Genomic DNA, 72089 nt, shown 5'->3' on the forward strand with positions numbered 1-72089 from the left:
CTAATTAACGCCAGTTAATTGTTAACGTGACGACCGCACGTTTCATTTTTTTATTAATTTTACCCTTTTCTCAAAAATAATTTCCACCAATTTGATTTGCATTTTTCCTTTCATTTAGATGTAACCCTTTCCTCCCTCTTTACCGACAAATTAACTTCGGTGACGATTGCTTTTCCCAAATTTCCATTAGGTACACGCGGTTTAATTTTTCACTGTCATTAAGGTCGATAAGTGAGGGGGAGGTTACAAACTAACGTTAAGAGCTTCTTAAGCGCGTGGTTTTCCCGTTGAGTAAGAAACAAAAATACGTGAAAACATAGCAGAGACAGCCAAAAATGAACAGCATGAGTCACTTTAATTAACATTTTTATATTGTTACTTATGTTCGCCTAACAATTACAATGAACAACACCGATATTCTGGAACAAACCGTAGCTATTTACACAGCCTTAGAATATCGGAAATAAAGGGATTCTTGTCATTTTGAAAGACTGAGATTAATGGCAATAGAATAAAGTTTATGTGGCAATTTGAATAACGTAACTTAAATGGCAATGATACAACTTGCTGATCTTGCATTAAAGTACTTTGAAATCAACTTCAAGGAAAACATGCACTGATCCTAATCTGGTTTTAGATAACGCCTCAAAATGATCAAATTAATAATGAGTCCTTCCTTTCCAGCACCCTTCACACACTGAGGTGACGGAAGTCATCGGATAGCGATATCCACATACAAAGATGGTGGTAGTATCACGTACATAAGGTACAAAAGAGCAGTACATGGCGGAGCTGTCATTTGTACCCAGGTGATTCATGTGAAAAGGTTTCCAACGTGATTATGTACGCACAACGTGAATTAACAGACTTTACTATATTGCAGTGAATGTGTTATTCAAAAATAAGACGCAAGCAATGGCACTGCAGTATCATATTTATCCGCTGATACAGGGCAAGCGACTTAAGTAAAATACCTCTCCTGTACGGGAATATACATCTGAATGTACGTGATTACTCCGCTATTCATAATAAAATGCCTGGCAGTCGGTTCAATGAACCACCTTCAAACTGTCTCTCTAACGTTCCACTCTCGAACGGCACGCGGGAAAAACGAGCACTTAAATTTTTCTGTGCGAGCCCTCATTTCTCGTATTTTATCGTGATGATCATTTCTCTCTATGTAGGTGGGTGCCAACAGAATGTTTTCGTAATCGGAGGAGAAAATTGGTGATTGAAATTTCATGAGAAGATCCCGTCGCAACGAAAAACGCCTTTGTTTTAATGATTGCCACTCCAATTCACGTATCATGTCTGTGACACTATCTCCCCTATTTCGCGTTAACACAAAACGAGCTGCCCTTCTTTGTACTTTTTCGATGCCATCCGTCAGTCCCACCTGATGAGGATCCCACAACGCACAGCAATACTCGAGAATAGGGCGGACAAGTGTGGTGTAAGCAGTCTCTTTAGTAGACCTGTTGAAACTTCTAAGTGTTCTGCCAATGAATCGCAGTCTTTTGTTGCTCTACCCACAGTATTATCTAAGTGATTGTTCCAATTTAGGTTATTGTAATTGTAATCCCTAAGTATGTAGCTGAATTTACAGCCTTCAGATTTGTGCGAGTTATAGCGTAATCGAAATTTAGCTGATTTATTTTAGTAGTAATGTGAATAACTTCACACTTTTCGTTATTCAGAGTCAATTGCCACTTTTCTCACCATACAGATATCTTATCTAAATAATTTTGCTAGTCGTTTTGGTCATCTGATGACTTTACAAGACGGTAAATGAGAGCATCATCTGCAAACACTCTAAGACGGCTACTCAGATTGTCTCCTATGTCGTTAATATAGATCATGAACAATAGAAGGCCTATAACACTTTCTGGGGGAACACCGGATTTTATTTACGTCTTTCTCGAGACTTCCCGTATATTACTACGAACTGTGACCTTTCTGACAGGAAATCACGAATCCAGTCGCGCAACTGAGGCGGTACCCCGTAGGCATGCAGTTTGGTTAGAAGACGCTTGTCAGGAACGGTGTCGAAAGCCTTCTGGAAATCTAAAAATATGGAATCAATTTGACATCCCCTGTCGATAGCACTTATTACTTCATGAGTATAAAGAGCTAGTTGTGTTTCACAAGAACGATATTTTCTGAAACCGTGCTGACTATGTGACAATAAATCGTTTTCTTCGAGGTACTTAATAATATTTGAATACAGTATGTGTTCCAAAATCCTACTGCAAATCGACGTTATTGATATGGCACTGTAATTCAGTGGATTATTCCTTCTTCCCTTTTTGGGTATTGGTGTGACTTGAGCAATGTTCCAGTCTTTTGGTACTGATCTTTCTGTGAGCGAGTGGTGCTAAAAATGGAGCTATTTTATCAGCATATTCTGAGAGGAACCTGACTGGTATACAATTTCGACACGAGGCCTTGCCTTTATTAATTGATTTAAGATGCTTTGTTACACAGAGGATATCTACTTCTATGTTTCTCATCTTGGATGAATATACATAATGGATGTACGAGTACAGGATGTAGACACATGGTTGACGACATATGGAAGTTTGGATCTGGCCATGGGTTGTGTTCCGGTAGCCAAATGGCAAGACGACCGCTAGCGATAAGCGGGAAATCCAGATTCGAATCCCGGTCCGTCATAAATGTTCATTTTCATTCCATACCACAGCTGTTGGTTGCCGATACTTGCAGCAACTGTGAATACACTTAATCTGTTAACAGACCTTGAACACGGAAAGATAGTTGGAGCTAGACGAGTGGCACATTCCGTTTCGGAAATCGTTAGGGAATTCGTTATTCAGAGATCCACAGTGTCAAGAATGTGTCAAGAATTCTAAATTTCAGGCATTACCTCTCCCCACTGACAACGCATTGGTCAACGGCCTTCACTTAACGACTGACAGCAGCAGTATTTACGTAGAGTTATCAGTGCTAACAGACAAGCAACACTGTCTAGATTACGCCTGGCAAAAGAAGGACTGACACGGTATTAGCAGGTATCCCGTGACTCTTTTCACCTCAGTGTATGCACTAGTCAGGTGACATGAACATTTTAAGACTATACACCGCAGGTAAGTTTGTTTTCACAGGAGTTAGGTGATCTGGACTCAGTTAGGCAGGTGCGCTGCATTTTTTCTTTTAGTTTTTTTGAAAAGTGATCAGCAGCAATTTGCCATTTTACGCACTCGAAAATTTGGTGACAGTCTTTCTGTGAAATTCTGTCAGTGGCGAATCCCGTCATTGACTCATGCCACTACGATTATTCCAGTTAGCGCCAACACTCAACTTCCGTGAATACAGCCCTTGTTATGTAATTGTTGACAAACAGATGCACGACAATTTGAAATTCGTATTCCCTGTATTCGACTATTTTAATGTAATAAACATGGATCATCAGTATCAGCAACTACACAATAATTTTGTTCGGCGAAGCTACATCTAACAGTTGCAAATGGAAAGTATTTTTTCTCTACCAGTTCGGATATGCATTTCCAATTGTAGCAGGTGTTAACGTTTAATTGCATCTGAAGAACATACATACCTGAAGCAGGTAAAGAATAAATACTTACATTAGCAACTGTTGGTTGTACCTGAATCCTCCGTCGAATAAAAAATATACAGCAGGAATTATAATAGGCGAGTGAAAAGTTGGCTGGTTACCTCAGAGGAGAAGCTGGGTGCATGAGCAGCTAAATTTATGTTGGGGGGGGGGGGGGCAAGGGCGTGATGGGGGGATGTTGTCTTGTTTGTCATCCAGTGGCGATAACTTGTGGGCGTTATGCCTCGTATCGATCAGCTGCTACGTTATAAATTTCAAACAGAAGTGACATGGATTCGTAAACGCACATTACAGAGACGGCCATCTTCAAATTTGGTACATATATGTAACAAAGATACACGATTACATTAAGGTTTTTGTAATAAATGCAAAGACTAGAAGAGAAATGCGGTCTCGGAAACTGACATACTGCCAGGAGAGCGGTGTGCTGACCACATGCCCCTCCATATCCGCATCCAGTGACGCCTATGGGCTGAGGATGACACGGCGGCCGGTCGGTACCGTTGGGTCTTCATGGCCTGTTCAGGAATTTAGATTTTTAGAAGAGAAATAACATTTAGAACATTTATGATCGTGACTAGTATTGTGTGATGCATTTAAATATAAGTACAACAATTCTATTAATAAGTTAATCGTCCGCAGCTCGTCGTCGTGCGGTAGCGTTCTCGCTTCGCACGCCCGGGTTACCGGGTTCGATTCCCGGCGGGGTCAGGGATTTTCCCTGTCTCGTGATGACTGGGTGTTGTGTGATGTCCTGCCTCGGGCATGGATGTGTGTGATGTCCTTAGGTTAGTTAGGTTTAAGTATTTCTAAGTTCTAGGGGACTGATGACCACAGATGTTAAGTCCCATAGTGCTCAGAGCCATTTGAACCATTTTTTTCTGATGCAATTGAGAATATATTGTGGCACTTTTGACAAAAGTTCGACTGGCCCCTGTTTGTCACTCCATATTTTTTTAATAGATTTACGATCTTATTATTGGTAATCTACGTAAATTAGTAAGTTACGAGTCCCCAGCAGACTACTATAGAAAGGGCGTGGTAAGTTGGCCGCCGGTCCGTAAGTACATGATTTCATGTCGACTGTTATGTTTCAGATTTCAGCCACCCATAGCGACACCAAAGTTGTGACACTGCAATTGCCTGACAAAGTTTTGTTCTGCTGTCTGTGTGGGGAAACGATTACTTATTCAAATGGTTCAAATGGCTCTGAGCACTATGGGACTTAACATCTGTGGTCATCAGTTCCCCAGAACGCAGAACTACTTAAACCTAACTAACCTAAGGACAGCACACACATCCATGCCCGATGCAGGATTCGAACCTGCGACCGTAGCGGTCACGCGGTTCCAGACTGAAGTGCCTAGAACCGCACGGCCACACCAGCCGGCGCAGAGGATCAAGTAGGTAAAAAGACTAGGGCTAGTAGAAATCCTTGGGTAACAGAGGAAATATTGAATTTAATTGATGAAAGGAGAAAATACAAAAATGCAGTAAATGAAGCAGGCAAAAAGGAATACAAACGTCTCAAAAATGAGATCGACAGGAAGTGCAAAATGGCTAAGCAGGGATGGCTAGAGGACAAATGTAAGGATGTGGAGGCTTATCTCACTAGGGGCAAGATAGATACTGCCTACAGGAAAATTAAAGAGACCTTTGGAGAAAAGAGAGCCACTTGTATGAATATCAAGAGGTCAGATGGAAACCCAGTTCTAAGCAAAGAAAGGAAAGCAGAAAAGTGGAAGGAGTATATAGAGGGTCTATACAAGGTCGATGTACTTGAGGACAATATTATGGAAATGAAGGAGGATGTAGATGAAGATGAAATGGGAGATATGGTACTGCGTGAAGAGTTTGACAGGCACTGAAAGACCTGAGTCGAAGCAAGGCACCGGGAGTAGATAGCATTCCATTAGAACTATTGACGGCCTTGGGAGAGCCAGTCCTGACAAAACTCTACCATCTAGCGAGCAACATGTATGAGACAGGCGAAATAGCCTCAGACTTCTAGAAGAATATAATAATTCCAATCCCAAAGAAAGCAGGTGTTGACAAATGTGAAAATTACCGAACTATCAGTTTAATAAGTCACAGCTGCAAAATACTAACGAGAATTCTTTACAGACGAATGGAAAAACTGACAGAAGCCGACCTCGGGGAAGATCATTTTGGATTCTGTAGAAATGTTGTAACACGTGAGGCAATACTGACCTTACGACTTATCTTAGAAGAAAGATTAGGGAAAGGCAAAATCTACGTTTCTAACATTTGTAGACTTAGAGGAAGCTTTTGACAATGTTGACTGGAATACTCTCTTTCAAATTCTGAAGGTGGCTGGGGTAAAATACAGGGAGCGAAAGGCTATTTACAATTTGTACAGAAACCAGATGGCAGTTATGAGAGTCGAGGGGCATGAAAGCGAAATAGTGGTTGGGAAGGTACTGAGACAGGGTTGTAGCCTCTCCCCGATGTTATTCAATCTGTATATTGAGCAAGGAATAAAGGAAACAAAAGAAAAATTCGGAGTAGGTATTAAAATCCATGGAGAAGAAATAAAAACTTTGAGGTTCGCCGATGACATTGTAATTCTGTCAGAGACAGCAAAGGACTTGGAAGAGCAGTTGAATGGAATGGACAGTGTCTTGAAAGGGGGATATAAGACGAACATCAACAAAAGCAAAACGAGGATAATGGAATGTAGTCGAATTAAGTCGGGTGATGCTGAGGGAATTAGATTAGGAAATGAGACACTTAAAGTAGTAAAGGAATTTTGCTATTTGGGGAGCAAAATAACTGATGATGGTCGAAGTAGAGAGGATATAAAATATAGACTGGCAATGGCAGGGAAAGCGTTTCTGAAGAAGAGAAATTTGTTAACATCGAGTATAGATTTAAGTGTCAGGAAGTCGTTTCTGAAAGTATTTGTATGGAGTATAGCCAGGTATGGAGGTGAAACGTGGATGATAAGTAGTTTGGACAAGAAGAGAATAGAAGCTTTCGAAATGTGGTGCTACAGAAGAATGCTGAAGATTAGATGGGTAGATCACATAACTAATGAGGAGGAATTGAATAGAATTGGGGAGAAGAGGAGTTTGTGGCACAACTCGACAAGAAGAAGGAACCGGTTGGTAGGACACATTCTGAGGCATCAAGGGATCACAAATTTAGCACTAGAGGGCAGCGTGGAGGGTAAAAATCGTGGAGGGAGACCAAGAGATGAATACACTAAGCAGATTCAGAAGGATGTAGGTTGCAGTACGTACTGGGAGATGAAGAAGCTTGCACAGGATAGAGTAGCATGGAGAGCTGCATCACACCAGTCTGAGGACTGAAGACCACAACAACAACACTATTGATTACACAGCCTCAAGATAAATCTTACTTCGCGTCACATAGTTTTTTATTTAATTACGGAATGTACGTGTAGCCATCTAGGTTTCGTCAGCACTAAAGCACTCTTCATCATAATAAAAATTACCTAGAAAATATAATGACAGGGCTCAAGAATACAATATACTTAATAGGATTATTCCATAAAATGTACAAACAGCGCACTTACATGTAATCACACTTTGGGTGAAAAACATCTGAGCAAAAATGTTCTCATCAAATAGAAATTGTCACAAGAATAAAAATTAAACTGTAAAAATGTGACATGTTTGTCAACTCTAATAAAATGTTCCATCCAAATACAATGGCAGTCACGAGGTCGCTTAGGGCCAAGAACTGCACCAAACAGCCGCTACAGTCGCACTAGACGTCTAACAGGCCAAGGCAGCCACCAGTTGGACACGAAAACAGATTCGCGCCGTTTAGCAAGAAGTGATCGAATTACAGACAAGACTGCATAGACAAATTTAAACGTTACAGGGAATAACAGGAACCAGTGCATGAAAGTTACAACAGAAATATAGTTCAAGTAATGTACATAGTTGTTTATTAACAATTTTAAATATATAGGGTGATAGCCATCATTGGTCATTGAGCATTATTCATCGATGACCAGCAGTGATCACTGACCACCACTGATCACTGTCCATTACTGATCACTGACTGTCACTGGTCGCTGACTATTGCTGATCACTGACTGGCGCTGATCACTGACCATCAATAACCTCTGAGAATTTTTATCAGTGAGCACCATTCATCACGAGTGCCATTCATCACTGAGTACCATTCATCACTGAACACCATTCAGCACTGAGCGCCATTCATCACGACCACCATTCATCACTGAGCACCATTCATCACTAAGCGCCATTCATCACTGGACGCCACTTGTTACTGAGCGCCATTCGTCACTGAACGCCGTTTGCCACTGAGCACAATTGATAACTGAGCATTATTGATTGCTGACCATCATTGCCCATTGCCCATTGTCGACTCAATGGAATCACTTTGTATGTTTAAGATGGGTTCCTAATGCACGGATGAGGCATTAAAATGCAAAACAAACTGTTGTGGAAGATTCAACGATTAGAGAGGTAGTTGAAAATTTTAAAATATCTTTTAGGGCACTACAGATCAGATTGAGGAATGGAAATGAATTAAAACGGAAGGCAAGCACCCACTTTCTGTCACACAGTCGTCGAATAACCCTGTAAACTTCTCTTTTTTCATGTTTCAGTTGGGTTCGAAACGAACTGAAGGTTTAATACGGCAAAACAAGCTGTTGTTTGTGGTTAATTGAATAGAAATACTGCTGAAGAATTTTAAATACCTTTTAGCAAGCTGCGAATCAGATTAAGAAGAGGAAATGAATCAGATCCCAACGTAGGTAGGACGTATGCACACAACATTAAAACACCTGAAGCTACAGTGTGTTTAAATAATTAACTTCCCATTATATTAAACTAACAACATTCATGTATTTGCTTAGCATTACTGAACTGAAATGTTAATGGGATATTATTCTTAATTTCAGACCATAATCCAGCAGTGCCTAATATTGTGACACACAGAAAATATCACCTATTACTCGTTGCTACTTCTAGAGACAAACTCCACAGAGTTTATTCTTCTCTGACAGACAGAAAATTAAATATAGTAACGGTTGTTGGATACTTATCGGGAACTTGGTCGTCCTTGGAACTCGATCGTCCTCCTTCGAACGTGTACAAAATTCGCTGCGAATTATTACAGCAACATCGAAGTTTCAGTTTAGAGTGTCTTCGAGGCTCGACACTGGTACAGCTCCTAGCCGCATCCTGCACTGGCCGTTTATGTAGGATGTTCCAGGAGCAATGGTCAATATTCAGGGATATGATAGGAAAGAATAATCAAAACAAAAAAGTCTAGTAAACATAGGCTCTAAAATGCATACCTTAAGAGCTAACCAGACTACTTCATCTTCGATAATGTGAAACGAATCTGTTCTACTTCAAGCTCCATATTTTGAAAGGCGATAACATTAATCAAAACAAGGAAAAATATCCATTAAGTATGTGTTCTAAAGAGCTTATCTTAACCTACATCTTCGCTACAGTGAAACACATCTCTTCTACCTATCAAGTGCTCATAACTGTTAAGCATTTTTACAGGCCATATTTACTTGACAATCATTTCTTGGTTTTGTCCGTACTACTTCCTGCGAAAATTTGGAAGTTAAAGAGCTTGCAATAATAGATTTTTTTTTTTGCAGTATTGAAGCTGAAGAAGTGCTCTCAGCACCTAAGGTACGCATTTTAGAGCACATGATTGCTAGATTTCTTTGCTTCAAATGATCACTCCTGTCATATCCCTGAATACGAGTATTTGCCATGCCTCCTAGGATACCCTGTATTCTGTTTTTCCACAGGCGTTTGTGCGTGTTTCCCCCACAGAAATGTTTCCCTCTGACTCTTCTGACCATCTTCGTAAAGGTCCTTGTAGAACTTTCTATATGGTTCTCGAACATTCTGACTGTAAGCCAGTGTCTGCTAGTCACCTTGGTGCCCGAGATGTTGCCCTCGCCTAGCCATTACAGCACCTCGCTTTCCTCAGCTGGCTTTCAACAAGTCTGACTTCATATGGAGCTCTGGCCCAATTTCTGATATCTGCCCGATACCACGCCTTGTCCATTGTCTTCATGCTAATCTTAGTAAACTCTCCTTTCCTCATGGCCATGTCACTTCTTACATTAATAAAATTCGATAACTATGACAGCTTGATTTTCTTGTCGTTCACATTTCATTTTCGGACAACACAATACTCCAGACAAATAACTTCAGAAAAGGCTTCCTAACAATTAAATTTATATTCGATGTTAACAAAGTTCTCTTCTTCAGAAACGGTTTTCTTGCCGGTTTACATTTTACGTCCTGTCTACTTTGAGCATCATCAGTTAATTTACTGCCCAAATACTCGTATGATACTTATATTGTCTCATTTCCTCGTATCATTCCCATAGTATCAACTGATTTATTTATACTACACTTCCATTACCCTTGCTTTGCTTTTACAGAGGTTTGTCTTATATTCTCCTCTCAAGAGATTGTCCATTCCGTTTAACAGCGCTTCCAAGTTCTTTGCTCTCTCTGACATAATTACTACGTCACCGGCAAACCACAAGGTTTCCATTTCTTCTCCCTGAACTTCTGGGACCATCTGATAATGGCTTCATGTTGGCTCTTCTCATGTTGGCTCTTTGTTTCCTCGACCTGCCCTGCCATGTTCAGATATGAAAAGTGGCCTACAAGTAAATGCCTGAAGGTCTCAACTTTGAAACTTAAATGGCTGTGTCCATGAGGATAAGAAATTAAAATTTCAGTAGGATATGTTATTTTAATCAAACTACTTGGTAACTAACATATTAAAAGTTTCATTAAAAATAATAATTATTAACTTCTATAGTAATTAGATGTTTCATGCTGAACCTATAGGAGGCTTCCCAGCCACTAATATCATAAAACAATGAATTTTGTCATTGAATATGTACCATGTAATTTTATAGCTCAAACTGGGACTCAGAATAACTCCAATAATGATGAAATTTTGCTTTAGCTACGTTGTTTCTCAACTGAGAAACTGGCCAACTAATATTCGTAAAGGCGGCCTATTTGTAAATTCATATTCACCAGTTACGTAATGCAGGATACATAAAAAAGACGAAACGCATGATATATGTCCTTTTCAGCTTCGTGGTAAGATTTGCAGTAATATCCTCATGGACATTTCAACATGTTTGCTCCAGGCGTCCTGACGCATAAAATCTATGTTTCCGTTTACGAAGGGCTGCCGATCAGATGTTTGTATTTTCCCAGCACTTAGGTTTCGAGTTTCTGAGAATACAACAGTAGCTTGAAACAAAATAAACGGAAGCACCTTTAAACGCTGGCGGGCTTTGAGCCCAGGCGTGGCTTATACAAACAACTGGAATGCGTCTCTCCTAGACGCTGGCTGCTCCGTCTGAGATTCCTCTTTCATGCTTTACGGCCCTTGCTCGGCTGCATGAAAGATACGAGGAATATGCAGGCACCGGAAACACTTCTTTATAGTTACGCTTATGGTTAGTTGGTTTCCGCCTGCAGATAAAGATTCTGAAGTGACGAGCCCCACGATACGTGGTTGCTACACGTAGACAGATAGCTGTTAGCCTCACATGTAAGGTTCAAATGGCTCTAAGCACTATGGGACTTAACATCTAACAAGGGAACCTCCCCATCGCACCCCCCTCAGATTTAATTATAAGTTGGCACAGTGGATAGGCCTTGAAAAACTGAATACAGACCAATCGAGAAAACAGGAAGAAGTTGTGTGGAACTATGAAAAAATAAGCAAAATATACAAACTGAGTAGTCCATGCGAACATAAGCAAAATCAAGGATAATCTCAGCTCAGGCGCGCCGTGGTCCCGTGGTTAGCGTGAGCAACTGCCGAATGAGAGGTCCTTGGTTCAAGTCTCCCCTCTAGCGAACAGTTTTTCTTTATTTTGGCAAAGTTATGATCTGTCCATTCGTTCAGTGGCGTCTCTGTTCACTGTAATAAGTTTAGTGTCTGTGTTTTGCGACCGCACCGCAAAACCGTGCGATTAGTAGACGAAAGGACGTGCCTCTCCAACGGGAACCGAAAACATTTGATCGCAAGGTCATAGGTCAACCGATTCCTCCACAGGAAAACACGTCTGATATATTCTATACGACACTGGTGACGGCATGTGCGTCACATGGCAGGAATATGTTGCCGACCCACATAACTTGTACACTTGGCGAATGGGTAAAAACATTCTTCTACGTTGCCCGATTTAGGTTTTCTTGTGAATGTGATAATTACTCCCAAAAAAGTGATGAAAACATAAGAGTTTGTCACATAAAATGCAACAAATGAATCCAACAGTTTCGCAGTCGCTCACTTTTCCCTGTGCTCTGTCAAAACATATGTTTCAAATTTTTCCGTGTGTAGACCGTCAAATCCTGCCTATGTCCAAGCAAATCTGAACATGTCCTGGAATTTTGGAGAGCCAAGTTGATTATGTGTAAGTGCCTGAACTTTGATAATTGTCTGAAAATAAAAAATTAAACTTCTCGCTCGAAGGGAGACTTGAACATAGGACCTGTCGTTCCGCAGTTGCTCACGCTAACCACAGGACCACGGCGCTCCTGATTTCGATCTATCCTTGATGTTGCCTATCTTGCAAATGGACTACTCGGTTTGTATATTTTGCTTATTTTTTCATAGTTCCCCACAACTTCTTCCTGTTTGCTCGATTGATCTGTGTTCAGTTTTTCAAGGCCTATCCACTGTGCCAACTTATAACTAAATCTGAGGGGGGTGCGATGGGGAGGTTCCCTTGTAAGGTCATCAGTCCCCTAGAACTTAGCGCTAAGACCGTAGCAGTCACGTGGTTCCGGACTCAAACACCTAGAACCGCTCGGCCACCGCGGCCGGCTATAAGGTTCGATGTGCCTCGTGCAGAAATTCTCTGCTCTTAGAAAGGCCATGCATGAATGCAAGAATGTGTTTGTCTCTCTCTCTCTCTCTCTCTCTCTCTCTCTCTCTCTCTCTGCGTGTGTGTGTGTGTGTGTGTGTGTGTGTGTGTGTGCCTGTGTGTGCCTGTGTGTGTGTGTGTGTGTGTGTGTGTGTGCGGGGTGTGGAGGGGGGGGGGGGGACGGAGAGAGAGAATTTTCCACTAATATTGAATATTTTCATATTCTGAGGAGAAAACTGGTAATTGTAATTTCATAAGAAAATCGTGCCGCAGTGAAAAACGTTTATGTTTTAATAATTGTCACCCCAATTCACGTATAATATCCGTAGAAGTCTTTCCACTATTTAGCGAAAGCACAAAACGAGCTGCCCTTCTTTGAACTTTGCGATGTCGTCCGTCAATCCTATCAGATACGGATCTACACCGCACAGAAACATTCCAGGTGAGGGCAGATCAGCATAGTGTAAGCAGTCCCTTAAGTAGTATTAAGCAAATAACTCACAGCATTATCTATCAGATCGTTCTAATTTAAGTTATTCGTAATTGTAATCCCTAAGTGTTAGTTGAATTTACGGTCTTTAGATTCGCTTGATTTATCGTGTAACAGAAATTTGTCATATTCCATTTCGTACTCATGTGGATGACTTCACACTCTTCATCATTTAAGATCAATTGCCACTTTTCGCACCATACAGATATCTTGTCTAAATCATTTTGCAGCTGGGTCTGATCATCTGATGACTTTGCAAGATGGTAAATTACGACAATATCTGCAAACAATCTAAAAGGGCTGCTCGGTGCGTCTCCTAAATCGTTTATGTAGATCAGAAACAGCAGAGGGCCTGTAGCACTTCCTTGTGGAAGTCAGATATGTTTTCTGTTTTATTCTATGACTTTCCGTCAGTTACTATGAGCTGTGACCTTTCTGACAGGAAACCGCGGATTGGGTAGCACAATTAAGACGATACCCCACTGGCACGCAGTTTGATAAGTCACTTGTCAGGAAAGGTGCCAAAAGTCTTCTGGAAATCTAAAATATGAAACCTATTTGACATCATATGTCGACGGCACTGATTACTTCATGAGAATAAAGAACTAGTTGTGTTTCACAAGAACGATATTTTCTGAATCCGTGTTGGCTGTCAATAAATCGTTTTCTCCGTGGTAATTCATAATGTTCGCACGCAGTACATGTTTCAAAATCGTACTGCAAATCGATGAGCCTTGTGCGGCTCGCGTTGGTGCCGTTGGTAGGTTAGCATTGTGTAATAGGATAGTCACATCTCGTTTTCTTCTTCTGTGCCGGCCGCTGTGGCTCAGCGGTTCTAGGCGCTTCAGTTGGAACCACGCTGCTGCTGCGGTCGCAGATTCGAATCCTGCCTCGGGCATGGATGTGTGTGATGTCCTTAGGTTAGTTAGGTTTAAGTAGTTCTAACTATAGGGTACTGATGACCTCAGATGTCAAGTCCCATAGTGTTTAGAGCCATTTGAACCATATTGATCTTCTTCTGTTTACTGGCGCCACTACGTTTGCTAGCGTTGTCTGTCCGCGAGTGGCAGCAGCAGCGTTTATCGATATCTAGTACTCTTACTATCTTTGGAAGAACGTGAAGTGTTTTCCGGGTTGGCTGTGTCTGTAGTTCGGTTGGGACGGAGCAGCAGAGAGGTCCAGCAGCGCGAGAACATGCCGGGACTGCTTGCGGCACGTGCGTTGCTGCTCGAGGATCGCCGTGAGACGAACAGCAGCAAGTGAAGTGTGTCGAGTTGGTGGAATCTATTAACCGTCTTCTATTGCCTGTTATTAGTTTTTGAATTTTGTGTTATTATTTGGTGAAGTGCAACCAGCGGTATTTTACTGCCTAGTGGCCGCTAACGCCCCAGTTACCTGCCCTGGAGGTTATCGTATTTTGCGGCAGTGTACATTTCCTCGTCTTGCCCATGCTGTCCGGCATGACGTGTAGTTCGGCAGACTCCTTGATTGCGGTGTGGATTGTGGTTTCTTTTGTCTACCTTGGTTGTAGTGGCTCCTTCTGCCTTTCGATGTTTTAAACATCGGATTCTGAAGATACAGTGCTGCCTGTCACTTCGCCCTCACTTGAATTATTCAATCGTTGTACTGGTTATCACACGTTAGGTGGATTTGGTAAGAGGATTGATCGGCGTTCAAACTATCCATAGTGTGAGTTGCCATCCGGTTAGGTGAGCATAACTCTTTGCTTCCTGTCTCACCGCTTACCCAGCTGTAGGGGGGCCTTCCTCAGGTCGATACTTGGAGCACTGTCTGTGGATCACACTTTGTTTTATTTGGTCTGATTGTGTAAATTGTTTAAAAATAATATTTTGTTGAAATAATTCCTATTGCTTGTGGCCTTCAGCGGACAAATAATTTGAATTCTACTTAATAAGGCCTTCAGCCGTCAGTGTAGCTTGTGCTGCAGTCAATTTTTTTAAAATGGTAGTTTTTTTAAAAAAATTATTTTCTTAAATAAAATGTATTTGTTTACTGTGCAACCAACGGTAACTGATTAAGCCCCGCACACACCTTTTCCTGCTTTCCCTAAGTCCCACGTTTCAATCGACATTAGCGATATGGATCTGTAATTCAGCGGATTACTTCTATTTCTTTCTTGTGCATTGGTGTGACTTGTGCAACTTCCCAGTCTTTAAGTACGGAAGTTCCGACGAGCGAGCGGTTGTATATGGCTGCTATCTGTGGAGCTATTGTATTAGCGTATTCTGGAACAAAACTGACTAGTATACGATCTGGAGCGGAACCCTTGCTTTTGTGAAGTGATTTCAGCTTCTTCGCTGCACTGAGGATACTTGCTTGTAAGTTACTCAAGTTGACAGTTGTTCTTGATTCGAAGTCTTGAATATTTACACTATGTGATCAAAAGTATCCGGAAACCCCCAAAACATAGGTTTTTCATACTAGGTGCATTATGCTGCCACTTACTGCCAGGTACTCTATATCAGCGACCTCAGAAGTCATTAGACATCACGAGAGAGCAGAATGGGGCGCTCCGCGGAACTACGGACTTCGAATGTGGTCAGGTGATTGGGTGTCACTTGTGTCATACGTCTGTAGACGAGATTTCTACACTCCAATACTTCCCTAGGTCCACTGTTACCGAAGTGATTGTGAAGTGGAAACGTGAAGGGACACGTACAGCACAAAAGTGTACAGGCCGACCTCGTCTGTTGACTAACAGAGACCGCCGACTGTTGAAGTGGGTCGTAATGTGTAATAGGCAGACATCTATCCAGGCAATCACACAGAAATTCCAAACTGCATCATGATCCAAGCCAAGTACTACGACAGTTAGGCAGGAGGTGAGAAAAAATTGATTTCATGGTCAAGCGGCTGCTCATAAGCCACACATTACGCCGCTAAATGTCAAACGACGCTTCGTTTGGTGTTAAGAGGTGCTCGATTTGACGACTGAACAGTGGAGAAATGTTGTGTGGAATGACTAATCACGGTACAAAAAAAGGTTCAAATGGCTCTGAGCACTATGGGACTCAACTGCTGAGGTCATAAGTCCCCTAGAACTTAGAACTACTTAAACCTAACTAACCTAAGGACAACACACACATCCATGCCCGAGGCAGGATTCGAACCTGCGACCGTAGTGGTCGCGCGGTTCCAGACTGTAGCGCCTAGAAACGCTCGACCACGGTACACAATGTGGCGATCCGATGGCAAGGTGTGGGTATGGCGAATGCCCGGTAAACGTCATCTGCCAGCGTGTGTAGTGCCAACAGTAAAATTCGGAGGTGATGGTGTTATGGTGTGGTAGTGCTTTTCGTGGAGGGGGCTTGCAACACTTGTTTTGTGTGGTACTACCACAGGACAGGCCTACACTTATGTTTTAACCACCTTCTTGCTTCCCACTGTTGAAGAGCAATTCAATCTTTCAACACGATCGAGCACCTTTTCATAAAGCACAGACTGTGGTGGAGTGGTTACACGACAATACCATCCCTGTAATGGATTGGCCTGCAGAGAGTCCTGACTTGAATACTATAAATACCTTTGGGATGTTTTGGAACGCCGACTTTGTGCCAGGCCTCACCGACCGACATCGATACCTCTCCTCAGTGGAGCATTCCGTGAAGAATGGGCTGCCATCCGCCAAGTAACCTTCAAGCACCTGATTGAACGTATGCCTGCGAGAGTGGAAACTTTCATCAAGGCTAAGGGGGGCGAACACCATATTGAATTCCAGCATTACCGATGGAGGGCACCACGAACTTGGAAGTCATTTTCAGCCAAGTGTGCGGATACTTTTGATCACATAGTGTACATCGCCTTCTTTGTGAAGGAATTTCGGAGAACTGTGTTTAGTAAGTCTGCTTCAGTGGTATTGTCATCAGTAACGTCAGTATTGGTATCGCGCAATGAAGGTATTGATTGCGTCTTACTGCTGGTATGCCAGACCAGAATTTCTTTTGGTTTTCTGCCAGACTTCGAGGCAGAGATACGTTGTGATGAAGACTATTGAAATCGTCTTACAGTGAATTTTGCACTGAATTTCGAGCTTTTGTAAAACTTCGTCAATCTGTGGGTTTTTACGGTCTTTTAAATCTGGCATGATTTTTTTTTTGTTGCTCCTGCAACAGCATTCTTACCTGTTTTGTGTGCCATGGGGGATCAATACGATCTATTATTAATTTATTTGGCGTATATCTCTCAATTGCCGTTCTTTGAATTTGATACAGATCTAGTCTCGTCGGAAGGCGTCACATTAATTTTGGTCTGCTTTTATAAACGTATTTGTGCGTGTTTTTGGTGGCGTTGGATGTTACGGTATTGTCTCGCTACAATAACCTTGTGGTCACTAATCACTGTATGTCATGACGTTCCCTACTCGTTCAAGATTATTTGTTGCTAGGTCACTGACACTTGTACTGGGCTCCTGAACTAAGTGTTCAAAATAATTTCCGGAAAAAGCATTCAGTACGATTTAGAACAACGTTTCTGCCTACCAACGAATTTAAACATGTATTTGGGCCAACGTTCCGAGCATAGGTTGTACCCACCACTAACTATAACTGTCTGACAGTGGTACTTGTCTGAAATGAGATTCGTTTTCTTTGAATTGTTTAGTTATTGTATCACCTGAGTCGGGGGGGGGGGGGGGGAGGAGGGGCGGGGTCTGTAAAACGGGGACCAATTATTAATTTATTACGGTTGTCGAGTATAATCTCTGCCCATACTAACTCGCAGGAAGTATCAGCTTGAATTTTACTACACGTTAAACCACTTCTGACAGCAATAAACATGCCAATAGCAACTGTATTTAATGTATCCTTCTTGAACACGGTTAGGTCCTTTTTAAAACTTTTAGCTGACTTATTTCCGACTTCAGCCAGCTTACAGTACCTATAGCAATATGAGCTTCAGTGCTTTGTTAGCGCTTGGAGCTCTGGATTTTTCCCAACGTAGCTACGACAATTTACGGTCTTGCTTCGTCCTGTGTTTGCCCTGCACACTTTTGGACTGACGACCTTTCTGTAGTTTGCAGAGGTCTCTAACCTAAAATACCTTCCAGTCCCCTCCACACAGCCCTTGCTACCCGCATAGCCGCTTCCTGTATCTAATGGGCTCCCGACCTATTAAGTGGTACCCAGGTACACACCACCCAACCATCTGAACCTCCAATTCCCTTCCTTCACTCGGTTCTCTACCAAGCAACGACAGCCGGTTCAGTTGCCGATGTTACTGATGGCTCCACAATCAACTCGCAAGGAAGACAAACATCGGTAGTAACCGACATGAGCCACCACCACCTACAGCTGACTGCAACCTGTGGTCCACATGCCATCTGGAAACAGCCTTTCCACATCTAGAATGACTCCTGATATGCACAGAGTGCACACTAGGTTCCTTCCGCTCCTGGGCAGCTATAGCTGTAAGAGACTCCATTACGCACCTAATGTTGGAGCTTCCACCTACCAGTAAGCCCACCCTTTGTGGAAGCCCAGACATTGTGGGCCGAGAGGCTTCTTATGGAACAGAGCGAGCGACTCCATCTGCATCAGAGACTTCGTCAGCCACAAACGATCTCTACCATGAGTGAGATCATCATCAGTGGGGGCAGTACCAGGGTCAGCCACTGTGGTGGACCAGTCGGGGGACACGTGGGACGTGCTGGGCGTCCAGCGGATCCTCATGTCCGGGCACCCACACTGACGCCCAATCGCAGCAGCCTCAAGCTGTGTGAAGGAAGACAATACCGCCTGGAGCTGTAAGCGGAGGGTCACCAACTCAGCTCTTATCTGAACACAGCAGTCACAGTCCCTATCCGTATCAGAGATGGCAAAACTTTATAATACACAGTTATTAGAACGATAGATTCTGCAAGATGCTAAGAAAAGACCTAAACCAGTAACCACATAGATAACTGCAAATAAGTCGCTCCTGTTTGAAGCTTGTAAAAGTGTGCAACAAACTAATGGTGTACTTGTCTTATCTGCTGCGGGAACGTAAGATGCTGCCCCAGTGACGGTGTAACCGAGACATGTATCTGTATCTATGTCATCGTTCTTCTGTGTATAGTCTCTGGTTTACCATGCGAAATTGATTCCTTGTTTTCTGGCATCATGGGAATTTTGTTGTCAGTTTTTGCATACGTCAGTCAGTACTATCTAATCTGTCGCACTCGCACTTAAAACAGAGAGGAAAGGAAACAGGGGATTTAAGCAGGGGGAAAGAAAGACAAACAACAGTAGTCATAAGAAGTGCACATACAGGTTCTAATCACGGCTAATAAACCACAAAATCCTCAAATCGAATGAGGAAGAAACTCAGTTATTGCAAAACGGTACAAAACACGAAGAATGTTGGTATGACAGGATAATTAATATGCAAAGAAATAAATAACATAATTTCTGCAATGAACAACTACAACTATAAAAAAATTACACCCGGAGAAATTAAATCTCAGGAAATGCTCGAAGAAAAACTGCAGGGAGAAAGTATAATGGTGCCACGCGGGGTAGCTGTGCGGTCTAGGGCGCCTTGCCACGCTTCACGCGGCTGCCCACGTCGGAGGTTCGAGTCCTCCCTTGGGCATGGGTGTGTGTGTTGCCCTTAGCGTAAGTTAGTTTAAGTTATATTAAGTAGTGTGTAAGCCTGGGGACCGATGACCTCAGCAGTTTGGTAACAAAAGCGGATTAAGGTAAGTCAGAATTGCTGAACAGATAAACAATGCATAGACAAAATGCAAGAAGTAATGACCCCGAGTAGAATGATCAAACTGAAACAGTTAAACAAACTGTCTGCACACAAAGTGAAAAAATTTTGGAGAACATATCACACTTACTGGATCAGACAAAATTTCGTATTTATGTATAAAACCTAATACACCGTACCTCTGGAATCAAAGTAAACATCGTAAGTGAACACGTTCATGAGTGGTAATGTTCCACGTTCTGGCCATAGACGGGCCAATCGGATCCGAAAATATCGGCGTGTCATCCTCTGCCAGTGGCGTCGTCGGATACAATGTGGAGGGACTTGTGGTCAGCACGCTGTTGCCCCAGGCACCGTATCGGGTTTTTTGACCTTCGAACCGCTACTAATCGGCCGAATAGCGCTTAGTTGGCCTTGCCCCCTCCCCCCCCCCCCCCCCATACCAGTTCTTCCCATAAGGAAAAATCCATTATTGCCAGTCGGTCGTGCTGACCACTGAGCTATGGAGGTGGTCCCACCTATGAAAGAAAAAGCTACTAACACGCAGCCTTGCAAGACACATTTTAAACTCGCTTCCACATCATTGCAAAATACAAAGAACAGAACAGCCTGAAAAACATTGCTCGCATTACTTGTGTGCCCTGTATACGGCTACGGTGTCATCGTTTGATGCAAGAAACCCGTGTTACACAATCAAGCTGATAGAATAAATTTCGACTCTTACAGCCAGCTCATACGGGAATACCCTTAAGAAACTGATTAAAATTCACAAGAGAGGCTCAAGGACGGACACATTATATAGAATCAAGTTACAGCAGGGTCGTCAACAAGAACTGACACTTCATACTGAATGCACGTTCATTAAGCACACCCGAAAGTATGCACGGAACTAAACTGCTTCCATCAGAAGAAAGTGCCCCTATCTGTACAAAGAATTTTCCAGTAACTTAGAATAATACATAAATTAGTAAATCTCAGAACTTTCCGAAAATTAAAAACCATAAATAATTGCAGAACGAGGGAATCGAGCCTGTGACCCACCCATCGCTAAGCAGCGACTATAATTGCTACACCACGGTGCGCATCACACAATACGGGCATTGCTGCAACTCCTCGCAAAATGGCCACCCACTGTTTCGGATTGGGCTATAATTTCCTGGAACTGGAGCTAGTCAGTGGTCCTTCGTGTGATGGCGCTGGGGGAACCTCGCATTCTGATCATGTTATTATGTTCTCATGGTCACTGCGACATTCATATGGAGTTACTTCTTCGAAGCACCACGACCTTCGGGAATATTTTCACGTTCCTTGTAACAAAACCCTTTAGATGAAAGCACACTGCGGAGAAAGATGAAACGAAACGGTGGAGGAACTTGCGAAGGAAGCAATATTAGCAGAGACATTTAAATATAGAAGTTGTCTCGTATACAATTCCATAAAATCCCACAAATTCCTTTGGCAAGGAGACTGGAACTGATCAGGAGAACTAAAGGATGGGCAATATGTAGCAGCCCAAGATAAGATACCACAGAAACAAAACCAACTACAGCAGACAAAGCTTCCCAGGCTCATGGAAGTCTTCCTAGCCATTTGTGAGACACCCTGCTGTGAATGCGGAAATGAAAGAGTTACCGACGTGCACCACATTCTATTTGCATGCTCGCTATTAAGGATTCAGTAACAAGGGTAAATGAAGAATCTAACAGCGGAAACTTACCCCTCCTAGTTTCCAGAAGCAATCTCTTGGCATCGAGAGTAGTTGCTGTCTGTGTTCCAGAAATAAAATATCTTAAGCAAGTAAATTATATATTTAGTGTGTGTTTACAATAAGTATAGCAACTGTATAAATAAGTACAAATTAATGTAAAATCTTTGAATGAAAAATTGATTAATTGTTCATGATGTGATCTATCTCGTGTTGGCAATAAATATTCTTTTAATTCTTTTATTACTGTAAAAGTAGATTGCTTCCATAGCCAAATGGGGACAGCCAACCCTCTGCAACAATATTAATAATAATAAAATAATAACAATAATAATAATGATAATAATAAAAACTGTGTGTATTTCTCGTACATGGAATTGTAAGGTGTCATACAAAACACGCACAGAACAACTGACAAAAAAAAATTAAGACGAAGAACCAGAATGGATGAAAGAAGAATAAAATAGTTTGTGCAGCTACTTTGAGTGCGGGGTCGGTTTCCAGAACCTCCTCAGATTTGTTTCTGAGTTAGGGAGCCCAGTCAGCTTCACGAGACCAAATAAGTCTGATAAAGATGCAGCGGCACCATCAGGATTCATCTGCTAGCAATAATAGCTGAAGGGGTTGGCAACATGCTGATCACATTCCCCACGACAACAGATCGCTCCTCATACTATCCTGAAGTCGTCAGTTGGCCACTCGAAACATGCCGAAGGCCTAATCCACGAATGGTGTTTATGTTCTTTTAGTACTGCAAAACTTGAATGTAAGTAGTTATTTATGACATGTGAACTCTAGTTGTTGTCAATGTGCACTTTCTGTTATGGTGTACATAGAATGGTTAAGAGATCGAAAACCACTATGGAACCATTCAATCAATAAATTAGTCATAGGGTAATTTGGACTTGGAAAGTGCTCTGGTGGTGTAAGAACTCACTCTTTCAGAGCCTTCCTCGGTTTAAATTTGGACTATACATTTTCCAAAACCGTTGACATCAGTGTATCTTTTCGTCTTAATATTCCCGTCAGCAAGTAGTGAGATTGGAGGAGATCACTGCCTCCATGAGGATACAGAAGGATTTATCTTGCTACTCAACCGGTGTGTCGAGGGAAGCCCAACAATGGCTGCTGCGCTGACAGTCTGCGCTGCTACAGACGTCGTCCCACTTTCCGTTTGGATTGTAAGCCTACTTCTTGTCTCAAGGTACGTTACTTGCTGAACGATCCTGCACAACCAAGGGAATAATGTGTCTGTCCCTCGGGTGCTACTCGAGTGGGACCATTGACATCCTGCATGGCGTTGAGTGTGGCTCTACTGAACCTGTCAACTCCATATTCGTATGGCAGTCATGGCGTCCCTAAAAAAACAGCAGCAATATTGCAGAACATTTAACTGCAGCCTCAGTAGGCCACAATTCCGTCTCTGTCGAATCATGACAACAGCTGGTAGATATTTCTCCTCTTTACATGGGGCACAGCTATTCTTTCTTTCTTTTGCGCCGTTTGTCCCGCAGATACGCAGGGTCGGCATGGTTAATCGGATGTGGCAATGTTAGTTGAAGGGGTGGCCGGATGCCCTTCCTGCCGCCACCCCATACCTCCCGGGAAGGAGGTAGTGTACCCCAACTGTCTGCGACTAGTGTAATCCATGGAATAGTGCGAAAGTTTTCAGATGTCTGCGAGCCGTGTACCTGAGACGGGACGTGAGGACCAGCCCGGTATTCACCTAGGGGTATGTAGAAAACCACCTGAAAACCACATCCAGGCTGGCCGTCACACCGCCCCGCGTCGTTAATACGCCGGGCCGATTCGATCCGGGGCTGGCACGCCTACCCAAGTCCAGGAAGCAGCGCGTTAACGCGCTCGGCTAACCTGGCGGGTACATGAGGCATAACTATGTCTTCCAAAAAACAATATTCAGATGCAATTTATGAATAAGAAACCAGCAATCTAATCTTATATACAGAATGTAGATGGTGTTACTCCTCCCGATTTTGTGCGATTGTACTGAAATACTAATAATTCACTTTTATTGCGAATTGACATACATGCCTTGCCATCTTCACGGTACTGCAGTTTTATTGGCTAGAAATTGGTTGTAGGAAGTCAGTAAATGGTAGCATAGCTCGATTTTTCATCGATGGCACTGAGATGACGTTCTTGGATTGAATCGACCACCTCTACGGACATGTTCACAGGGATATGGCTGTGCACGACTGTGGGTGATCGAGAACACTTGTTGATCAGTTGTAATGTGATTAGGCAAAACATTATGACCACCCGCTTAATAGCGTGTTGTCCAACCTCTGGAACACAACACAGCTGCGATTCTGCGTAACATGAATTCGACAAGACCTTTGGCAGGTTTCCTCGGCAGTGAGACGCCAGATGACTAGGCAATGTCCACGAATTTCCTGAAAATTACGGCTAGGTGGTTAGTGAGCACGGAGCTTGGGGGGCGATAGCATCCCAAATGGTTCAAATGGCTCTGAGCACTATGGGACTTAACATCTGTAGTCATCAGTCCCCTAGAACTCAGAACTACTTAAACCTAACTAACCTAAGGACATCACACACATCCATGCCCGAGGCAGGATTCGAACCTGCGACCGCAGCAGTCGCGCGGTTCCGGACTGAGCGCCTAGAACCGCTCGGCCACCGTGGCCGGCGATAGCATCCCAGATAAGTTCTATGGTGTTCAGATCATTCGAATTTAGTGCCGAAGACATCAACAAGAGTTGACTATCATGCTCCCGAAATCAGTATAGTTCGATTCTATCCTCGCAATGCGGACAGTTACTCTGTTGAAGTGCTATCGCTGTCGAAGAAGACGTGAAGACGTGAAGGTCTCCCATAGTATAATAATGCCCCCCCCCCCTCAGTCTGCGTCCGTGTCGAGGTGCATATGTCAAGATGTCAAGCAGCCGTTTGCCTGGATGATCGCGTATCCACACACGATCTTCGACTTGGCGTAGCAAGAAACTTCATTAATCCCACCTCATGATACGTCCCCATTGCTCCACAGGCAGATCTTGTTAATCTTGTGCCTACTGCAGTCGTACTTGAAGATACCGTTGGGCCAACATGAGAACACATAGCAGTCGTCTGCTACGGAGCAACATGTTCAACATGTGCGCTGAACAATGCGCTCTGAAACACTTACATCTGTACCAGAACTGTACTGTGCCGTCACATCTGTGACAGACCGGCCTCTGTCCTATTTTACAGAGCGGACAAGCCTTTGACCCCAATGTTGCGGTGAGGCGTTAAGTTAACATATTGTAGCCTATTGGTGAGTTCATGGTTCTTCAACTACTCTGCAGAGATGCTCAAGCCAGTAGCACGCAAACAACCGAGACGTTCGTTCCCAGGCGCTGGGCCATAACAACACTTGTATACCCTCTGTCAAAGTCGCTTTTGTCGGTGGTTTCCCCCCTGTGATCTCTATCGTCGTTAGAATCATTCTCTTTTGGTATCTAATCCGCTCATGTACTTTCCTTACACGTCACATGTCCCCAACCCCACCAGGTGACATTCAGTCTCGCGGTGGACACTGGTCATTTTGGCTCATGAGGGTAGGCGATAGATGAGGAGATTGAAAGAAAGCTCTGCCCTTAGTTTTGGTCTTCACGTTAAGTACATTTACCGCTATTTCTGCAAAAGGAATGAGTGCAAACATTGAAACGTATCACATCAGCACAGGAAAGAAACTCGAGTTAACGTTCAGTCGACTACGTGGTCACTGGACATGGACTCAAGCTCCGATTGGAAAAGATAAACGAAGAGCTATAGTGATATCTGTCTCGCGAAACCATGGAAAAATTAAACTTGGATGGCCGGATCAGGAATGACAACAAAATGCCCAATTTACTTCACAAAAGTCAATTTCAACAATGTGGCGTTCAAAACTTTGAATCACGCCTCAAGCATCGCTGTAACTTGTAATACCCTTCAGTGTAGCTGTGGGATGTGAATGTATGTGTGAAAGTTGTAAGATAAACATTGCAAAAAAATGATTGAAAGAATTTCAAAGCATAGAATACTTACTTACGTGTCTGAAGGAACAGACACTGTTGATAATCTACAGCTATACGAAATAATCCTAAATTAATTCGCTGAATGGGAATTCCTTGAAATCAGCTGTGTTAGTGACATATGAAAATTTCTGCAGGATCGGGACTCGAACCTGGACTTCGTACAGCTATGTATCGTGAACAATGTGTTCATTCAGACATGTGTGAAAATATTACAATCCTGGGTGAGTACACGACCACAACAACATTGATCTCGATTCCTCGTTGCTTCATTATCCCTGTTGCGGGAATCCAAGTAATGTTGCGAGCATTAGGTGATGAATTCGGTGGACTACGATATGAGGATGTAGACAGTATGACATATGGAAGTTTCGTTCGGTACAGAGAGCTTGTGCGTATATCCGAAGTGGTCAAGGCGACCGCTAGCAATAAGCTGGAAATCCGAGTTCGAGTTCCGTTTCGGCACAAAATTCCATATGCCGCTATTGGGCACGTCTATACCTGATATAGCTGATGTCAATGAATCCGCATTCAGCGAATTAATTTCGAAAAATATAGAACATTTATGAGTGGTGCGTAAATACAAAAATTGTTAAATCACTGCAAAGTATAAAAATACTAATTTACGTTAAAAATGATAGGCAGGGAGAGAATAACAGTAGTTGCTTTAATATAGCGGTAAACTAGAAAGAACATTGACCATAAGAGCAAGTTATTCACTTCTTTGCTAGTTATCACGATCCCGAGCCTGGATTCAGTATAGTTAGATATTTGTAATTTGTGGGAAATATACAACTAAAGTGAGATGCCGTATGTATCATCAACAGTAACGGTTCTCTCACACTTAAGGAACGCCTGAGTTTTGATAATTACTGACCCTTCTGTCTATATCGCAGCAACTATGCTCAAATGATGGAACATCTGGAACATATCTCAGTTTCATCCGTAAAGCTCGCTGCCGTTACTCATAAACCATAAAAATGTTGATATAAAACAAAGTGCACACCGTTTCTGACAAAAAAACTAGCGTAAAAATGGAATATTGTTTTCTCAGTTTGCTGAAAGAGTAAGTGAAATCCGACAAATAAATTTACAGTAATAAAGATGCACGAAAAGCCTTTATTGGGTATCGACTTTCTTATGTATAAAGTGAGTGATAATGTTTTTACTATAAAAATAACTTTTATCCGTTGTCAAACGAAAACTTATTTGCTTTGCTTGCTTTTTCCCGTTTATTTCATATTCACTGCACAGGTAACTAATGTTACCAGTTTACTTATGTCATTTTCCCAGGGCTTAAGGATATGGGAATAGGATTTGTTGAATGTTTAGCTATGCAACGTTGTTGCTTTATTTGTGGTGTAAGCGGTGCTGATAGACAATAAAAGCGGTTTAAAAGCTGTGAGCTGTCTGGGGAAGTTAACCTTGCATTACTGCGCAACTGTTTCACCTGGTATCTAGTCTACGTTTACCAAACTCCCAACCAGACTAACATTAATTATAATCTTTTAATAGTCATACAACAACCGGTAATATATATATATATATATATATATATATATATATATATATATATATATATATATATAAGAGGATTTAAATAAAAAGAAAGAAATCAGTTTATATTTGGAAATTTATTTTAAGATTCATCATTGAAATTTCAGCATATTAAACTCGATTCATAACTAAGCTGGTGCCTTATTTAGGATTGTGAAAATGTGAGATTGCAATCTTACGGAACACATCAAATATGGAGCCAAGATTGGGAGACTGCATACAACAATGCATTCATAAAATAACACACGAAGAACGTTGAAACATATCCAAGAGGAAATGAACCACAACCAACCGATTCAATTTTCACCCAAAGAAGTTACGTTCGTAGCACAATCCTGTCCGTCATGTAATTACCACACACTGGTATACTAAATTCATACTAACTGTGTGAAATCTTCCCAAAAAGAATAGCTGAGGGCTACTTTGATGAATACACCACATGCTTCACGTGGTCAACTTGGTTTACACAAAGCGTATAACTCCACAATAATTTTGATAATTAAAATAAATTAGATCGAAAAGCAATTTACAAAAGAAAAATCTCGAACTGGTTACTAACGTCTTACTATTAACCTGATGGGTCAAACAATTATATAAGCACGTGGTAGTGGTCTCGCAAAGTACACCCCACATGGGTTGAACATAAAGAAAAGTTGCTGTATTGAAAAATATTGTCAAGACGAGACGTTATAATCTCACGCACATTCGCATTTAAGATTGATGAACTTAGTTAGAGTTACTGATCAACACGTGGTTCCACTTTACTCACAAAGTAGTGACAAAGCAACTACCGGAATATATTCTGAACTTCACACGAGAATTACACTGCGCTGCAATTTAAGATAACATTAGATATTTTAGAGCTAAACCTGAAATAAAGGTGATTAAATTTTCAGTTAGGCTGAACTTAAGAAATCCATTGTCCTACGGACTTAGCAGACACGCGCTAAGCCGGAGATCTTACCACTTCAGACGCTCGTCATGGACAGACTGACCTGCGCTCCTACCGAGCGTGCTTCCCAGATACAACAAACGGAAGTGACCAGAGGGGCAGCTTCCTATACCAACATGACAAGGGACGGCCAGGACCATGCTAAGAATGGAAACCTCTCTGCTTTTAGAAAGCGTAGCTACCTGTTCCGACGTTGGTCCTACTGTTCATTAGCAGACAGGCTTGTCTGCTACCCTCAAGCATGCAACTAGAAACACATTTGCTCATTCATCCTCTCACACGGAAGGGAAGGGGGATGACAGTATCTTATCATATACAGTATATAAAAGAAAGCGGATGTAGGTTCCGTATGAGACTATGTGACATGAATTACATATAAACTGTGTTTTAAAGTGTAGTAGTGTGACAGATCGTTCTTGTTTATGTGTAAAAGTAACACGTTTCACTGCTCAGTCTCCTCCCAGATAGTCAGAAATACCACAGTAAATTTAGAAGAGGAATTTATGCCGTAAATGACAACAGATTTAAGAAATTAACATGAAAGGAATCCCACAGAGACCTTTCATAACCCCAACGCTCCGGGAAAAGACTGTGCAGGGAATTTTCTGGCTATGCTAGGACATTCCCAAGCAGGCTTCTCACACCCTACTTAAACCAAAAATGTAAAGAAAAGGCAAAAGGTCACCAGCTACTTGCTAAAACACAATAATTTCAACACATCTTTAGAATCTACCAATTTCAAAGAGAAAAAAAAAAAACAATCAGTGACACCTATTTAAATGATAGTGTAGACCTAATTCGGTCAGCAAGTAAAAACAATGGTCCCTGTGTCATTAATATGAAAACAATTTCTGGTTGTTACCCTTATGGAGTTCACCAGTATTTGCTCATTGCAAGACCCAACTGATCACAGGAAAATTTATGACTGTTTATTGACAAGTAAAATTTATGAAAATAGCAAAGGTGCCACAGCAATTAAAAAAACATGAAAATAACATCAGTATTATAAAGCAGAACATTACAATGCACAATCCACAAAAGCAAAAAAATGATAAGAGAAAAAAACATGTTTTACAAAGTGGTAATCGCAAAAAAAGTTGTATATCTTACAAAACTAATAATTTGTAGAATTAAAATAACTTTGTAGCCCTAATTTAATCACTCTACTATATTTCAGTTAGTTCGCAAACAATGAGCACTGTGTCATTATACTGAAAATACAATTAATTATGTGATTGTTACCCTTATGGGGTTCCTCACTATAAATATGCCCCATGCAAAGGCTAATCGATCACAGTCCAATGAGAATGAATAGCTATCTGACTGATAAACGAAGCAATGTCACAGGAATGAATTTACGAAACAAAATATCACAAATCTAATACATCACACAAAAACAAACATGGATAAATAAAACAGTTCTGAAAGTTCAATAGTCACGTGTCACTTACATCTCTATTTGGTTCCATGTTTGTGTTGTCAAATTCGTGCGGTATCCTCGTTTGACACGCCATGTTGATATTCCTGGGCAAGGATGACACTTAATGGCTCTTCTTTGTGCCACCCTTAGTTACCAGCGAACATCGAACTATGATTTACTGTCGCTTGACAGTGGGCATCCGCCAGGAAATGTTGATAGGCGTCGTTGAAGTCTGCCAGTTTCTCTGGACAGTATGTGTCAAAAGGCTCCACGCCCCTTGTGCTGTTCCATTCTTGAGTTATCCTCAATTGGCTCGCCGGTTTGATATTCCTGGGCAAGGATGACACTTAATGGCTCTTCTTTGTGCCACCCTCAGCGACCAGAGAACATCGAACCATGATTTACTGTCGCTTGACAGTAGGCATCCGTCAGGAAATGTCGATAGGCGTCGTTGACGTCTGCAAGTTTCTCTGAACAGTACCTGTCAAAAGGCTCCACGCCCCTTTATCCCCTGTCTTTTGTCGTTTCACCGCTGCCGTCTCGTCACGGTCGCGTGCGTGTGGTGCGTTGCCAGCAGATGGATTTCCGCGCGGTGGACCGATCGGCCATCTGAGGTCATCGCCTCCACGAAGGGTCGCACTGGTGCGGCCGGCCATTATCTCCGGGTGCAAGGGAAAGTGTTTGCCGCGTCCCTTCTTTTGTTGTCGACCGCGCTCCCGAAGTGGCCCGGTTGACAGTGCGTCCTGCTGGGAAACCCTCCAGTTTACAACTAGTCCTCCTCCTCGCTGCTCCCGCTGTCTCGTAAGAGTTTAGCCGGTTCGCTTCCACGTTCTCAACTGCATTCACAGAAATTGTTCATCATATTTATGTGATCACAAAATGTCATACATAATACCACTTGTATTTTCTTTCACAATTTTTAAGAACAAAAGAGAGACATAATTTTTTTAAATAAAAAAGTTAGATGAATAGACAATATAAAAATAAAAGTTAAATGACTTGACAATATAAAAAATAGGAGTGAAATGACTTGACAGTATAAAAATAAAAATTAAATGAACTGACAATATAATACCTAAATCCACATCACTAATGTGGTTCACTTGCGTTTTAAGAAATCAAATGCTACTTATTAATTCACTAAAATGAATAGGATTATGCAGTGTGGGAGTATAGGTCAGGACAGCATAGAGTTCAAATGTTATTTACACACACACACGCACACCTGTTGACTATTCTACAAACTAACTACCCATAAACATGTATTACTCAAAAATTCTACTTCTATCCACTACTAGTTAATCCAACAAGCTACTTCAATGCTACTTCAACACAGTGTTTATACCACTACAACATTGTTCTAATGCGTCCTCTTCTTGACGCTCGCGGCACATGTCTTGTCACATGATAAATGTGGAGAAACTTTCCTTAAACATACACAGTAAAAAGAACAATGGTTATTTGCACGCCAAAACATTTATACCAGTTGACACACCTGATAAGAGACTCGTAATTATACATTTATCATGCTCATATATTCACACATAAAACAGTAAGACAATTTCATCTAAAAATACGTTATCACAAGAATTAATCACACAGATGACTCTGAGAAAGGTAAATATTTTCCTCATACAGGTTATACTACATTATCTTACCCATTTCGTTCCTTCTTTAAGTTACCTTTCGCTTCCAAATCAGTTATTTCGCCTGTGGTGGTCATTCTGGATTCATTTCTCATGAATGGCAAAATTGTGGTCACCTCTATTCTGTAAAACAGTTTCATCTTAACATATTGAACTTACAACAGACACAAAAGATTCGAATCCTCCTGTAGTTTAAATGACAAATGTTTTGCTTCATCCTTATTACCTTAAACCAAGCTTTCCTTCGGTCCCATAATCAAAATTATTTAATCTTCCTCTACCTTCAAGAGGGAAATTTCCTCAGTACAAATCATATAGGCTGCAGTGCATCCCGTACCAGCGAAAACAGTAAGCTGTAATGCTCACAGCATCAGCAAAACACATAAACGTCGCTTCTCTAGGACAAGTATTAACGCAAAAATTTTTCAGGCTCTGGCTCAACATCAGTCAAGACTACAAAAAGGATCCATATTTCTGTTCCATTCTCCATTTGCTGAAAAAACTGCTCGCATTTGACTACCACAATAATATTTCAGGGCAACGTAAATTACACAAACCACAACTCTTCTTTCACCTTGAAAGGAATCAATCTACTTACGAAATCCATAGACAGCACTATGTACTCAGCTATAAAGAACAAAAAAAAGATATATTATCATCAATATTAACATATCATCGCTTATTGGGAAGCCAATGGTTAAAAAATCGTATTATCGCATCCTGTTTTCAAGATTCCAAACTTACTCATTCCTTTCTCAGAGTTCTCCTATCTTAAAATATTCATACAGCACGCATACTATAGTAAGAGATCCTCATTTATACTGACAGATATAGAATAGTAATAGATAGATAGTAGCACTGAAAGCAGAAAATCGGAAACAAGGCTACTAACAGTTGGGCACCTGGGTTTGCCAGACCCATAATACCCACAGATCGGATATTCCCCTGAGTTTTGCATTAATTCAACACAGATCTTGCTTCCCTCAGGAGCGACTCTTTTCAGTTTACACAAAAAAAACATAAACAACATTTCAGTCGTTCACAAAGAAACCTTTTATCTTCACATTTGAACCAACCTAAATCCTAATTGAACAAGGAAAGAAAAAAAATTAAAAACATCATTTCAATCTATCACATAGAAACATCTTTATCATTATTTTTACCAACATATTATTCAAAATGCATTTATCACAAATGTAAACTAATCAATTGTTTCTCTTCACCGTCCTCTCTACCCCTCACTGTCCATTCTACTCATTTGCCATGACGCTCATTTGTTCCAATTGGGCGCCTTCTGCGCTGATCGTTTGTCATTGCCGGTTTTGTTCATTTCCATTTGCTGAATTATGTCTAGGGTTAGCCATCCGAACTTCAACATCATGAGGTGCTCCGCCTATAGTCCTATTCCCACCATATTCATCGTAGTATCGATTCTGGTTGCCGTACCTGTAGCGTTCACGATCTTGTCCACGTCCTCGATCATTTCCGTTGTTCCACCTGTGTTCGCGACTGCTACCCCAGTTTCTATACGGCCGGTCCCGATTATTGTTCCGTTCGCGTCGCGACGACCAGTCACGCCGTTGATTAGTACTACGGCCACGATTGCGATCGCACTGCTGTGCCCCGTAATAACTTTGTGCCTGATTAGGCGGGCATTCTGCTGTATTATATTCCAATTCTTGGAGAAGTGTCTTAAACGTTTCCACGTCCTCTTTGCATCGTCCCGCAAGAATGACGTGGCGCAAGTGCATCGGCAATTTGGTGATGCATATCCTAATTAGTTCCGCGGGCCCGTATGGGTCGTATAGAAATTGATTTGCCTGCAGCATGTGGTCGAATAGGCGTGCTGGGCTGCCGAAACCAGACTGGTTCAAATATGGCAGCATAATTATGCTATGCTTGACCCTATCTTGTGCCGCTTCCGACCAATAGGCGGAGAGAAAGGCTTGTCGAAACTCCCGAGTGGAGTTGCAGTGACGCGCTGCCGACCTCATGCGAATCGCCGGTTCGCCTTACAAATAGCCACACATATATTCTATATTATGTGAACTTGCCCAGTCAGGGGGAAGACAAAACTGAAATTGCTCGAGCCATGCTCGTGGATGTATTCCTTTTTGCGAATTTCGGAATATCTCAAACTTTCTCACTGTAACGAAATGTTTGAAATCAAATCCCCGCATTTCCTCCCGGCGAGGCCCTTGAATGTTTCTATTTTCCTCATGTCTGCCCCTCAAAATACATTCTCTCCTGTCGTCAAAATCTCCCTCGTGGCCGGAGTCCCTCTCTGCACTGTCCGTACGGCTATTTTTTGTGCTATTGGCGAGTTCGGAATCACACACCATGCGGTTTTCCAGATGCGCCACGCGTTCTTGTAATTCGCCTGTTACAGCTTTGTGCCGCCTGTTCACTTTGAACTGTCCCTTCTGAAATCTAAGAAGCGAACGTACTTCTTCGGTTTCTGCGGCCGCTACCGGAGTAGTATTGTTCTCGCTTTCCGTCACCTTCATCTTGCCTACGATGTCCACTAATGCCGCAATCTTATCATGTATTTGTCTGTTGTCCTCCGCCCCAGTCTGCTTCAATTGTTCTACTTGCTGTTCCAGCGCGTGAATCGCTTGCCTGTTGTCTGCTACTGTGTTGCTAACGGACGTGGGACAATGCGTTTCCACCTCCTGGACCCTCGAGAGTACCTGCTGGCGTTCCCTTTGGCATTCTTCTCTCAGCGCTTGGAAATTCCTAAGTAGCTGTTCTTCACGCTCTTTCGATTCCACGTCGCGACTCCGCTTGCCCTGTTGTAAGGCTTGCAGACGATCATCGATTTGTTCAAAAGTACGGCCTAATTCTTTCATAATATCACTTTTTATTTCACTTGCCAGATTGTTTATTCTTTGTGAGATATCATCGGACACTCTCTGCATCGACTTGTCAACTTTATTTGTCTGCTGGATTAGTTTTTCGTCTATTTGTTCGCCTAGCTCACGGATCGATTTTTCAGATTTCCCTACGTTTTCTTTATTTTGCTCCAATAAGGCTTTCATGAGTTCTGCCAAATCAATTTGGTTAGTTGGAGGCAAACTAATTTCTAGCTCTGATGTGAGCCCGTTCGTCCCGTTTTGCATTTCCTCTGAAGTATTCCCCATTGCATTTTCGGAACCGTCCGGCGTGTTAATATTCGAAATCAAATTATCCCCATGGTCCATGTTGCTTAAGTTGTTGGACCGCCTATTTTTAGCTTGGTTACGAGTCTGCATTAGTTCAATTTATGCCGAGTATGCAACACACTAATCAGAATAAATGTATCCCGCAAAAATTACGACAGTCACACGAAAGGTACCCAACCTAGTACGCACTTTTTCACACGCAAAACAAATTTATATCTTTGATCGAAGTCAGTGCCATTAACGAGAAAAAAAAACACACACATATAAAACACACAAATACAGAAAACAAAACAAGACAAACAACACAACGCCGCTCAACAACGCCGTGAATCTTTTGAAAGTCTGCTCAGAAACAATGCAGAAGTTGTTTGAGCGCTGCAGGGAAAAAAATTAAGATTATATAACACTCGCAATCTTACGTTTCAGAGATTCCAGAGTCTAGCGGAATCACAGAACAGGGTCGCCATGTGTGACATTGTTGCTTTAATTTTCTTTGAAAGAGGTGCTGATAGACAATAAAAGCGGTTTAAAAGCTGTGAGCTGTCTGGGGAAGTTAACCTTGCATTACTGCGCAACTGTTTCACCTGGTATCTAGTCTACGTTTACCAAACTCCCAACCAGACTTACATTAATTATAATCTTTTAATAGTCATACAACAACCGGTAACATATATATATATATATATATATATAAAAGAGGATTTAAATAAAAAGAAAGAAATCAGTTTATATTTGGAAATTTATTTTAAGATTGATCATTGAAATTTCAGCATATTAAACTCGATTCATAACTAAGCTGGTGCCTTATTTAGGATTGTGAAAATGTGAGATTGCAATCTTACGGAACACATCAAATATGGAGCCAAGATTGGGAGACTGCATACAACAATGCATTCATAAAATAACACACGAAGAACGTTGAAACATATGCAAGAGGAAATTAACCACAACCAACCGATTCAGTTTTCACCCAAAGAAGTTACGTTCGTAGCACAATCCTGTCCGTCATGTAATTACCACACACTGGTATACTAAATTCATACTAACTGTGTGAAATCTTCCCGAAAAGAATAGCTGAGGGCTACTTTGATGAATACACCACATGCTTCACGTGGTCAACTTGGTTTACACAAAGCGTATAACTCCACAATAATTTTGATAATTAAAATAAATTAGATCGAAAAGCAATTTACAAAAGAAAAATCTCGAACTGGTTACTAACGTCTTACTATTAACCTGATGGGTCAAACAATTATATAAGCACGTGGTAGTGGTCTCGCAAAGTACACCCCACATGGGTTGAACATAAAGAAAAGTTGCTGTATTGAAAAATATTGTCAAGACGAGACGTTATAATCTCACGCACATTCGCATTTAAGATTGATGAACTTAGTTAGAGTTACTGATCAACACGTGGTTCCACTTTACTCACAAAGTAGTGACAAAGCAACTACCGGAATATATTCTGAACTTCACACGAGAATTACACTGCGCTGCAATTTAAGATAACATTAGATATTTTAGAGCTAAACCTGAAATAAAGGTGATTAAATTTTCAGTTAGGCTGGACTTAAGAAATCCATTGTCCTACGGACTTACCAGACACGCGCTTAGCCGGAGATCTTACCACTTCAGACGCTCGCCACGGACAGACTGACCTGCGCTCCTACCGAGCGTGCTTCCCAGATACAACAAACGGAAGTGACCAGAGGGGCAGCTTCCTATACCAACATGACAAGGGACGGCCAGGACCATGCTAAGAATGGAAACCTCTCTGCTTTTAGAAAGCGTAGCTACCTGTTCCGACGTTGGTCCTACTGTTCATTAGCAGACAGGCTTGTCTGCTACCCTCAAGCATGCAACTAGAAACACATTTGCTCATTCATCCTCTCACACGGAAGGGAAGGGGGATGACAGTATCTTATCATATACAGTATATAAAAGAAAGCGGATGTAGGTTCCGTATGAGACTATGTGACATGAATTACATATAAACTGTGTTTTAAAGTGTAGTAGTGTGACAGATCGTTCTTGTTTATGTGTAAAAGTAACACGTTTCACTGCTCAGTCTCCTCCCAGATAGTCAGAAATACCACAGTAAATTTAGAAGAGGAATTTATGCCGTAAATGACAACAGATTTAAGAAATTAACATGAAAGGAATCCCACAGAGACCTTTCATAACCCCAACGCTCCGGGAAAAGACTGTGCAGGGAATTTTCTGGCTATGCTAGGACATTCCCAAGCAGGCTTCTCACACCCTACTTAAACCAAAAATGTAAAGAAAAGGCAAAAGGTCACCAGCTACTTGCTAAAACACAATAATTTCAACACATTTTTAGAATCTGCCAATTTCAAAGAGAAAAAAAAAAAAAAACAATCAGTGACACCTATTTAAATGATAGTGTAGACCTAATTCGGTCAGCAAGTAAAAACAATGGTCCCTGTGTCATTAATATGAAAACAATTTCTGGTTGTTACCCTTATGGAGTTCACCAGTATTTGCTCATTGCAAGACCCAACTGATCACAGGAAAATTTATGACTGTTTATTGACAAGTAAAATTTATGAAAATAGCAAAGGTGCCACAGCAATTAAAAAAACATGAAAATAACATCAGTATTATAAAGCAGAACATTACAATGCACAATCCACAAAAGCAAAAAAATGATAAGAGAAAAAAACATGTTTTACAAAGTGGTAATCGCAAAAAAGTTGTATATCTTATAAAACTAATAATTTGTAGAATTAAAATAACTTTGTAGCCCTAATTTAATCACTCTACTATATTTCAGTTAGTTCGCAAACAATGAGCACTGTGTCATTATACTGAAAATACAATTAATTATGTGATTGTTACCCTTATGGGGTTCCTCACTATAAATATGCCCCATGCAAAGGCTAATCGATCACAGTCCAATGAGAATGAATAGCTATCTGACTGATAAACGAAGCAATGTCACAGGAATGAATTTACGAAACAAAATATCACAAATCTAATACATCACACAAAAACAAACATGGATAAATAAAACAGTTCTGAAAGTTCAATAGTCACGTGTCACTTACATCTCTATTTGGTTCCATGTTTGTGTTGTCAAATTCGTGCGGTATCCTCGTTTGACACGCCATGTTGATATTCCTGGGCAAGGATGACACTTAATGGCTCTTCTTTGTGCCACCCTTAGTTACCAGCGAACATCGAACTATGATTTACTGTCGCTTGACAGTGGGCATCCGCCAGGAAATGTTGATAGGCGTCGTTGAAGTCTGCCAGTTTCTCTGGACAGTATGTGTCAAAAGGCTCCACGCCCCTTGTGCTGTTCCATTCTTGAGTTATCCTCAATTGGCTCGCCGGTTTGATATTCCTGGGCAAGGATGACACTTAATGGCTCTTCTTTGTGCCACCCTCAGCGACCAGAGAACATCGAACCATGATTTACTGTCGCTTGACAGTAGGCATCCGTCAGGAAATGTCGATAGGCGTCGTTGACGTCTGCAAGTTTCTCTGAACAGTACCTGTCAAAAGGCTCCACGCCCCTTTATCCCCTGTCTTTTGTCGTTTCACCGCTGCCGTCTCGTCACGGTCGCGTGCGTGTGGTGCGTTGCCAGCAGATGGATTTCCGCGCGGTGGACCGATCGGCCATCTGAGGTCATCGCCTCCACGAAGGGTCGCACTGGTGCGGCCGGCCATTATCTCCGGGTGCAAGGGAAAGTGTTTGCCGCGTCCCTTCTTTTGTTGTCGACCGCGCTCCCGAAGTGGCCCGGTTGACAGTGCGTCCTGCTGGGAAACCCTCCAGTTTACAACTAGTCCTCCTCCTCGCTGCTCCCGCTGTCTCGTAAGAGTTTAGCCGGTTCGCTTCCACGTTCTCAACTGCATTCACAGAAATTGTTCATCATATTTATGTGATCACAAAATGTCATACATAATACCACTTGTATTTTCTTTCACAATTTTTAAGAACAAAAGAGAGACATAATTTTTTTAAATAAAAAAGTTAGATGAATAGACAATATAAAAATAAAAGTTAAATGACTTGACAATATAAAAAATAGGAGTGAAATGACTTGACAGTATAAAAATAAAAATTAAATGAACTGACAATATAATACCTAAATCCACATCACTAATGTGGTTCACTTGCGTTTTAAGAAATCAAATGCTACTTATTAATTCACTAAAATGAATAGGATTATGCAGTGTGGGAGTATAGGTCAGGACAGCATAGAGTTCAAATGTTATTTACACACACACACGCACACCTGTTGACTATTCTACAAACTAACTACCCATAAACATGTATTACTCAAAAATTCTACTTCTATCCACTACTAGTTAATCCAACAAGCTACTTCAATGCTACTTCAACACAGTGTTTATACCACTACAACATTGTTCTAATGCGTCCTCTTCTTGACGCTCGCGGCACATGTCTTGTCACATGATAAATGTGGAGAAACTTTCCTTAAACATACACAGTAAAAAGAACAATGGTTATTTGCACGCCAAAACATTTATACCAGTTGACACACCTGATAAGAGACTCGTAATTATACATTTATCATGCTCATATATTCACACATAAAACAGTAAGACAATTTCATCTAAAAATACGTTATCACAAGAATTAATCACACAGATGACTCTGAGAAAGGTAAATATTTTCCTCATACAGGTTATACTACATTATCTTACCCATTTCGTTCCTTCTTTAAGTTACCTTTCGCTTCCAAATCAGTTATTTCGCCTGTGGTGGTCATTCTGGATTCATTTCTCATGAATGGCAAAATTGTGGTCACCTCTATTCTGTAAAACAGTTTCATCTTAACATATTGAACTTACAACAGACACAAAAGATTCGAATCCTCCTGTAGTTTAAATGACAAATGTTTTGCTTCATCCTTATTACCTTAAACCAAGCTTTCCTTCGGTCCCATAATCAAAATTATTTAATCTTCCTCTACCTTCAAGAGGGAAATTTCCTCAGTACAAATCATATAGGCTGCAGTGCATCCCGTACCAGCGAAAACAGTAAGCTGTAATGCTCACAGCATCAGCAAAACACATAAACGTCGCTTCTCTAGGACAAGTATTAACGCAAACATTTTTCAGGCTCTGGCTCAACATCAGTCAAGACTACAAAAAGGATCCATATTTCTGTTCCATTCTCCATTTGCTGAAAAAACTGCTCGCATTTGACTACCACAATAATATTTCAGGGCAACGTAAATTACACAAACCACAACTCTTCTTTCACCTTGAAAGGAATCAATCTACTTACGAAATCCATAGACAGCACTATGTACTCAGCTATAAAGAACAAAAAAAAGATATATTATCATCAATATTAACATATCATCGCTTATTGGGAAGCCAATGGTTAAAAAATCGTATTATCGCATCCTGTTTTCAAGATTCCAAACTTACTCATTCCTTTCTCAGAGTTCTCCTATCTTAAAATATTCATACAGCACGCATACTATAGTAAGAGATCCTCATTTATACTGACAGATATAGAATAGTAATAGATAGATAGTAGCACTGAAAGCAGAAAATCGGAAACAAGGCTACTAACAGCTGGGCACCTGGGTTTGCCAGACCCATAATACCCACAGATCGGATATTCCCCTGAGTTTTGCATTAATTCAACACAGATCTTGCTTCCCTCAGGAGCGACTCTTTTCAGTTTACACAAAAAAAACATAAACAACATTTCAGTCGTTCACAAAGAAACCTTTTATCTTCACATTTGAACCAACCTAAATCCTAATTGAACAAGGAAAGAAAAAAAATTAAAAACATCATTTCAATCTATCACATAGAAACATCTTTATCATTATTTTTACCAACATATTATTCAAAATGCATTTATCACAAATGTAAACTAATCAATTGTTTCTCTTCACCGTCCTCTCTACCCCTCACTGTCCATTCTACTCATTTGCCATGACGCTCATTTGTTCCAATTGGGCGCCTTCTGCGCTGATCGTTTGTCATTGCCGGTTTTGTTCATTTCCATTTGCTGAATTATGTCTAGGGTTAGCCATCCGAACTTCAACATCATGAGGTGCTCCGCCTATAGTCCTATTCCCACCATATTCATCGTAGTATCGATTCTGGTTGCCGTACCTGTAGCGTTCACGATCTTGTCCACGTCCTCGATCATTTCCGTTGTTCCACCTGTGTTCGCGACTGCTACCCCAGTTTCTATACGGCCGGTCCCGATTATTGTTCCGTTCGCGTCGCGACGACCAGTCACGCCGTTGATTAGTACTACGGCCACGATTGCGATCGCACTGCTGTGCCCCGTAATAACTTTGTGCCTGATTAGGCGGGCATTCTGCTGTATTATATTCCAATTCTTGGAGAAGTGTCTTAAACGTTTCCACGTCCTCTTTGCATCGTCCCGCAAGAATGACGTGGCGCAAGTGCATCGGCAATTTGGTGATGCATATCCTAATTAGTTCCGCGGGCCCGTATGGGTCGTATAGAAATTGATTTGCCTGCAGCATGTGGTCGAATAGGCGTGCTGGGCTGCCGAAACCAGACTGGTTCAAATATGGCAGCATAATTATGCTATGCTTGACCCTATCTTGTGCCGCTTCCGACCAATAGGCGGAGAGAAAGGCTTGTCGAAACTCCCGAGTGGAGTTGCAGTGACGCGCTGCCGACCTCATGCGAATCGCCGGTTCGCCTTACAAATAGCCACACATATATTCTATATTATGTGAACTTGCCCAGTCAGGGGGAAGACAAAACTGAAATTGCTCGAGCCATGCTCGTGGATGTATTCCTTTTTGCGAATTTCGGAATATCTCAAACTTTCTCACTGTAACGAAATGTTTGAAATCAAATCCCCGCATTTCCTCCCGGCGAGGCCCTTGAATGTTTCTATTTTCCTCATGTCTGCCCCTCAAAATACATTCTCTCCTGTCGTCAAAATCTCCCTCGTGGCCGGAGTCCCTCTCTGCACTGTCCGTACGGCTATTTTTTGTGCTATTGGCGAGTTCGGAATCACACACCATGCGGTTTTCCAGATGCGCCACGCGTTCTTGTAATTCGCCTGTTACAGCTTTGTGCCGCCTGTTCACTTTGAACTGTCCCTTCTGAAATCTAAGAAGCGAACGTACTTCTTCGGTTTCTGCGGCCGCTACCGGAGTAGTATTGTTCTCGCTTTCCGTCACCTTCATCTTGCCTACGATGTCCACTAATGCCGCAATCTTATCATGTATTTGTCTGTTGTCCTCCGCCCCAGTCTGCTTCAATTGTTCTACTTGCTGTTCCAGCGCGTGAATCGCTTGCCTGTTGTCTGCTACTGTGTTGCTAACGGACGTGGGACAATGCGTTTCCACCTCCTGGACCCTCGAGAGTACCTGCTGGCGTTCCCTTTGGCATTCTTCTCTCAGCGCTTGGAAATTCCTAAGTAGCTGTTCTTCACGCTCTTTCGATTCCACGTCGCGACTCCGCTTGCCCTGTTGTAAGGCTTGCAGACGATCATCGATTTGTTCAAAAGTACGGCCTAATTCTTTCATAATATCACTTTTTATTTCACTTGCCAGATTGTTTATTCTTTGTGAGATATCATCGGACACTCTCTGCATCGACTTGTCAACTTTATTTGTCTGCTGGATTAGTTTTTCGTCTATTTGTTCGCCTAGCTCACGGATCGATTTTTCAGATTTCCCTACGTTTTCTTTATTTTGCTCCAATAAGGCTTTCATGAGTTCTGCCAAATCAATTTGGTTAGTTGGAGGCAAACTAATTTCTAGCTCTGATGTGAGCCCGTTCGTCCCGTTTTGCATTTCCTCTGAAGTATTCCCCATTGCATTTTCGGAACCGTCCGGCGTGTTAATATTCGAAATCAAATTATCCCCATGGTCCATGTTGCTTAAGTTGTTGGACCGCCTATTTTTAGCTTGGTTACGAGTCTGCATTAGTTCAATTTATGCCGAGTATGCAACACACTAATCAGAATAAATGTATCCCGCAAAAATTACGACAGTCACACGAAAGGTACCCAACCTAGTACGCACTTTTTCACACGCAAAACAAATTTATATCTTTGATCGAAGTCAGTGCCATTAACGAGAAAAAAAAACACACACATATAAAACACACAAATACAGAAAACAAAACAAGACAAACAACACAACGCCGCTCAACAACGCCGTGAATCTTTTGAAAGTCTGCTCAGAAACAATGCAGAAGTTGTTTGAGCGCTGCAGGGAAAAAAATTAAGATTATATAACACTCGCAATCTTACGTTTCAGAGATTCCAGAGTCTAGCGGAATCACAGAACAGGGTCGCCATGTGTAACATTGTTGCTTTAATTTTCTTTGAAAGAGGTGCTGATAGACAATAAAAGCGGTTTAAAAGCTGTGAGCTGTCTGGGGAAGTTAACCTTGCATTACTGCGCAACTGTTTCACCTGGTATCTAGTCTACGTTTACCAAACTCCCAACCAGACTTACATTAATTATAATCTTTTAATAGTCATACAACAACCGGTAACATATATATATATATATATATATAAAAGAGGATTTAAATAAAAAGAAAGAAATCAGTTTATATTTGGAAATTTATTTTAAGATTGATCATTGAAATTTCAGCATATTAAACTCGATTCATAACTAAGCTGGTGCCTTATTTAGGATTGTGAAAATGTGAGATTGCAATCTTACGGAACACATCAAATATGGAGCCAAGATTGGGAGACTGCATACAACAATGCATTCATAAAATAACACACGAAGAACGTTGAAACATATGCAAGAGGAAATTAACCACAACCAACCGATTCAGTTTTCACCCAAATAAGTTACGTTCGTAGCACAATCCTGTCCGTCATGTAATTACCACACACTGGTATACTAAATTCATACTAACTGTGTGAAATCTTCCCGAAAAGAATAGCTGAGGGCTACTTTGATGAATACACCACATGCTTCACGTGGTCAACTTGGTTTACACAAAGCGTATAACTCCACAATAATTTTGATAATTAAAATAAATTAGATCGAAAAGCAATTTACAAAAGAAAAATCTCGAACTGGTTACTAACGTCTTACTATTAACCTGATGGGTCAAACAATTATATAAGCACGTGGTAGTGGTCTCGCAAAGTACACCCCACATGGGTTGAACATAAAGAAAAGTTGCTGTATTGAAAAATATTGTCAAGACGAGACGTTATAATCTCACGCACATTCGCATTTAAGATTGATGAACTTAGTTAGAGTTACTGATCAACACGTGGTTCCACTTTACTCACAAAGTAGTGACAAAGCAACTACCGGAATATATTCTGAACTTCACACGAGAATTACACTGCGCTGCAATTTAAGATAACATTAGATATTTTAGAGCTAAACCTGAAATAAAGGTGATTAAATTTTCAGTTAGGCTGGACTTAAGAAATCCATTGTCCTACGGACTTACCAGACACGCGCTTAGCCGGAGATCTTACCACTTCAGACGCTCGCCACGGACAGACTGACCTGCGCTCCTACCGAGCGTGCTTCCCAGATACAACAAACGGAAGTGACCAGAGGGGCAGCTTCCTATACCATCATGACAAGGGACGGCCAGGACCATGCTAAGAATGGAAACCTCTCTGCTTTTAGAAAGCGTAGCTACCTGTTCCGACGTTGGTCCTACTGTTCATTAGCAGACAGGCTTGTCTGCTACCCTCAAGCATGCAACTAGAAACACATTTGCTCATTCATCCTCTCACACAGAAGGGAAGGGGGATGACAGTATCTTATCACATACAGTATATAAAAGAAAGCGGATGTAGGTTCCGTATGAGACTGTGTGACATGAATTACATATAAACTGTGTTTTAAAGTGTAGTAATGAGACAGATCGTTCTTGTTTATGTGTAAAAGTAACACGTTTCACTGCTCAGTCTCCTCCCAGATAGTCAGAAACACCACAGTAAATTTAGAAGAGGAATTTATGCCGTAAATGACAACAGATTTAAGAAATTAACATGAAAGGAATTCCACAGAGACCTTTCAGCTACTCTGGAAGATCATATAGAATTCTATAATTTTTCGGAAATCTTTACAGAGCTTTGGTAGGCTAAACTTTGATTTTAATGTCACTGGAAGTGTCAGATAGTTTTCTCACGACAGGTAAAACTGAAATTTATCAACAAAAATGATCGTTCGCTATTAATTTCACATGTCACCTTCTTCCACCACTCCCGTGCTTCTAGAGATGCTGTGTATGTCCAACCGCAACCGAATTATTTTGTAGACTCTGCATTACTTGGTTAAAACGAAAACTCAAGGGAATGATAGGAATGTGTCACTTTCAAAGGATTTTTTTTTTGCTTTATATTGAAACTGCTTCACGCTGTCCACTGCTATACGAGACAAATCCATACACCTCCATACATCTAATTACACAGAAAATTCTTTGAGCAATAATGGGCGATTAGAATTATCTGTGGTGTCGGTTCAACAGCTCGCTGCAGCTCGTTATTCAATTGATGTTTCATATTCCACATTTTTAATCATGGTTGTGGTTAATGGCACGCTTTCGTTCCGAAAAAATTACTGTATTCACGCAGTGAAGAGTGTAAAGAAAAATGATTCACTCTTTGATAACATTCTTTTAGCCACTGTATATAAAAGTGTACACAATGGTGCAGGTTCCGTTTTCAAGAGGTTTCCAATGAAACAGAAGAACATAACCCACATGGACTTGGCATATCCCTAATACGATCATTGTGACAGTCTTGTAACGAAGTTCTTTTCTTGTGCCCTCCAGTCTCGGGTAGCACAAATACTATCAAAGTGGGTTTCGACTTCTTAGCAAAACATCAACAGATGTCTTCAAAAAGAAAGAAAGAGGGAAATAGCAAAATACTGGGACACTAAATTATAAAATCAAACTGACATCGGTATGTATTTATACAAATTTGCGTTTCACTTTGAGAATGCTTTTTCTCAGAGTCTTTTATGTTGTGAATATTTTGAATGTTATACACTCCTGGAAATTGAAATAAGAACACCGTGAATTCATTGTCCCAGGAAGGGGAAACTTTATTGACACATTCCTGGGGTCAGATACATCACATGATCACACTGACAGAACCACAGGCACATAGACACAGGCAACAGAGCATGCACAATGTCGGCACTAGTACAGTGTATATCCACCTTTCGCAGCAATGCAGGCTGCTATTCTCCCATGGAGACGATCGTAGAGATGCTGGATGTAGTCCTGTGGAACGGCTTGCCATGCCATTTCCACCTGGCGCCTCAGTTGGACCAGCGTTCGTGCTGGACGTGCAGACCGCGTGAGACGACGCTTCATCCAGTCCCAAACATGCTCAATGGGGGACAGATCCGGAGATCTTGCTGGCCAGGGTAGTTGACTTACACCTTCTAGAGCACGTTGGGTGGCACGGGATACATGCGGACGTGCATTGTCCTGTTGGAACAGCAAGTTCCCTTGCCGGTCTAGGAATGCTAGAACGATGGGTTCGATGACGGTTTGGATGTACCGTGCACTATCCAGTGTCCCCTCGACGATCACCAGTGGTGTACGGCCAGTGTGAAAGATCGCTCCCCACACCATGATGCCGGGTGTTGGCCCTGTGTGCCTCGGTCGTATGCAGTCCTGATTGTGGCGCTCACCTGCACGGCGCCAAACACGCATACGACCATCATTGGCACCAAGGCAGAAGCGACTCTCATCGCTGAAGACGACACGTCTCCATTCGTCCCTCCATTCACGCCTGTCGCGACACCACTGGAGGCGGGCTGCACGATGTTGGGGCGTGAGCGGAAGACGGCCTAACGGTGTGCGGGACCGTAGCCCAGCTTCATGGAGACGGTTGCGAATGGTCCTCGCCGATACCCCAGGAGCAACAGTGTCCCTAATTTGCTGGGAAGTGGCGGTGCGGTCCCCTACGGCACTGCGTAGGATCCTACGGTCTTGGCGTGCATCCGTCCGTCGCTGCGGTCCGGTCCCAGGTCGACGGGCACGTGCACCTTCCGCCGACCACTGGCGACAACATCGATGTACTGTGGAGACCTCACGCCCCACGTGTTGAGCAATTCGGCGGTACGTCCACCCGGCCTCCCGCATGCCCACTATACGCCCTCGCTCAAAGTCCGTCAACTGCACATACGGTTCACGTCCACGCTGTCGCGGCATGCTACCAGTGTTAAAGACTGCGATGGAGCTCCGTATTGCACGGCAAACTGGCTGACACTGACGGCGGCGGTGCACAAATGCTGCGCAGCTAGCGCCATTCGACGGCCAACACCGCGGTTCCTGGTGTGTCCGCTGTGCCGTGCGTGTGATCATTGCTTGTACAGCCCTCTCGCAGTGTCCGGAGCAAGTATGGTGGGTCTGACACACCGGTGTCAATGTGTTCTTTTTTCCATTTCCAGGAGTGTATTTGCGATTTAAAAGTTAGCACCTATATACGATTACTGTATATAGTTAGATGGTGTCATGAATACGAATAATCTGAGTGTAGGTACGGTCACGTTCTGAGCGCCACTAATGAGCTGTTTAAATGTACTTCGACAAGCTATTATGTACCGTATTCAGGCCGCACAGATTCGTAGGGAAGTTGGTTCGATTATGTATACTGTCTCAGTATTTTACTATTACTCTCTTCTCTTAATTTTAAACAGATCAAAAAATGTTCAGATGTCTGTGAAATCTTATGGGACTTAACTGCTAAGGTCATCAGTCCCTAAGCTTACACACTACTTAACCTAACTTATCGTAAGGACAAACACACACACCCATACCCGAGGGAGGACTCCAACCTCCGCCGGGACCAGCCGCATAATCCATGACTGCAGCGCCATAGACCGCTCGGTTAACCCCGCGCGGCTGAACAGATCATGTGATGATGACTTGCGAAGAAGTCGAAACCGATAATGACACTTCGTGTGACCCGAGGCTGAAACTACGATGAAATAATTCGTTCAGAAAAATTACAAGTTATAACTAGAGTAGACAACAAGTGAGAATTACTTCATTGTGATGACGTCTCCTTCTTGTTCCTTTTTCCTGGCCTTGGTCCCGTATCATCACGGGGTCGGCGCATTAACTATTGGATTTGGCGTTGTCAGTGGTAAACGGTGGCCGGATTCCCTTGCTGTCGTCAACCTTTCCGTCCCAGTGACAGAATTTGTGCACTCTAGTTGTCTGCGTCGAGTGTTACCCCATGTGAAAGTGTGCGGATCGTGCAGCTGAGGCGGCACGGGGGTATCAAGTCCGGTATTCACCTAGCCGGGTGTTGAAAACGGTCTAAAAACCACATCCGTGCCGGGTGGCACATCGACACTCACCGTTGACCCACCGGGTGGATTCGATCCAGGGACGGCGCGCCCCGTCGCATCCCGGAAACGGGGTGCTACCCCATGCAACTATCCAGGTGCGTCACGATTGTGATTTCACACGGAAAAGGAATCAAAAAATGTCGCAGCTACGCGTTTCTAGCGCGTTGACACCGCAAAGAATGCTCTTACATTACAGCTGCAGCACTAAATCATGAATCTGTGCCTTCCTAACATTACTTTAAAGGCATAGTTTAAAAAAAACGTACAGACGAATTTTATTATTATGTTTTACGTGTATTTCTGAAATTTTAAGGTTTTTAACGAAGGGATTTCACTGTGATGGAATCGTGTTATTTTGCACAGGAAATTCTAACAATAGGCGAATCACTATATTGTGTTATTTTATTTTCAGTGGTAGGTATAGCAAAAGTTCCATTTTCGTTTTTTTTAAATCATCACTCACTAAATAATGGTTATAGTTATTTGTTCTGTACCTGAGCATGATGATAACTTTGGCTTAAATGGTTTAACGGAAACTCAGGAAAAAAAATAGTGGATAATAATGAATACAGCCCGAGAAGGCAGTTCCTGAGTAAGTGGAGCAATACTGGTACGCGTATGATCAAACAGCAGCTTCAGATGCATAAAGATTTGTTTATTGCGATAATATTCTTATCAATTTGTTGAAACAGCAGCTGCAATGGTATAATAGGTGCTTTCTTACAAGCGCTTTAATGCAACTACAATTTTACTTAATCAAACTGATAACAACGACTGATAAAGGAATTACTTTTTTAAGAAGTTGGAATGTGCAAGGGGTTGCTGATAAGTAATGCCTACGAATATTTTATATGAAAACTCTTGAAGCTTTTTAAACAAAACAAATGTTATTAACATTTCTACATCTTTATTCTTCATGTCTACATATTTATTTCTCAGCATAGTCACCCTGGCTACGAACACATTTCTCCCAATGAGTATACAGGTTGTTGATAGCGCGTCACTGTTGACGGAGCCGCAACACCACATCATGTTGATCCACCTCATCACTATCACAGCGAAGTCGTCGAAGGTGTTCTTTAAGTTATGAAAACAGATGAAACTCGGATGCAGACAAGTCGGAACTGTATGGAGGATAATCGATGACAGCGAACCCAAGGCTTCCCGTTGTTGTAGATGGCGCAGTGCGCGTGTAGGGTCTGGTATTGTATGCTGAAGGAAAGGGTGCTACGTGTGAGGACGAACCTTACGAATTCGGTACTCGGTTATAGCTCGCTGTTTCTCATGCATCGACCAAGGCTCACGAGAAAGACCGACCGCGGCGAGTACCTCACGAGGGTAGGCCAGAGCTCGCTCGCTCGCTCATCTCAACTGGGGAACTGCATTTCTAAACCTGATCGCTCGTATTTGGGTATTTATGTACAAACGAGAATTGTATTTTCGACTGGAATGTGCTATTATGGAGTCTTTTTGATTACTATAGGCTTTCTACTAGTTTGTTACGACTGTAATGGGTACAATAAAACTAAAATCATGCCCAAACGATTATCGGTTGCATGAGGCGCTACATCTTGTATGAAATGTGCAGTGTTTAGCAGGGGAGGCTGAATGGTATAAATAAGCCGTTATACCATTTATGTTGAGCGTAGATTTTAAATTAGACCATACTGCAGAGCTGTGTGTTTCATTGTAGTACTACTAATCAGTAAGACTCCCTAATAGCGGATTCCAGTAGAATATGCAATCGGCAACAGGCCTCAGTTTGTCTGCTGATCTGAGCGAACTAGCGAGCTCAGACCTGCCCAAGTGACATACGCCGGCCGGGGTGGCCGAGCGGTTCTAGGCGCTACAGTCTGGAACCGCGCGACCGCTGCGGTACCAGGTTCGAATTCTGCCTCGGGCATGGAAGTGTGTGATATCCTTAGGTTAGTTAGGTTTAAGTAGTTCTAACTTCTAGGGGTCTGATGACCTTAGAAGTTAAGTCTCATAGTGCTCAGAGCCATTTGAAGCAAGTGACGTACGCGCCACAGCCTGTCTTTCTCGTTGGCCTCGCGGATCGACATAGTACGTTACACACCGCAATGTTGCATTCTACAGTTCGGAGCCCTCTTGCAACAGAGGGCTATAAATATGTACACATGAAGAATAAAGAATTAGAATATTAATAACGTTTGTTTTATTTAAAAAGATTTGAGTGTTTTCATAGGAAAGGTTTGGAGGCCCTAGTACATGAAATGATGGTATGGCATTATTTTGGGGGAGACCGGGTCTAGTATAGTTCGGCCGGCAGCTGCAGTTCGTTCTATTTCATACGGCGTGGATGACAAGAGCATCGATTTGTGCAACTGCATCTGCTGTTACAGTCGGGCAAGAGGAGCTTATTGCGCAAGATGACGAAGTGGACAGCTAGTTGCAGGGAGGCAGCCCCCGCCGGCTGCTTGCGGCGGCAGCTTCCGGGTGCAGCGGAATGGGCCAGCCTACAGCCTCTATCCAGCAGGCACCTGGCGTCCCGGTCCCGGGCGCAAGGCGCGGCCCGGGTCAGCCGGGGGACGGAGCGGCAAGGCCGGCGGCGCTATCGCGTGCAGCGCGGGGGGGCGGGGGGCGGAGGGCGCCGGTCGATAGCTGCGGCGGCGGCGGCGGCGGGCGGGAGTCCGGCTGGAGCGCCCACAGTTCGAGCCCCGCCGCCGCCCCTAGCGCGCCGCGCTCCGCCGAGACTCAACACACTCATACATGCCATACCCGAAAGAAAAGCGTACCACACACAAAGTAAAAGAGCAAAGAATCACCTGAACACCTGTTGTTGTTGTGGTCTTCGGTCCAGTGACTGGTTTGATGCAGCTCTCCATGCTACTCTATCCTGTGCAAGCTTCTTCATCTCCCAGTACCTACTGCAACCTACATCCTTCTGAATCTGCTAAGCATATTCATCTCTTGGTCTCCGTCTACGATTTTTACTCTCCACGCTGCCATCCAATACTAAATTGGTGATCCCTTGATGCCTCAGAACATGTCCTACCAATCGATCCCTTCTTCTAGTCAAATTGTGCCACAAATTTCTCTTCTCTCCAATTCTATTCAATACCTCCTCATTAGTTATGTGATCTACCCATCTAATCTTCAGCATTCTTCTGTAGCACCACATTTCGAAATCTTCTATTCTCTTCTTGTCTAAACTATTTATCGTCCACGTTCACTTTCATACATGGCCACACTCCGCACAAATACTTTCAGAAACGATTTCCTGACACTTAAATCTGTACTCGATGTTAACAAATTTCTCTTCTTCAGAAACGCTTTCCTTGCCATTGCCAGTCTACATTTTACATCCTCTCTACTTCGACCGTCAGCAGTTATTTTGCTCCCCAAATAGCAAAACGTATTTACTACGCTAAGTGTCTGATTTCATAATCTAATATCCTCAGCGTCACCCTATTTAATTCGACTGCATTCCATTATCCTCGTTTTGCTTTTGTTAGTGTTCATCTTATATCCTCTTTTCAAAACACTGTCCATTCCGTTCATCTGCTCTTCCAAGCCCTTTGCTGTCTCTGACAGAATTACAATGTCATCGGCGAACCTCAAATTTTTATTTCTTCTCCATGGTTTTTATTCCAACTCCGAATTTTGCTTTGTTTCGTTTACTGCTTGCTCAATATACAGATTGAATAACATCGGGGATAGGCTACAACCCTGTCTCACTCCCTTCCCAGCCACTGCTTCCCTTTCATGCCCCTCCACTCTTACAACTGCCATATGCTTTCCGTACAAGTTGTAAATAGCCTTTCGCTCCCTGTATTTTACCCCTACCACCTTCAGAATTTGAAAGAAAGTATTCCAGTCAATATTGTCAAAAACTTTCTCTAAGTCTACAAATGCTACAAACGTAGGTTTTCCTTTCCTTGCCGCGCGGGATTAGCCGAGCGGTCTAGGGCGCTGCAGTCATGGAATGTGTGGTTGATCTTGGCGGAGGTTCGAGTCCTTCCTCGGGCATGGGTGTGTGTGTTTGTCCTTAGGATAATTTAGGTTAAGTGGTGTGTAAGTTAGGGACTGATGACCTTAGCAATTAAGTCCCATAAGATTTCACGCACATTTTTGCCTTTCCTTAATCTATTTTCTAAGATAAGTCGTAGGGTCAGTATTGCCTCACATGTTTCTACTTTTCTACGGAATCTAAACTGATCTTCCCCGAGGTCGGCTTCTACCAGTTTTTCCATTTGTCTGTAAAGAATTCGTGTTCGTATTTTGCTGCCGTGGCTTATTAAACTGATAGTTCGGTAATTTTCACTTCTGTCAATACCTGCTTTCTTTGGGATCGGAATTATTATATTCTTCTTGAAATCTGAGGGTATTTCGCCTCTCTCATACATCGTGCTCACCTAAACACCCACGAATTCTAAAACTACATATACAGGTTGAAACAGAACACTAACGACAGAATTTCTGGGGTTGTTCAGAGCTTTTTTCTGAGTGTTTAGGTATAATGATTCCGTTATCTCCGGTTGCTGGAATGTTCTATATCTGTACTAGCAATAAAACAGTAAGACATTAGTGGCTCTCTGTTTGTCTGTGTGAACTCTCTAGTCTCAAAAACTGCTAGACGAATTTTCATGGGGTTTTCACATGTAACTCGAGCGTAGCTTGAGGCAACATATAGAATTTACTTCATCAAAATCGGAAAAAGGACAAAACAGATACCGTAAATTATAATCTAAAATCGTCTGCTAACAACAGGACCCTACGAACTTTCCGATTTGGTTCATATTGACGGAATGTGTAGGACACAACTAGAGCTTCAGCATACATAAACAAGAAGACGCAATCTCAATCGTTTTCAAGAAAATCGAGTTTGGAAATTTTAAGCATGCTTACACGCAATACTATGTATCGTCGCTATTAATCAAGCTTGCAACCGAGCGAGGTCCAGAAGCGCCGGATCTCTCGATCGATCTTCACTGCCAATAAATCTTTTTTTTTTCATTCCCATGTAATTCTAACAACAGACTTATTATGACACAGTAATTATTAATATTTAGTGATTTATTTCTTGTCTTTGTCTTTATAACCATGATCTTGAAAAAAAGAGATTCATTTTTTTTTTGCAAGGAGATTGGGTATAAAAATCGGATACAGAAGAACTTTCAGTCAAATCAGTTAAGAGTTTTACTTATATTACTATGTCTACATTTTTGGAAAGTGTAATGTGTAACCTATGAAGTACTGTACGAAACAGGATGATACTGATAATAGAAACATGGAAAACAATAATTTTTGCGACACACAGCACACATAATTGAAGCCGAATTCTGTTACGTGCATTGTTTTCCAATATGACTGTTGCGAATTGAACTTGGTTTACATTTATAAACGGTTCCCCGTCATCAAATAATTTCGTCGCGTACCATACACATCTGTTCTTAGACTTATACGGAAAAAAAGCAGCAGATCGGAAGCGAAACTCAAGCCAGGGACCTGTCGATGGCGATTATGAAACTAGGCGCTTATTCGGCCTTCGACTCCTTGAATACTTCCGACCATCATACGAAATGTATAACCATGCCCAAATTGTTCAAACGCGATTTTCTCGGTAACAGTTGAGAATTGTGTCTCCCTGTTTACATGTGATGAAGTACTAGTCGTGGTCTATACACCTCATCGATATGAATCAAATGGTTGAGGGGAAGTTTGTATAGTTCCCGTGTAATCTTAGTAGTTCGGATGTTTACCTCAGTGACACGATCATCACGGTGGAGAACACCAAAGAACCAATAGATGGTGCTGTTTGTTGGTTTCATAGTACGCCAAAGTACCAATAGATGGCGCTGATATTTTTTCTTACCTCAGTTACGTAGACATTTTAGGAAGTTTACGTCAATTACAGGCTTATGTGTCCCAAACTTCTGTAAGCTAAAATTACACTGTCTGCGTTATGATTTGGGTGCCTATTCATTACCTTTTGGTTCTGCTTTGTTTACAAATAAAAACGCCCGGAAAACAGTCGAGTCTTTGTGGATACAGCAGAACGGCTAACAGATTGAGGATCGTGAGGCGACACTTTCTGTGGCTGGAGAACATCAGTCTTCAACTCGCTCTCTGAAAACGAGAGTAACATTAATCAAGAGCATCATGTGCTTTTCCACGCCTCGCTACATGTTATAAATAAGTTGTTCCATACTTAATGCTACCCATACACAGCCTGGACTGATTTCTACTTATAGAATAAATTACATTTCGTTTTATTTCGTATTCCCATTTATCACAGTGAAATGAAATTATCATTTGGCACTATTGACAAGGAGTCCTTGGCTGGCGTAGTTCGGCCGTCTATTGCAAGTCTTTCTATATGATGCCGCTTTTTCAACTTACTCATTGACAGCGATGAGATGAAAAAATGACAACACAAACACATAGTCACCGAGCAGAAAATGTTTCGGAGCTGGCTGGTAATCGAATCCGCGTCCCCAGGGTCTAGAGGCAACAGTGCTAACCAACGGAACAAGGGCATTTATCGTGATATCTGACAGTGTCTGCACATGCCTTGTTTGGAAACTAAATTGTTCCATTTACTCAAGGTATTTACTGTTGACAATTTTAATGCGCACCCAATCTCTCAGTCAGTACTACTGTCTGCATCTCAGAACAATGCGCTCTGCAGGAATGTGACTGTGATGTAGTCTAGACAGGATGGTACGCAATGTTCTGGAAACGTTGTAGCTGTGACTTTAAGAGGTTTGTAAGAAGTAAGGAAGAAGTAATACTGTAGTTGTGAATGTAATATAAACATCTGACTGGACGTCTGACTGGATAACACGTTATAAAGGACGATGGTACAATCCAGAAATCAAAGAAGCAGATGATAAAGAACAACTGCAGGGAAAGACTGTATAGATCAGGTACAACTGAATAATCCTTAATAATAAACCAATACAACTGATAGCCCATAACCATTATTTAGAATGTGACACATCACTTAAGCCAGGTATGGACACGCAGAAGAAACCAATAATTACAAGCGTATATGCAGCACAAGAAGGAGAATACGTAGGGATAAAACAAGAAAACAGACAGAAGTGAATATTTATAAAGTCATGACCGTCCCTTCTATATGATTTTAGGTGGAAAGGTGGACGTTGATAAATGAAGATTCACGACATCTAGAACATCAGTAATAAAATTTCTTAGCTCAGCGAGAGGTTGCACAAGGAAAGATAAATTAAGAAATGAAGTAATAAGGGACGAATTAAGAATGCAACCAGTAACCCAAAAGGCAATCCAATACAAAGGAAAATGGAGAGAACAAATACTTCGTATAACGTCAGAAAGATTTCATGAATCAGTAATGGAATATAAACCATAGAGCCACCTGCCGAAGACTTGTGTTTTTGTGCTTCACATACTCCGCTATTTTTGTGAGATATACTGACAGTGCAGTGTTCGTCTTTGGCACACTGTGTAATAGGAGGCACCAGTGTAGCTAAGGTCAAAATTCATATGATTCGCACGTTTATTTACTGAAATTTATGTATACAAGCCGACATCCGGCATTTACATTGTGTCCGAGTAAAATCATGTGTACAGATAAAATCGGCTCGAAAACTCAGGTCCAAAGCTTGCCGTAAAATTCAAACATGTTATTCGTGTTGACTGTATCATCACTCGTACCTGTGTAGTTTGACTGTATCAAATCTCGTGTTTTTGTGTTGCGATACATTGTGTAGTACTAACTCTCCAATTGCAAACATAAACTACGCGTGTTATAAACTTTTAGCCACAATATCCTCGTTCAAAACCAATAACTCCCTAATTTCATTATATATTTACGTGAAAAAAGGCACATTTCTGGATCGTTTGCAAAAGTATATTTTCGAAAATTACGAACTCTGGACGTAACCTATTTAATAGGAAATCTACGTTTCTGCTGTACGATTATTGTAAATAACTAACATATCATGTCACATTAGTCTTCTCTTTTAACAGGAGTAGATATACCCTGCATTTATTAACGTCATTTTCGAATTTGTTAGTAGCCATAATCTGGAAAATGTTTCAGAGAACCCCCAATTTCATACCATGTTTATGTTGAGGGTTGAACAACACTTAGGCGGTTTTATTGTTCTTCATCGCCGTTGTACAACCAACAATTAATGTCCAGTACAACTGTTCACAACAAATACCAAAAAATGTAATTTTGTAATAATGTGTATTCTAAATAATTCTAATTGTTGTCATACATGTTACTGACAAACCATAAAATGTGATTTACTATGTTAAAGAACAGTCAAAAGACCCGTTTGACAGTTACAAAGACAATACCACAAATAAAGATCTATGTAAGTGCGTAGTGTCTTAGTCCAGAATGTTTGGTACGTAAGAACACAAGCTCCTTGTAAACAATAGCCAGTAGTTATCTGAAGATGGCCTAATAAGCCGAAAACTAGTTAATACAAACAAAAATCAGTAGAACAAAAAACCGCCTAAGTGTTATTCAACCCTCAATATGGAATTATTCTATCAAGAAGCGACGGAAGGATCCATAAATAAGACCATGTTGTCGTAATAGATATCTCGTCTTGGCTGTAAATCGCTTCAGTTCAATGGCTACTGGTAAAATAATCGTAGCGCATCATATCCACGTATTAAAAAGTTCGTTTAAAGTTATTTAATTACGGTTGTGCCAAATATTGTAGCATATAAAACCCACATATTGAAAGAGAATAAACAATCTTAGTTTAAAGTTATTTATTTACTGTTCTGTGAAATATTGCACCAACCACAACGGAACTCAACTGTATTTGCTGTTGTCGGGCACGAGACGAATTTCTTGATGTTCATAAGCAGTTAGCCCTGACTACGGTCAAGACTGAAAGCTGCTACGAATGAATGTGTCGGAAGGACTACCGAGAATCATGTCCCAAACGAAAAGAAGATTAGGGTTTAACGACCCGTTGACATCGAGGTCATCAAAGACGAGGCACAGGCTCGGACTGGGTCAGGAATGGGGAACGAAATAGGTCGTGCACTTTCAAAGGAACCATTCCGGTATTTGACGGGAGCGACTTAGTGAAATCACGGAGGACCTGAACCTGGATGGCGGATTTGAACCGTCGTCCTCCCGGATGCGAGTCCAGTGTGGTAACCACTACGGCATGTCGCTCGCTGTCATGTGGAAGAGGTACCAAAGGCCATCGTCTTCTATCCTCTCATGAGAACACTGTCTTTTCTGCAGGATATACAGGATCTATTACTTTTCGTTGACTGTGAGTGGCGCTTTAGTGGTAGGTCTGGACGTCAGGAATCAGGGAGAGCTCAGGGTGTTATATCTATCCCCCCAAGTTCGAATTGCTGTCTTCCATTGAAACTGAAACTTAGCCAGTGAAACTTACGTCAGTTGTTGATAAACGTGCTGTTTCCTGTGTCAAGGGGAGGCATACACAAAAGCGGTCAGTTAACCGTTGGCAGTTCAATAATGGTACCCCTTGGAAAATGGCAGCAAGGGATGTGAAGGAACAGAATTTGCACTCAGTGTGTATTCCGGGTGTCTCATTTAACATGGCGAACGGGCTATTCCGGCGGCCATTGAGGCAATGGGGCGCAACCAACTGTAACGTGTGCCGCTATTTTTGGCAAATGATACCTGTCGTCTGGGTTCTGAAGTCCAAGTGCATCATTCCGACGACTGGCAGAGAAGGAGAAAAAACAAGCCTTGCTCATGGAGTTTCAATGAAGTTCACAATCTGCAGCATCGTTTCCAGAAAAGATCGTGGCGCCCTGGCTGTGAGTTGAGTGAAAGTCTTGAACCTGAGACTGCGAACTTTGTGTGACAAGGTAGGATGTGATTTTCTAGACCTGCACGATATGACAGAACGGAAAGGTCCTCCTAAATGGGTCAAGTGTGCACTACACATAAGAGGCAGCTACCCAGGTGTGTGTGAGGCGAACACAAGGTTTTTTTTTAGGTTAGGTGAATCCCCATCCAACCCAGCTATAGGAGACCCAGAAATATCAGACTAAGATCCAAAGAAATAGCCCCCTCCGTCCCACAGGTGAGAGTGATTAACTGCCGAAGTATTTTGAACAAAGTGCCAAAGTTTGAAGCGCTCCTAAGACGCAGTAAAGCTCTCTTAGTATTAGGTATAGAAAGCTGGTTTAAGTCTTAAGTCGACAGCAGTGAGACCTTTGGGGAAAATTTAAGGCCATGTGGAAAGCGTAGGCTACTGGGAAACGGAGGTGGTGCATTAATAGCAGTACAAAAAATCTATAATCAAACAAGACATAAATTGAAACTGCATGCGACACTGTTTTGGGAAGACTCAGTATTGGGTTGAGGGGGCATAAAATTATAATTAGATCCCTCTATCGACCATTAGACTCACTTACTGATATAACTGAAAAGTTCAGAGAAACCATCTGTGCACTTGTATGTAAGTTCTGCAATCATACTGTAATCATCGGAGGTGAGTATAAGTCTCCAACAATTAGCTGTGACAATTACAATTTTGTCAGTGATGGGTGTGACAAGACACCCTGTGAAACATTACTAAATGCATCCTGTCGGAACTAAGTAGCATAAAGAGTTCGGTACCTCACTCATGATGGAAATGTACGTATTAGACCCAATGGCAACAAATAGACGTAACATCTTTGAGGATGTCTACATCGAAATTGATATCAATGAACAGGGGCCAGTTACAGCAATAATAATTATCAATGTACGCACGGCAACTAAAACAAATAGAAACATTTATATGTTCGACAGTAGTGTCATATCTCAATAAGGAACTTGAAACGCATAGCTCAGGAGAGGAGCGCGTAGAGGGACTATGGCTAAAGTTTTAAACAAGAGTTGACCATTCTGCGCATAGATATGTACTATAGATAGATACCTATAAGAATAGTTCATGATCGGAGGGACCGTCCATGGTATACAGACATCGCAAAGAAACTTGTAAAGAAACAGACTACTGCATAATAGGTGTAAACAAAGATAGAGAGATGCTGAATGCAACACATTTGGCTGTCAAGAGAGCTTGCGTGAAGCCTTCAATGATTATCGAAGCAGAATACTGTCGAAAGGCCTCTCGTAAAACCCAAAGAACTCTGGACGTATGTGAAGGCACGAAAGTTGGTTTCCAGTCACACACGGTCAAGACAGGAACTGTAACGGAGAGTAGCATAGCAAAAGCAGAAATTCTTAACTATGTTTTCAAACGTTCCTTTGCAAAGAAAACCCCGGAGTATTGCCCTAATTTAGTTCCAGTTCTACTGGGAAGATGAGTGAAATAAATATGTCAATGCCGTTGAGAAACAACCAAAACAGTTCAAATTGAGTAAGTTCCGAGACCCCAATGATATACCTATCACTTCCATATCGAATTTGCGGCCGAGTATAGCCCCTCTTCTAACTGCAGCCTGTCGCAGATATCTCGAACAAAACGCGGTGCGCAGTAGCTGGTAGAGTGCACAGGTCACAGGGTTACAAGGAAGGGCAGCAGAAGCGATCCAAAAAACTACCCTCCAACATCCTTGAGATCCATTTTTGCAATATCGTAGTACATATTTCGATTTCATGCGTAATGAGGTTCCTCGAACATAATGACCTCCTCCATGCCAACCAGCATGGATTCCGAGTACATCGATCACGTTAAACAAAATTCACACTTTTCTCACATGAAATACTGAAAGCCATAGATCCTGACACTCCGGTAGATGCAGTATTTCTCTAACTCCGGAAGGCATTTGTTTCTGCGCCATATCTACGCTTATTGTCAATAGTACGATCGTATTGGGTAGAAAGGGAAACTTGAGACTGGACTGAGGATTTTTTGATGGAGATAAGCAATGTATATTGGAGAGTCATCGTCAGATGTAGAAGTAACTTCGGGAGTGCCCCAGGAAGAGTGTTTGCACCCTTGCTGATTATGTTGTACATTGATGAAATTATGAATGAAAACACAACACTGAGGTAATATTGTACAATATTTATCATTTATTTCACAGAATATTACACCAGTGCTGTGTGTGTTTGATTCATAATATGTAAAATATTCTACCAAGAACCGACGGAACGGTCAATCAATGCTATATTAATAACCTTGCGGACAATAGTAACTTCTGGCTTTTCGAGAGGGTATTGCCTGAAAGAAGCTGCACAAATACTCAGATCTTGATAAGGCTTCAAAATGGTGCAAAGACTGGCATGTTCAGAAATTGAAAATCGTGCACTTTACAAACCTAAAGAAGTTGTATCTTGTGACTGTAATGTCAACGAATCACAGTTGGAATCGGTCAATTCATAGAAATATCTGTGTGTAACACTTTGTAGGAATATGAAATAGAACGATCACATAGGTTCTATAGTAGGTAATGTAGATGGGAAACTTAGGTTTACTGGTAGAATACATGGAGATCGCTTACATATCACTCCTTGGAACCATCCTGGAATATTGCTCAAGTGTGTGGGACCCATACCAAATATATTGGTAGAGACATTGAACGTATATACAGAAGGCTACCATGGATGGCCACAGGTTTCTTTGATCCACGGGAGATGCTGAAAGAACTGAACTGACTGTCTTGAAGATGGACGTAAACTATTACAATAAAACCTACTTACAAACTTTCAAGAACCAGTTTTAAATTATGAGTGTTGTAGGAATCGTGAAGATAAGATTAGATTAATTACATCGCGTGCAAGGATTTTCAAACAATCATTCTTTCCACGTTCTGTTCGTAAATGGAACGGGAAAGAGCCCTGTTAACTGAGACGTACCCCCACCGTACAGCCGGCCGGGGTGGCCAAGCGGTTAAAGGCGCTACAGCCTGGAACCGCGCGACCGCTACGGTCGCAGGTTCGAATCCTGCCTCGGGCATGGATGTGTGTGATCTCCTTAGGTTAGTTAGGTTTAAGTAGTTCTAAGTTCTAGGGGACTGATGACCTTAGAAGTTAAGTCCCATAGTGCTCAGAGCCATTTGAACCATTTGAACCCACCATACACTTCACAGTTGTTTTTGAAGTATAGATGTGGCAGATATAGATGGTGAGACTGGAACAGGCCCAAGGCCTAATCCTAGAGTGGCAAAAGGAGAAGAAGAATAGCAAGCGAAAGAAATGTAGTAAATCGTCGCACGTTTCAGTGGACTGCTATTTGCGAAATACGGGTCAGTCATATTACCCATTACTGTACCGCTATACTGCATAGTATTAATAATTTATTAATACTTTTACTATATGTACAATTACTGGAATATGTTTCTTCGTTACGATACACGGTTCATACTATTCATTTAAAACGTCATCAGTGGTAGAATTTTCTCGTCCGTTTCTTGCATTTAATGAGGATGTAATTACCTCATTTGTTGCATTAGGTGTAAAATTTAATGCGTCTCGTCCTTAAGAGAAGACGCAAAGATTATAATCTGGCCGAGATAAATAACTTTCTTCTTCCTCGTGAGTCACTCTGGTGCAGTTGACTGTATGCTTGCTCAACTCTTTCCCTCCAAGCTTTCTGGTTCAAAATGGTTCAAATGGCTCTGGGCACTATGGGACTTAACTTCTGAGGTCATCTGTCCCCTAGAACGTAGAACTACTTAAACCTATCCAACCTAAGGACATCACACACATCCATGTCCGAGGCAGTATTCGAACTTGCGACGTAGCGGTCGTGCTGTTCCAGACTGGAGCACCTAGAACCGCTCGGCCACTGCGGCCGGCCTCAAGCTTTCTGGTCAGTAGTTCTGTTTACTCATTCGTTTCTCTCATTGTCACATCTCCAGTGTCTGCCAGCGTCTTCTGTCCATCTTATTCTGGACAACCATCGTCTCCCAGTTACATTTATTGCTCTCCTGGATGTGGTAGTGGCATTCCGTTATCTAACACCGTCGTTATATTATCTCCGATCTAAATTTTCTCTGTTTGATTTCATTTATACTGCTAAGCTATATAGTTAAAGTGGATTGCAATGTGCAGATCACCTACCAAGTCAAGGGCGTATAGCGAATTTTTATTGTTAGTTATAAGTTTTCCAACACAAATTTTAATTTTCGGTGTTCGAGCACAATTAATTGCGGCCTGCCTGCCGAGTCGCTCAGCAGAGGTTAGAAATTTTATAAAATGACTGTTTACAGCTGTCAAATATTTAAAAAAATGTATGTCTGGACCGTCAGCTATACAAATACACCTTTATTATCTACTGGTTTCGATTAAATAAACGTCTTCACAGGAGGACTATAAGAATTATTTGCCAAGTAAGGTAGGCGCAAGTGCAGGATAAGGGATACACCTAACAACATAACACAGTGCATGACAGATTACAAATAAAAACGGCTGAATCAAAACTCGATGAGAATGATAGCGGATAAGGGAAACTCATCTGTTATTATGTATTCTAAAGACTATATCGAAAAAACAATTAATTTCTGCAATGAAAATAACATTATTTCATTAGTTAAGATTCCTCTAGCTAAATTTCCGGAAAATAACCGCTTGTTAGTGAAAACCTGTTCTTTTTTGTTCGATGAGTAGGAGAAAAAATGTTTGATTGTACTGAACCCAGTGGACCCTAAATTAAGAGCTCAGCCTAAAATCCAAAGAAAAAGACATTCCAGTTTGGCCAATTGTGAATTATGCAGATACTCCTGCTGATCACCTTAGTCATAAATTATATTTCATTACTAAAGGAAAATACTTTTTATTAGTGATCATATGCTCAAAAATACATATGAATACATTGATAGTGTAAAACACATGCTTGTTCCAGACAGTTAATGTGACAAACCTCTACACTAATATACCAGTCAGTGAACCTATAGAATTGGTTAGAAGGAATCTACTTTCTCACGAGATTTTGAACTTATTGAAGGTCTTAAAATTATCATATCAGAAACTTACTTTGAATTCAATAAATCTTTCTACAAACAATTTGATGGACTAGACATGGGTTGTTGTCTGGCTAGAACACTAGCTAATATTTTTACAGGTTCTACAATAAGTAAAATCATGGAAAGTGGATCAGAAGTCATTAAAAACACTGTGTTATAGAAGATATGTAGATGATACAGTTATTTTGTTTAACGCTAATGAAGAAGAGTTACATGAATTATTTACTTTATTTAAAGATGTGCACCCAAAATTAACATTCACTATGGTAATAGATAAAGATAGTAAGATTAATTTCTTGAACCTGACATTGTACATAATAAATAATAAGCGTGTCTTCAGTGTTTTCAGAAAGCCTACAAACAGTGATTTAAGCAATCATAAGACCTCTTGTTGTCCCATCCAGTACAATTTATTTTCATGCAATGATTGGAATGACACAAAAAATTTCAGTGACAGATGAGCAGTTTAATGCAGAGTTAGACATACTAAGGTATATAGGTATTGCTAATGGATATGATGTCAGACTTGTAGATATGTTACTTAGGAAAAAAGTTAAGATGAAACAGATTAAGAATTAGAGAGAGATCACTCTCAAGAATTAATGTGAGTTTGTAATTTTTCCTTACATGTTAGAACTCTCTGACCACGTATAACAGATTTTCAGAAAGAATAATGCTACAGTTTTTTGAAACTGAGAATAATGTCAGAACTTTGCTGACAAACAAGTTTTATTTGAAATCAATGTCAGCTTTAGACGGAGAAACCAACAATAACTGACACCTACTGATGGTCATAGGAAATATTTTATGTAGCCATTAACTGTCTTTAGACACCCACATCCTCAAACATTCTGACAAGATCTGTGCAGTAAATAAAGATCTCATGATGACGAAATTGTACTGGGGTATTAGATGATCGTACCCAGATATTGTGCTGTTATATTACCTGGCACATGTACGCATGTAGAGTCAGAAGATGCTAACATCAAAAATAGTTCCAGAATAAACAAAAACTTCTCAGTAGTAGATCTGGTGGATTGTAAAAGGTCTTCCATAAACAACGAAAACGGTCTATTAATATGAAGGAATTTTTTCGAAGGAATCTTTCTCTCATCTTTCCGATGGTTTTAGCGGCTATAACGTTAGAAATAGGACGTTTGAAAATTTTGTGGGGCCGCTTAAAATGAAATAGAGCTCCCTAGGTTAAAGTTTTCTGTGCCATTTCTGCGTGAGTACTTTTGCATTGAGGAAACAGTGACACGAACGGCGTAACGACACGCATAAGAAAAATTATCTTCAGGATAATCTGGTGGACTACGTTTGTTTGATGGAGCACATTACAACTGTATGTAGTTCGTAATGATTAAAATAGCTTAAAGGCAAACAGACAAACGGAAACAAAAATTTCCATTTAATTAACAGACTTTAAAGTCCGTTTTCTCAGAAGATACAAACACAGTAACACAGTGGTATGTCATATAACTAATTTTCAAGTACTCTACCGTTTCATTCTCTTCAATAGCACTTCAAGAATTCTGCTGTTTCGGTGATCTCGGGACGGGTGTATCGTCATAATTCCGTCTTCAGATTCAACATTTACATGTATTTCTCACTCACTGTCATCACTGTAACCATTACAGCCACTTAATACAAGCACGGGTGTTTTAGGTCGGCGACGACAGATGGTGCAAGTAAGTTACTGAGCTCTGCTTTCCTTTGGACAGAGAGACGACGCGGTTGTTACAAGACCGGACTCGCATCACAAGACCAGCGAGGGAGAAATAAAAGTGACCTGGAGAACAGAGCTCTGAGTACAAAGAAACACAGCAGGGGAAAGGGAACACAGTACTAACGTGACTATAGCAGATGTTGAAAGTAACCGCCATTTATCTCTTCCCACTTTTGGGCCCTAGTCAGCAAGTTTCTCAAGGCGGATCGAAGCCGCACTGCTGGAATTGCTGCAATCTCATCCAAAATGTTGTGCTGCAGTTCTTGAAGACTATGAGGCTTGCTGCGAAACTTCTTAGACTTGAAGGCTCCCTCTGCAAAGTAATCGCATACAGATCAGGTGACCTGGGTGGCTAAATAGGGCCGCGACCAGACTGACAGCTGCTAACAGCTCTGTCAGGTGTGAAGCTTGTGTAAAGGTGCTCCAAGGAACCGGTGCGGATCACGTGGCAGGTGCGCACGTGGTATGCGCATCAAGGGGGGTGATTATATGCATACATTCACTTCCAATAGTATTCACTCGTCCGGGCCCCTTTTATTCGCCTCACATTATACACTCCTGGAAATGGAAAAAAGAACACATTGACACCGGTGTGTCAGACCCACCATACTTGCTCCGGACACTGCGAGAGGGCTGTACAAGCAATGATCACACTCACGGCACAGCGGACACACCAGGAACCGCGGTGTTGGCCGTCGAATGGCGCTAGCTGCGCAGCATTTGTGCACCGCCGCCGTCAGTGTCAGCCAGTTTGCCGTGGCATACGGAGCTCCATCGCAGTCTTTAACACTGGTAGCATGCCGCGACAGTGTGGACGTGAACCGTATGTGCAGTTGACGGACTTTGAGCGAGGGCGTATAGTGGGCATGCGGGAGGCCGGGTGGACGTACCGCCGAATTGCTCAACACGTGGGGCGTGAGGTCTCCACAGTACATCGATGTTGTCGCCAGTGGTCGGCGGAAGGTGCACGTGCCCGTCGACCTGGGACCGGACCGCAGCGACGCACGGATGCACGCCAAGACCATAGGATCCTACGCAGTGCCGTAGGGGACCGCACCACCACTTCCCAGCAAATTAGGGACACTGTTGCTCCTGGGGTATCGGCGAGGACCATTCGCAACCGTCTCCATGTAGCTGGGCTACGGTCCCGCACACCGTTAGGCCGTCTTCCGCTCACGCCCCAACATCGTGCAGCCCGCCTCCAGTGGTGTCGCGACAGACGTGAATGGAGGGACGAATGGAGACGTGTCGTCCTCAGCGATGAGAGTCGCTTCTGCCTTGGTGCCAATGATGGTCGTATGCGTGTTTGGCGCCGTGCAGGTGAGCGCCACAATCAGGACTGCATACGACCGAGGCACACAGGGCCAACACCCGGCATCATGGTGTGAGGAGCGATCTCCTACACTGGCTGTACACCACTGGTGATCGTCGAGGGGACACTGAATAGTGCACGGTACATCCAAACCGTCATCGAACCCATCGTTCTACCATTCCTAGACCGGCATGGGAACTTGCTGTTCCAACAGGACAATGCACGTCCGCATGTATCCCGTGCCACCCAACGTGCTCTAGAAGGTGTAAGTCAACTACCGTGGCCAGCAAGATCTCCGGATCTGTCCCCCATTGAGCATGTTTGGGACTGGATGAAGCGTCGTCTCACGCGGTCTGCACGTCCAGCACGAACGCTGGTCCAACTGAGGCGCCAGGTGGAAATGGCATGGCAAGCCGTTCCACAGGACTACATCCAGCATCTCTACGATCGTCTCCATGGGAGAATAGCAGCCTGCATTGCTGCGAAAGGTGGATATACACTGTACTAGTGCCGACATTGTGCATGCTCTGTTGCCTGTGTCTATGTGCCTGTGGTTCTGTCAGTGTGATCATGTGATGTATCTGACCCCATCCGTCATATACATACGTAACGCATATCAGTTGACAAAAACAAGGCGAATGGTGTTAGCGCCTACTTGTGATTATTGTCAGTTCGTGCTGTGTGGTTTCGGAGCCATTTAATCCTGCTATCGCGTTATTCATGACGAACAGAGACTTGCAGAGCGTGTGTTGGCCGCGGTTTTAATAGCTTTTTGCTGCTCGCATCTGAAATGGATTGCAATCGTAGATCGTGAGAAATTCTGATTGAGTTCTGCCGTTATTTGCATGGTATTAGTTGTAGCACTCTTTTTCACAACCCGTTTCAATGTTTGACAATATGTAACAATGAGGATTGGTTTTATGTACCATAAAAATTTGCTGATAACTTGCCCCAAGTCCTGAGCGTTGTAATTCACGGTCCATTTTCTCGAACAAGCAGAGCACCAACAAACCCTTTGATCACAGAGAAGCAGCCATATTGTTTCATCTCCCTCTAGCGAAGTGCACTGACGAATAAATCAGGCGCCACGTAGAATACTGATGATAACTTCCTTCACTTGAATAATCGTAGCGCACGAAGGGTCACTGTTTCCGCCTCAGAAATAAGGGATGACCCAAAAGTCTGTTAGCATTTGAAAATGCACTAATTCACGGAATACTGTAAGCAGAGAGGTAAAACTTCACACATGTGTGTACATTTGCACCTCTCTAACAACATTATTCCGTTAAGTGCTGAATTTTCTAATGGTAACGAACTTTTGGGCCACTCTGTACTGTACGTCGTAATTTGTGCTCCTTTTGATTTGGCAATCATTTGTTAGTGCAGAATGTAAATAAGAACCAAATGTCGCTCTGCCAAATATGAGAGTCTCCACCTGATACCGCTACGTGACGCAGTCACACCTGCCGTAAGGACCTCAGAGAGGTATTGACGGAGCCAGACATGCTCGCGTATTTCCACACTCTTTAAGAGTTTTGACGCTCCCTCTATCCTTGGCAACAGAGCTTCAATCCGATGACGAGGAGAGATCACACGTTTCTACAGGTATGCTGTATTCAGCTAAGGCGATGGGACACAGTATCTCCGAGATAGCTATGAAGTGTAGATTTTCCCGTGCGACCATTTCACGAGTTACCGTGAATATCAGGAATCCGGTAAAACATCAAATATCCGACATCGCTGCGGCCGGAATAATATCGCCGCGGTCGTTAGCCGCGCGGTCTTAGGTGCCTTATCACGGTCCGCGCGGCCACCTCCCCCCCACCCGTCCCATCGGAGGTTCGAGTCCTCCCTTGGGCATGGGTGTGTGTTGCCCTTAGCATAAGTTAGTTTAAGTTAGATTAAGTAGTGCATAAGCTTAGGGACTGATGACCTCAGTAGTTTGGTCCCATAAGACCTTACCACAAATTTCCAATTTTTTTCCGAAAAAAGATCCTGCAAGAACGGGGGCAACGATGACTGAAGAGAATCGTTCAAAGTGACGGAAGTGCAACCCTTCCGCAAATTGCTGCAGATTTCAGTGTTAGGCCATCAGAAAATGTCAGCATGCGAACCATTCAATGAAACATCATCAAAATGGGCTTTTGGAGCCGAAGGCCCACTCGTGTACTCTTGGTGACTGCACGACACAAAGCTTTACGCCTCGCCTGGACCCGTCAGCACAAAACTTTGGACTCTTGATGACCTGGTTGGACGAGCCTCGTTTCAATTTGTATCGACGGATGGACGTGGACGGATATGGAGACAACCTCATGAATCCACGGACCCTGGATGTCAGCAGGGGGCTGTTCAAGATGATAGAGGCTCTTTAATGGTGTGGGTCGTGTGGAGTGTTACGGGAGCCCTGACATGTCTAGATACGTCTCTGGCAGGTGACATGTAAATAAGCACACTATCTGATCACCTGCATCCGTCCATGTCCATTGTGCAATCCGACGGACTTGGGCAATTCCAAAAGGACAATGTGACACCCCACACTTCCAGAATTGCTACAGAATGGCTCCAGGAGCACTCTTCTGAGTTTAAACACTTCCGATGGCCACAAAAATTCTCAGGTGTGAATATTATTGAGCATATCTGTAATACCTTGCAACGTGCTTGTTCAGAAGAGATCTCCACCTCCTCGTACTCTCACTGATTTATGAACAGCCCTGCAGGGCTCATGGTGTCAGTTCCCTCCAGCAGTACTTCAGACATCGGTCGAGTACATGTCTCGTCGTGCTGCGGCACTTCTGCGTGCTCATGGGTGGCCTACACGATATTAGGCAGGTGCACCAGTTTCTCTGGCTCTTCAGTATAGACGAAAAGGCAACGGTTGTTGACAGAGAATGTTGAACGTCTTGGTTCATAGTCAAGGCAACCTGAACGAGTGGGACCAATCCTTTGGTGCCAAAAAAAAAGAAAGAATATAAGAAACGCAGGTAAGTGCGAGTACAACACACTCGTCAAGGGTTCCTTACGAACTCAATTATGCGTATAGGTAGTTCATACTTCCCAGGGGTCGAGAATTTCGACGATTATTGCTTGTTATCGATATCGATACTGGCAAGGTATCAAAGCATTTGACAAACCTGTAAATGGCCACATCTTTTGATTGCATTAATATAGATGCTTAAATGTTTTGCACTGCTAAGGGGCCGTAGACCTTAGGATGTGACATAAATGTCAACTTGATGCGTCTCTCAAGAAAAATGGGAGCTTAACAGACGGACGGATGGACAAATAAAAATGAGAAAAATATTCTTTCGTATAATATAATTAAAAATTAACAATTTTCGTATTTCTTCTTTACTTGTAATATTAAAGTTTGCTGCTTGCCAAATTTCATGATTCTAGGTCAATGGGAAGTACCCAATAGGTTCTGGTGAGTGAGTTTGTGAGTATCAAACTATGTGCCTTATATTGCTGTATCTTTTGATTGAATTGACTTTGAAGCTTAAATTGCTTACGCCAGGAGAACTTAGACCTTAATATGTGACATAAATTCCAACTTGATAGTGTACCCATCACTGAGCAAAAGGGTTTTTAACAGTCGGACAGACAGACAGGCAGACAGACAGATGGACTGCAAAGAGATCGTATAAGAGTCCAGTTTCTGCCGATTAAGGTATGGAACGCTAAAACACCCCAAAAACATCCCAGAACCACCCCTGACCTGCGCTACGCCCTCGACACGCTGCGACTTAAATGCCTCACAGGGCCGTCAGTACACGCCGCGCCTTGAGTCATTTTAACAATGGCAAAATCGTGAATCGTCTGACAACACTGAACGCATCCAGTCCGCTATTGTCCAGTTTCTTTGTCATTTGGCCCATTAATTAAGTGCAGCCTAATGTTTTGCTGTGAGCAATGGCGTTTTGAAAGTAACCCGACCTCAGATGTCTATTACGTTTAGCTCTCTTCGCATTGTTTGCTCGAAAAATGGTTGAGATGATCTTCATTCACTGGCAGCAGGAATTTCTGACTGGTCTGAAAACGGCAGTCATTGACAAAGACTGACTCTCGTGTCTAGTCCCACTTCGTTAGTGTCTATTTAGGGCCGTTGTTATTTGGTCTTGTTAGAAGGCTGCGACCGGTAAACCGTTCTTTGCAGAGACGTTGGACAGTCCGCACTGATACACGAACAAATCGGATAACTTCTTTCACTGCGTGGCCACGGGTCCGTCCAAACATGATAGTTCCTTCCTGGCATTCTGTGACAACTCCACGTCAAACCATCTTATTTTTCTGTTTCCATACATCCGACTAGCTCATACACACCACTTCTTTGTCATGATTTCAGAACATAGGGAAAACAAAATATGCCATGAAAAATAACTCAGTCTTAGCTGGTCCTCAGATAGCGTGTGAGAGATCAAAATTCATTTTTGAGCCACTTTACTTCCACGTCTGCGTCACAACTAACAACTTTTGCGCTAAATTCTAGGTTTAATTTTTTCCGTGCGTACGCTAAAGCTGATCCAATTTCTAATCAAGAAACAGTATGCTCGCAGACCATGGAGAGCACTGGATTTTTTAGACTGAAAAAAAGGCCAGATTCGAGTAGGCCTCGCTCATTCAAGGTTCCATAAAAGCTGAATTATGTTTATACACAGTTCATCCATTCCGGGATCCATTTTTGCCTGTTTTCAACATTGATAATGGCAAGATATTGGTCCTAGGGATTCCAGGTCTTTCGAGAATATTTAAATTTCAAGTCTGAATTCGGATAACAAATGACAAAATACGTATTTTTCGTGTGATATAATTAGAAATTTAAAGTTTTCGAATTTTGCGTTTGCTTGTGCTGTGAATCTTAGCTTCTTACTAAATGTCATGAATCTTGGGAAATGCGAAATACTCTACGGGTTTTGATGAGTGAATTTACAAGTATCAAAATGTGTGACATAAATGGTCGCATCTCTGAACTACGTTGGTCTCGAAGCTTCACATAGACGTTAGTATGTGGCATAAATTTCAGCTTGATACGTCTACTTGTTCCTGAGAAAAAAGGAATCTTTACTGACAGACGAAACAAAGGTAACAAATGAAAAAATATTTGTCTTGTGATACAATTACAGATTTACATTTTCGGATTTTTTTTCCTTTGCTTGTACTGGAAAACCTTGCTTGCTGCCAGATTTCATGGTTCTAGGCCAACGGAAAGTACCATATAGGTTTTGATGAGTGAGCTTGCGAGTATCGAAATATGTGACATAAACGGCCGTATCTTTGCATTACATTGACTTGGAGCTTCAATTTTTTACGCCGCTAAGGGCCTGTAAACTTTAGTATGTGACATAGATTTCAACTTGATTCCACTAACCATTCCTGAGAAAAAAGGTTTTAACAGCCGGACAACAAACTGATCCTACAAGGGTTCCATTTTTATCGACTGACCGTCCCAACTGGGTTTGAACCTACAAACTTGGGGTTGAAACACTTTACATGATGGCGATTTATCAATCGGTCCTAACAATGAAAATAATAACAGTAATAGAAATCATAGACTTATAAACAAGTCTGGAGGTAACTGGAACCAGACATAAAAAATGTGCGCCGGTCTGAGGATCGAAACCGAAAGGGCCGTCTGTCACAGACGGGAGGGTACCGTCGCCAAGAAGCAACCAGGTTAAGGTGGCCAGTGGAAGGGGCTCAACACGCTACCCTCCTAAACTCTTGTGTCATTCACTTTTCTTGAGTAATTATAGACTTTTCCGTGAGATATGCAGACCACATCCCTGAAAATAAATATTTCTCATCAGATATTTAGACTGACTTACGTAGACTATGTCGCACAAAATGAGTATTTCACACCATTTTTCAGAGCTATGAGCATATTTTATCTCGAGTTGTTGCATATGTTTGTTGCGTTTTCTCCATACGTTTTAAAAAAAACAACAGATACACATAGCAGAGACTTTAGTTATCAACAATATATTCTCTGTCACTAGTTATAACAGTCTGCCAGTGCTGGATTAACTTATCGATTCCGCTACTGTAAAAATCACCTGCTTTTGAGGCGAAGAGCTCGTCGAGCCATATTCGGAACGTATTTTCATCCGGAGAAGAAGTTCTTTGAAGGTTGATCGATAGAGAGCGGGAAAGATGAAAATCAGGGCGCTAAATCAGGTGAAAAAAGTGGTTGCGCAATGACTTCCCAACGCAACTCCTGTTTTTTGTCAGACTAGCAGAATGTGGGCGGGCGTTAGCGTGGAGTAACATCACTTCACGTAGTTTTCCTGGTCGTTGTTCTTGGATTACTTCTGCAAGACGTCTCAGTTGTTGACAATAAATGTCAGCGGTGATGGTTACGCCTCGGGGGAGCAATTCCTAGTACACACCGTCGCTGTTCCACCAGATGTATAACATTATCTTCTGTTCATGGGCGCACGCTTCTGTACGGGGAGTTACTGTTTGGATTCACTCATTCCTTTCGTTTCCTTATGTTAGCGTAATGACACCATGTCTTGTCACCAGTAATGTTATATGAAAGAAATGGTCTATGTTTTTGACGAGCCAATTGATAACGAGCAAGCACGCACATATGGTCACCTGAAGGTTTTTGTGGTTTTGGCTTAGAGCATAAGGTACCCATACATCCAACTTTTGAACCTTCGCCATTTCATGCAAATGTCGATCGATG

The sequence above is a fragment of the Schistocerca serialis genome, chromosome 1, assembly GCF_023864345.2.
Source record: "Schistocerca serialis cubense isolate TAMUIC-IGC-003099 chromosome 1, iqSchSeri2.2, whole genome shotgun sequence".
Taxonomy (NCBI): Eukaryota; Metazoa; Arthropoda; class Insecta; order Orthoptera; family Acrididae; genus Schistocerca; species Schistocerca serialis.